The sequence below is a fragment of the Netta rufina genome, assembly GCF_964035555.1.
Source record: "Netta rufina genome assembly, chromosome: 18".
Taxonomy (NCBI): domain Eukaryota; kingdom Metazoa; phylum Chordata; class Aves; order Anseriformes; family Anatidae; genus Netta; species Netta rufina.
In genome coordinates, this window is record NC_140142.1 from 5,586,824 (window position 1) to 5,658,459 (window position 71,636).

The 71,636-nt window shown below is 44.3% G+C and overlaps 1 protein-coding gene across 1 annotated transcript; it reads left to right on the forward strand.

Moving 5' to 3' along the window:
• Nucleotides 1-27,942: 27,942 nt before the first annotated feature.
• On the forward strand, nt 27,943-35,003 carry LOC311216361 (ubiquitin carboxyl-terminal hydrolase 42-like; the record flags this gene model as incomplete). The annotated part of the gene is made up of 12 exons (XM_084297905.1): nt 27,943-28,171; nt 28,919-29,119; nt 29,704-29,814; nt 29,974-30,076; nt 30,281-30,348; nt 30,505-30,575; nt 31,098-31,180; nt 32,077-32,188; nt 32,566-32,706; nt 32,901-33,001; nt 33,465-33,606; nt 34,287-35,003. The coding sequence occupies 12 exons, from the start codon at nt 27,943-27,945 to the stop codon at nt 35,001-35,003; spliced, it is 2,079 nt and encodes a 692-aa protein (XP_084154031.1).
• Nucleotides 35,004-71,636: the final 36,633 nt, after the last annotated feature.

Consider the following 71,636-nt stretch of genomic DNA (forward strand, 5'->3'; position numbering starts at 1 on the left):
CCTCCCCCCGAGCGGCGCAGGGGAACGGGGGAATGGGGGTTATGGTCAGTCTACAGCACTTCTTCTCTGCCGCTCCTTCTCGGTCACTCTCGTCCCCTGCGCTGTGGGGTCCCACCCACGGAATGCAGTCCTTGATGAACTGATCCGGCGTGGGCTTCCCACAGGCAGCAGCTCTTCCAGAACTGCTCCAGATATGGGTCTGTACCACGGGGTCCATCCCTCAGGAGAAAACTGCTCCAACCTGGGTCCCCTACGGGCAGCAGCTCCTGCCAGATCACCTGCTCCTGCGTGGGCTCCTCTCCACGGGCTACAGGTCTGGCCCAGAATCTGCTCCGGCAGGGGTCTTCCACAGGCGGCAGCCTCCGTCGGTGCAGGGCCACCTGCTCCACGGTGGTCTCCTCCACGGGCTGCAGCGTGGAACCCTGCTCCACCGTGGTACTCCATGGGCTGCAGGGGGACATCCTGCTTCACCATGGTCCTCACCACAGTCTGCAGGGGACTTCTGCTCCGGCGCCTGGAGCACCTCTCCCCCTCCTTCTACACTGACCTTGGTGCAAGGCTGTTCCTCACTCCCTTCACTCTCCCGGCTGCTGTGTGGCGCAGCGTTTTTTTCCCTGTCTTAAATATGCTCTCACAGAGGCGCAAAACAAAATCGCTTATTGGCTCGGATCTGGAAAACAATGGGGCCCTTCCCAAACATGGGGCAGCTTCTAGATCCTTCTCACAAAAACCACCCCTATGGCCCCCTGCTACCAAAACCTTGCCACGTAAACCCACTACAACAACACAACATCAAAGAGCTCAGCAAGGTCCACCAAGGAAAGGAAGCAATGCAGGAGAAAGACAGGACAACAGGGACAATGGGGAGCATAAGGGAGGAGGCAGCCAGCGGCCTTAAAAACAAAGCATAAAAAATAGCTTCCAATAGCGGGACATAGTGAATTGGAGCTCTGGGGCCTGCATCTAGAGATGTCTTTTATATTTATCGTGCTGTTGTGGAGATGGGTCCTCTGGCTTTGGTCATGTTTTTTCATGTTCTGCAATTCTCTCCCAAGAAGAAGCCCTTGTTGGGCGGAGAGGTAGAGGTGTGCTCCAGAAACACAGTGATGGCAAGGAGTCCTCCACTTCATTCTTCCATTTTTTTCCAGCTGGAAGCATTCATAGTTGTCAACTGAATTGGTTTAGAGGAGTAGGAAACACAGCATTGCTGGATTTCTGCTTTCTCCTAGATCTTAGCAGACCACATGATGATAGTTGTTCTTGTTTTATGTTCTTATGGTACGTTATGTTATTATACATTTTTTCTATGTTATGTTATTTTATGTTCTTATGTTATGTTATGTTCTTATGTTCACAACAGAACTCATTTCCAATACTGCCTCAGAGACACCTGGGCCAAAGAGCAGGGCCTTGAGCGGGTAGCTCACCTTGAGCAAGCTCATTTCCTTCCCAGTAGCTGAAATGTGCCGTTTCGGGGGCATTTGGGGGCTACAGTGTGCTGCTGAGAGGGATGTTGGAGCTCCTGCAGGGCAGTGCTTCCACTAAGGCAAGGCCTTATCTGCATCTTCTACTGCCCTGCAAGCGAGGATGCATGGGGCACACAAGAAGCTGGCAGGGGACACAGCTGCAGGGATTGCAGGGATTGCTAAAGTCATAGCCAAATACAAGAAAGACAGGAGGACGTGATGCATTTGATAGAAAGGAGCTGGGTTTTGGGTCAAAATCCGTCCCTTTTTCTATCCCGGAGACCCCCAAGGGCGTAGGACAGCAGCACTGCAGGGCAGCAAGAGATGCTGTGCATTTCTCTCATCCCCCTGAGACAGCCACTGGGTGACGATGGTGCCAAGTGTCTGGAAAGAGACCTTGCTTTCTCAGGCCCAGGTGTCCAGTTGCACACCAAGGCCGTCCCTGGCTTCCAGGCGCAGTTGCCAGGCCCAAGGCCGAGCTCCCCTGCGAACCCCCAGCCCAGCAGACCTTGCTCCTGGCATTGTGGAGCAGCCATTTCACGGCAGCCTTTTCTCCTGGCAGTCAGCTTAGCGCCGAAAGCTCTGTCACCGGGACAGCCGAGAGCCGTGGTAGCTCAGCAGAGAGTCACTGTCAGCCTTGGAGCTCACAAAGGTGGGTGGCCACAAGTGCCCTGAGCGTCCAGCTCGCAATGAGGACTGCTGTGGCACTCAAATTGTCACCTGTTTGCTGCGATGCTGGGATACCTGCTCTGGTAGCCTGGCATCAGAGGCCAGGGAAGCCAAGCAGCTGGGATCCTTCTCTGAGGCAGGGGACACTGAGAGTGGAAATGGAAATGGGGCACAAGCCCTCCGCCTCTCAAAGGAACCCCTCAGATGTTTAGGTATAGTAAACTTATGTATATCTGTGTGACTCTAGACCACAACATGTCAGTGTTCTGGTTTGTCCACTGCTTTGTTGTGGGGGCTTTGAGTTGGCCTCTACTCTTTAGGTGAATGCTGACTTCATATCTATGGTGCACTTTATTCTTAAAATGGGAAGTTTCTACCAATTTCCTGTCCAAAGTTCCTCATAAGCCAACTGCAATCATCATTTCAGATGTATCTCCCAACTTACACATTTCCTAATTCTCCTTGATATTTACTCAAGAAATGCATTTTCACAGAGACATCATATTTTTCTCTCAGCTGGCATCTGGCTGAGCAGAATGATGTCCTTTAATTCCCTTCCACACAATAGGCAACTTGTTCCTTCTGTCTTGTGAACACTTCCTCCTAAGTTCAATGTGAATACAAGTGGCAGAATTTTGCCTCATGTCTTAAATGTGTGGCAGGGCTGCCCTGTCAGGTATATTTATACTGGAGAAAAAAAAAAAAAAAAAAAGAATAGCCATACATACCATATAACCACTTAACTTTTTCAGTTCTTCTGTTAACAGTGCATGAACATGGGGTTTTGTTGTTTTATTGTTTGTTTTAAACTCCCGACTGCCATATAGCAAACATGACAAAAAACAAACAAACAAACAAAAAAAAAACACCCTTTGTTGAGAATCTCTAAGCATGGCTCTACTTTGTATTATCAAATGTCACTTCACCTGAACCATTTCAATCACAAGGGATATCCTTCTGTCAGGCTCAGTAGTACTTCCCAACTTTATGTCACCTGGAAATCTCAAAGCTCATATGTAATTTTTAGTCTTCGGCCACCACGTCCATACTGAACATACCTAAATTTGAAGTCATCTCTGCTCTGAATAGGAGGTTGGGTTTTCAGAGGTCCCTTCCAGCCTACATTTCTCCATGAGTCTTTGCCTCCTTAGCAGCTGCAGTTTCAGAACTGTCTCTGAGAATCACTACAGGGAACCTCTCCTTTGCCGGTAATTCCCCCTTTGAACAGTGTGAACAATTGCAAACTCCCTTGATTCACTTGCAGCCCCAAAGCCCAAATCCATAGATAAGGTATCAGAAGCTCACAGAAAGTGAAATAGATGTAGTTCATCCCCTGTGTAGGGGAGCACTGGTCCTACAAAGGCAAGCTACTAAATTCTCTGGAAACAAATTAGCTTTAATAAATTATCTTGTAAATTCCACATTACCCGCTACTTCCCTAGTCTTATCTCTTCTTGCTACAAAACTTTGCCCAGCGTTGATGTCAAACTAACAGGCCTGCACTTGTCTGGATCACTCTTTACATTCTCCTGGACAGAAGTATATTTGTTACTCTCCCATTCTGGGGACTAGCCCTGATTTGCACAATTGTGATGTATTTTTTCTACTTGAGTTGTTGTTCTGTGTGCCAATGCTGTTAATAGGCTAGGTAGATATCAGCTTGTCATTTTTCACTTGAATCACTGTAGATTTTTATTTCACCTCAGATGATGTTGTGCCTAGTGCCCTACCCTCATTTGCAATGGGAATCCTGTCACTGCCCTTAATATCACATTGTTGTTGCTGTTAGATGCAGGAAATAAGATTTGCAGCATTTGAGACATCATTAACTTTTGATCTATTTTTGCCTCGAGTATGCAACTGTCCTAATTTGTTCTCTTTGTTCCCCCTGGCTTCTGTGGCTTAAGTATCATTTACTATTATTGTTTAATTTCCTATGTGAAGGAGGTTTTGGGTCATTCGTACTTTATTTTTGCAGTTTTTAACCTCTGAAATGTACCTTTTCTCATTGCTTTTTTCCCATCTGAATTTTGAATTTTAACTCTGCCTTCTCTGCACTCCAGTCCCAGAGATGCTTAGTCAGACTCAATTATTCATTTCCTTAGATTTCAAAGTTTGTATTTGTAAGCCTCAAAAATTTCATTCTAAGCATGGTTTTGTTTTATGTTTTGTTTTATCAGTTTTATGGTATGATAAGCTTTTGCTTCCACTGAAGGGTAGAAGTCATTATGAATAGTGCCAACAAAACAGAAACATAACAATGAAAATGATATTTGAATTCAGAATAGGTATTTAAAAAGTTCACCTTCTCCAGCACAAATGGGGAAAGTAAAATAAATAAATAAATAAATAGAGCAGTCCTAAATCATCAAAACTGGCCAAAGAATTAGAAGAAGCACTATTTTTCCAAGGCTGCAATGTTTTCCATTCATCTCACTGGGCCAGCAGAGCACTAGAGAGCTGGATGCACTGAACTCCTGGCTGATACCCTAAATGACCTGCAGGAAGATCTTCTTATCTCTGTCCCCCCGTTTCTCCTTTCAATCTCTGTTCTGTCTGTTTGTATCACTAGCTATCAAAGCGCTACTGAGATATGCACGTGCAGCACCCAGCACAACCTTGTTTCAGGCTCCAGTGGGACCTTTAGGCATTACCATCCTATAAACAAGTCACAGTGATAGTGAGTGTAATTACAGTCGTCAAACTATTCCAGCTCCACATCATTAGCCATGCCCTGAGCTAAATAACATTTTAATCAGTTTGATATGTCATCTGTGGCTTTCTTCACTGTCACTTGCAATCCAGCAAACTCCTTCCTTCATGTTTCTAGATTAGACAGAGGGTTCTTAACTGCAGACATCCACTTCCCTGTTCAGGAAGCAGTGAGACCTTTCATCTTCACCCAGAATTAAGATGATATCCAAGCATCATGAGACACAGTGCGTATGTCTCCCAGGCCCATCCCATAAGGGCAGGACATTTACCTCACATGAGAAGAAGACTTAATGCAGAGGCAAAGCAAGATACTCGGTGTCAAAGCCATGTCTGGATGATCATTAAAGACAGATCAAAATTACCCAGTACAGGAGGAAAATCTATCATTCGAAGAAGATTATGGTCTCTGATTATTAGTTTCAAAATTAGTTTTTTCTTTGGATTTCCTCTGAACTTAAACTTAGCTTGGAATGCCTTTGGTTTTGAATAGTTCTGAAATTGTATTACTTCTCCTAAGTAAGTTGATAGTCTGTTCTATTTACGTGAAATTCAAATAATATAGTGAAGGATCTGCCATCAGTTTTACTGTGTGCCAGGCTGAGAGCCTTCCTGTACTTAAAGGCAACCTATAGGAAAGCTGGGGAGGGGGTCTTTATGAAGGCCTGGAGTGACAGGACATGGAGTAATAGCTTTACACTGAAAAGTTAGATTTCTGATATATGTTAGGAAGAAATTCTTTACTGATAGTACTTCACATCCAGGCACTCCAGCCCCTGGCATGTTCCCTGCAGCCCCTCCAAGCCTGGCACAGGCCCTACAGCTGGCTCCGGGGACGACCCCGTTGCTGTCTCAGGCACCAATACACACAAGGGGAAGGAATGCATGCAGAAGTCATCTCGTTTCGGCAGGGCAGAAAGTCCTCCCAAGAAGGGGAAGGAGCAAGAGGAAGGCGAGGCAGCCAACCTCAAGGTAGGGCCATCCCAGGGCACAGGAGGCTGTTGGAAAGGAGAGCAGAGAGAAAAGCAGCAGGAAGAAGGTGATCCCCATCCCTGGGCGACCTGCGAGCCATGGGACAAGATTGCAGCTGTCCTCCAGGCGAGCACATTGTCAGCTGGCTGCTGCGCTGCTGGGATAGCAGCTGCGGGAGCCTGGCAGCAGAGGGCAGGGAAGCCAAGCAGCTGGGATCCTTCTCTGGGGAAGGGGGCACTGAGAAAGCGCTTGCAAACGGGGCACAAGCCCTCAGCCTCTGGAGGCGGCGCCTGTCAGGCGTGAAGGAAAGGGATCCCTTCTGGGAAGATGCTGTGGGCTTGCTGAGGCTCGAAGAACAGACGGTGCTGGCTGCTACCAGCGTGCTGCAGCAGCGGCAAGACAGAGCCGTGGTGGTTTTCCTCAGCTGGGCAGCTGAGCTCCAGCACAAGCGCTCTCTCCCTGCCCCTCCTCCAACGCCAAGGGGAGAAAAGAGGCTGGCAAGGGCTCAAGGGCTGCCAGAAGGACAGGGAGATCACTCCACAAGGAGCGTCACGGGCAAAGCAGGCTCAGCACAGCCTGTTCCAGTCCAGCCCGGGGCCTGCTCCTGCGGGGGCTCTCCACAGGCCGCGGCCTCCTCCAGGCCACAGCCACCTGCTCCACCGGGGGCTCCTCCAGCCACAGGGGGGCTGCAGCGTGGAGATCTGCTCCACGGGGGACCCATGGGCTGCAGGGGGACAGCCTGCTCCACCAGGGGCCTCTCCCTGCACAGGCCGCAGGGGAACTGCTGCTGTGAGCCTGGAGCACCTCCTGCCTCCTGCTGCACGGACCTTGGGGGCTGCACAGAGCTTTCTCACTCCTCCCTGAGCCAGACGCTGCTGGGCAGCAGATTTGTTCCCTTTCATAGATGCAAGACACCTTCTTAAATTCAGTCCAGCCAAGTAGGAAAAGTAAATGTGGACAGCTGTATCTTGGCAAAGAAGATAGTAGGGAGCAAGGAGGTTCAGCAGTCAAGATGGAATGTGATGCCATGAGGCTTACAGGCTAGTGATGTTCTAGTGAAACCCAGCCTGAAGAAGAAGAAACCTGCCTGACTACTTGATGTGAATAACAGACTCTGTTCAGCTCTTTCCTAACATAGAAACGGTGCTGACTGCTTCTTCAGAGTAACAGAAGTTCGTGATACTACTGAAATAGTTGTGGTTCAGGTGTAGATCTGATTTCTCCTAAGCACACTGAATTCACAACTGTTGATCCTCCAGAGGAGGCTTTGCAATTGAACACCTGGAGAATAGGTAAATTTCCCGCTGTTGTTCTCCTCTCCTCTTGTTTTGTTTTGTTTTGTTTTGTTCCTAGTAGCATAGGCTTAAGACTCTGAAGAAACAGGCTGCTTTTTTTCATTTCCAGCACTGGCTGTTCCTCCTGAGCCCCGCCTTCTATTTTTGCAGTCATAGGATATGTGAATGTAAATTCGTGGAGAGAGGTAGAAAACTCTTTCAACTGGTGTTTTTTCGGCTATGTGGGGAGAACAAATAGAGTGGCTTTGAATATTCTGGCTCTTATTCAGAGCAGCAGGTGGAGGGAGACAGATGCGTTTGCTTTTTTAGTGCAATGGCTTCAGAAGCAAGAGGGGAAAAAGCACTTTCTCTGGGAGCTGAAGAAGGTGTCCTAATCACAGGAGAGGTTTCTAAATGGCATATCTTTGCGAGGGTTCCTGTAGTCCAGAGGTTTTTGTTTGTTTGACGTTGGAAGGTTTTACTCTTAATATTCACGTCCTTCAGCAGAAGTGAGAAATGTGATTTTATTTTGTGCAGTGTCGTGGACCCTCCAAAATTTCCTGGGAATGATGAATACCTCGCATAGTACCAATGTGATGACGGTGGAGACAAGGAGAAAGCAAGAAGATCAAAAGAACGTGACCTCATTTCAAAAGAAACCGTTTTGTACGGCAAAGAGTCTTGTGAGCCTGGTGAGAAATTGCGGCATACTTCCTCTCTCGAGTCTGACACTGAATGTAGCTCTAAAAACCTTTCCTCCTCAGCTGTTACAGAGAGATGCCAAGATACAAAGGACAAGACTAAAACCACTGAGAAAGAGCATTACCAAAGCAAGAGGGAACATGCTCCTAGTGAAGAGAAGGAGACTCAAAAAGCAGGTCCTTCCAGCAAGAGAAGAATAAAGTTGAATACAAAGAATACAAACTTGAGCTCCTGATTGGCTTCATGCTGAACTCTGTGCTGTTCTTGTCCTAACCTTGGTCTCTCCATAGATAATATGGTTTAAATCCAAATAGAATCGTGCGATGAGGAAGATCTCACTTCAACAAATTCAACATCTAAAATCAAAGTTGACATTTTCCGTGATTTTCTTCCTGAGCAGAAGATTGCAGTACTCCTTTTATATTAACGTAGAGATTATTTCAAACTGTCTTGAAGTGCTTGATGACTTAACAGTCTGCAGATTTATTATCAAATCAAAAAAACCCCGACTTGGTAGACTATTTTTTTCCCAGTTTTGAATGACCACTAGGAAGAAGGTTATTCCGGCATCAAGAAAGTCATGTGGAATGTAACAAAATTTACTGAACCAGTAAGTAAAACTTATATTTTTCTATTAGTTCCATTGTTTCAACTCTTCAGACACTTATGGATGGCATAGATAACAGAGGGGAGATCGTGGTAATCGGAGCTACCAACAGACTGGATTCTATAGATCCTGCTTTACGAAGACCAGGACGCTTTGGCAGACAGTTCCTCTTCAACTTGCCAAATAAAGAGGTGAGAACTTAAATTCAACGTTAGTGCTACCATGGCAAAGTCCAACTTTATAGGAAAAAAAAATAATTGACAACTTGAACAAAAGAGTGATACGTGGAGACACTGCGTTGTTCCATGGAGGGCAAATCTGGTACTGGATATATATGGTCAGGATGATACCACCAAGTAGTTAGTTCTATAATCAAACCTTTCATTCCCAAAGTTGTACCTGTTTGCTTAATTATTTAGTCCACTTGGGTGTTTTCATCATGAAGTTGTGTTTTTGGTCTCAATCCTTCACTTATGAATGAATAGGGGACGTGTTTGCATTTGATTGTGCCCCTGCTCAGTGGTAGTAGTTTGAGTCATAATTCTTTTCTTCTTTATAGTAATTGTAGCAATTGGAAGCATTGTGCCAGAAGTGCTTTCTGTGAATTTACTGACTGGAAAGCAAATGTGATGAAGTAATGAGACTGTCCCAATGAAAGCTTGCTAAGCTTTAGAAAAGTTTTTTGGACAGCAAAGAAATGTTTCTGGATAAATTTTTCATTACAGTATTTTCCTCTGGGTCCTTAGGTCTCGTAGTTTGGAAACTTGTTATTGAAGCTATAAATGCCTTTTCTTTCATTGTAGGTTCCTAGAAAAAGTTCAGTATAACAAATAAGAAATATTCAATTTCCTGGTTGACAATGCAGAGTGTATATTAAATAACTGTAAAATACTTGAAAGTTGAGCAAGTAAGAAAAGTGTATTAGTAGATGAGGGGTTTTGAGGGAGGACTGTTTTGTTTTTTTGTTGTTTGTTTGTTTGCCTTTTGGTTTGTTTGTTTCTTGCTGGTATTTTTAAGGAAAACTTGGGACAAGCTAAAATGCAATGATTTTGCCTCCAGGCTAGAAAAGAAATTTTCAAGATTCATACTCGTGACTGGACCCCTCAGCCACCGGACATGTTGCTTGATGAACTAGCTGAGAAATGCATTGGTAAGACTGAAACAGAAACGGATTCTTGCTTGTGACCAAGTTGTAAAGAACCTTAGCTTGTACCAGGCAGTACCCATGCTCTTGTGCCTTGTTGCACAACTAGTCAACGAGGCAGCTGGCACGCCTTCATAGCAATCTGAGTGAGATGCTTTCATCTATTTACTCTTTGTTGTCGTTCCTCTTGTTGTCTGAGAACATTAAATGGTTCTGGGGCATCTTCCTCAAGAGTATAGTTTTTGATGAGGAGTCTGCTTCAGCTGCATAAGCGCAGGATATCAGGCAGTGAGCAACATGAAACATCCTTGCAGAGCGGTAGCACTTTGAATTCCCTGTTAAGCTGTTTGGTTTTGGCATTACAAATTCCTTAAATGTTGCATGTTGTAAACCTGGGCCTTGACTGATGTAACGTTTGATTTTTGTTTGTTAGGAGACTGTGGTGCAGATATCAAATCCCTCTGTACTGAAGCTGCGCTGTGCTCTCTACGCCGATGCTATCCTCAGATTTATGCAAGTAGGGAGAAGTTGCTACTAGACGTTAATTCTATTAAAATAAAAGCAAAGGACTTTTTCATGGCTATGAAGAAGGTTGTTCCAGCTTCAAACCGGATCAAGGCTTCACCCGTACAAGCACTATCACCCATTTTCAAGCCACTTTTTCAAAGATCAGTAGAGAATATTTTACAAGTTGTGCAGAAGATCTTCCCGCATGCACAGCTTGCACTAAAGGAGGACCGACAGCAAGGTATAACCACAGCATCCACTTCTTTATAATTCTGCTAAAGCAAAAACTTGTGGTTTGTGCAATCAACTTAAACCTTTCAGACGTAATGGTGGTAGAATTTTATTATTTGCATGTGCATGTCTTTCTTTTGGGCAAGTCTGGAATACAACACATAGGTTTTATTGTGGATTCGAAACTGAAATGCCAAATGGAAGTTCTGAATGACTCAATACACAGTAAAGGACGATGCGTTCTCTACTGAAGCATCCTGCTTCTGACGGCAGCTAAGATAATTAGCATTTGTAGAGGTTGACTTGAGGTTTGAAGTATAAGGCACCTATTTTTCTTTAAAAAATCAAAACTCAGATCTTTGGAGGGGAAGCATTTCTAGGTCAATGTTTCTAATTCCTTTCTGAAGAATGTCAGGACCAGGATACAAGTATACCTGGTCTAAGCTAAATATTGTTTTAGCTATCGTCATTTTTAACCAGTCTCCTAATTTAAATGTTTGTGGATCGTACTATACACGTGAGATCAATTAGCATTGATACTTACTAGATGAATGGAATTCTGTGGCCATCACATCCTTTATCCCCGTGCTTTCATTGTGGGAACCTCCTCCAGAAAGAAATGGTCTTGTTTGTTTTTGTTTTTGTTTTTTTTTTTATCTATTTAGCAACTGCAGAAATTGTTCGTAATCTCCTTTATTCTAAGGGGGAGAAAAAAATCACCAAGAGTAGCGTACCTTATACGTACACATCAGTGGGACTTAGTACAGCTTTGTAGGGCCTTGTGCCATCTCCTTAGATCTGTGGTGGGCTGAACTCTAGGAAATAGCTTTCAGTGTGTGCTCTCAAATGAAGAAAGGGTTTTGGCACTGATTTAGAAGCTGTATTAATGGAAGAGAAAGAGACAAAGGCTATTCAGGAAAGTTAACAAACCTCTTTTGCCTTTCAGAGCATTTCAATCCTATTTTGCAAGATGATATGTTTGACAGTGATGACGATGCATCCTTGGTTTCTGGAGATGAATTAAAAGATGGAATGCCTAACGGACCAGAGAAAAAATGCCTCTGTTTCAGCAGGTAAAGAAAGATAGATCCCTGTTACGTTTAAATTCTCAGGTCTGCTGAGTCTTTGTAAACAGTTCCAGCTGTTAAAAGTGCGAGGGGTGGTAGACGAAGGGGCAACATCAAGTTTGTGTGTTGAAGGGGTGCTTGGTATTCACAAGAAGAAAGGGTGGAGGGACTAAAGTTGTAATGAAGTTGCTCTGAATGACCAAATTGAAAAGCCCAGGCTTCTCTTCGTAAGCCAAAGTGATCCGTAGACTACCAGAACACATTGACTTAATCCATGGCATTCTTTGAAAGACTCAAGACCACATAAATGTGCTGTCTGTCCTTTTAGCTAAAAATACCCCAACTTCATGGGTTTGTGTTGCCACCTTTTGCCCTTCTGTTTTCCAGGATTGTTAAACCAGTAGTGAATTATGTAGCAGAAAGAAAACTGAGAAATGGCTTGTTAAAACACCTTGAGAAAAAATTGAATGGTGTCTTTATTTGTTAAGCCACCAAGTTGTGTTAATCTTGTGATATTTTAGTATGGAAGTCATGCAAGCCCACAGTTGGAAAGTTAGATCATGTTGTCACAGCTGGATCAGTTATTTTTCTCCGTTTCTATTGCTGTGCTGTCCAGAAGATTTTCTGTCCTCTAGAGCAAGGCTAAGTCTCTAGCATCTTTGATTTAAGCCAGCAGAGGTACAGCCTGATTGTAGTGGGGAAACAAATGCTCCTCACCAATTTATTTCCTAGTAGTAAAGCAAGATTGCAGGGATATTAATTTGCAGTCTTGGTTTAGTAAGGAATAGGAAACACAAGGGAAGAAGATGAAACAAAGGGAAGACGGTGAAACAGTTGGAATGACTGAATAACTTAACTGGAAATCTTACATGTATTTAATGTACCGCTGCCATTTGGAGTATTTGGGGAAGGAAATGAAAGTCTATAGGAAAATTACTTGGAACATCTGTGTGTCTATTCAGCACCTCATTTATAAGCTTGTTTTCTTAACTCTTGTTCTAGGAGTGCTCTCTGTGAACCAACATCATGCCAGCCCCATCTGCTAATAGTAGGAAAAGAAGGGTACGGCCAGGTTTCTTACGTGGCACCCGTGGTGTTGCACGCTTTGGAGAAGTTTCCTGTTCACACCCTGGACCTTTCTGTTCTGCTTACAAACGTTGCACCGCCAGAAGAAATCTGCGGACAGGTACCTTTTTTCTTTTTCTTCTCATCGGATTCACTGACTGTATGTAAAGGATCAATCGAGTTGCAAGTAAGGTGAGCAAAATTAATTGGTAATGGAGGTGGCCTTGTTTTAATGTGCCCGGATGTTTGCTTCTGTCTGAAAATCCCCTTTTCTTTTAGACAGCACCACAAACAATCTGGATGTTGTACATGTCGACATTTTCCATACCCAGTTTTACAGTGAGGCTGTTGCTAGCAGCTCAGGAAGCTGGGCGGTGTTGCTAATAAACATCTCTTTGTGGAAAGAAATGCTGCTCATGTCACTGGGATCCAGAAAGTAGTTCTCATTGCCTCCTAAGACTGTGTGCTCCCAGTAGATGGCTCTGTATCAGACTGCATGTCGGCTACTTTTTGTAGCCTTCTTCTAAATTATATTAGTAAGGCAACCAAGGTTTGGGGCTTCTGTTTGTTTTGTTTTCACATGGACATACACAACTTGTGCTGTTGCAGTATGTGCAATAAAAGCATTAACATTCAGAAAACACTTCATTTGCACGGTGATGTGGTTTTAACTAGAAAAAATGAACAGATTTGGTGTTTTTACTTTTAGGCAGGAAATCCATTTTCTTGTTTGGCATCACTACCTTAAAATATTTTTACCTTTAGTGGAAACGTTTGAGAGCCATACAAGTAAGGACAGACATGTTACACGACTGAATACTGATGGGTCCCTTAAGAGGGACTTTTCCTTTCTTTGTTATGCGATGATTGTGGCTGTGGCCATATAGCTACGGTGTCTAGCCACTGCCTGAATATATCCTTCCCATCTTCTGACTAGAGTTCTCCGAATACTGATAATCTGAAAGGGTGCACAGAGAAATTCCTTATGTGAAAGGATGCTTGCCACTCTGTTCACGCAGTTTCATTTCATGGGGCAGTCAGATGGCTATGTAGCTATGTATTAAGAGGTTATTGTACGTGTTTTAGTTTTCTTACCCAAGCTTTCCTTTTCACTAGCTGATCCGAAATGCTCAGAAGACAGCACCAAGCACAATTTATGTCCCAGATATCCATTTATGGTGGGACAACGCTGGACCTGCCTTGAAACTTACTTTTCTAACTCTACTACGTAACATTCCAGCATTTTCGCCAGTTTTGCTGCTTGCTCCATCTGATGTACGTCACTCAGATCTCCCAGAAGAGGTATTTGTCAATACTTTCCTTACTATTTCTTCAGTGTCTTGTAATTTATGAATGCTTTCAGCATCAAAATGCTGGGCTTTCTTAAATGCATGCTGTTATTACTCAGGCACCCTAACAAATCACTTAAAATTTGCTTAGAGAAAAAGATACTGTGAAAGCATCTGCTTAAGGTTTTTTCTGAGTCAAGCAGGTGACTTTCACCCCCCTTCTCACACATGCAAATAATAAATTAATACAATAATTCTGGTGGCTACAAAGTGGTTCAGTCAAGAATATGCAGTGCTTGAAATGACAAGAGGATGTTTTTACTGAAGAGATTTCTTCTGACAGTCTGCCATTCCATGCTATGTTGGGTAAACTGCTAATAATGCAATTTAGTAGAGAATTGAAACACTTTGATTAAAAAAAAATAAGTAAATCAGTTTCTTTCTTCATATAGGCCAAAGCTTTCCAAGCTGGAAAGCTGAGTTCCAATTTCTGGTAAAGTAACTTTGGAATCAAATTCTAGTTGTATTCCTAAATAAACTGTAGTAAAAGTAGGTGCAGAACTTCATTGACTTCTGAGAGTTTACATTAAGGGAAGGTGCCCAAAACAGGACCACGCTGTTCTCATTCTGATGATTTGGTCTCAGTCATTGGGGGAAGAGAACGGGTCTTACCTAGACATGTTTATTATCAACTGCTTTGAAAGTGCTTGAGTTCCCACAGAAGTTTTTGTACAGGCTGTAAATTCATTCTAAAATAAGTAGTGAAATTCCTCACCTACCTTTTATTACTAGAACTTGAAAATGGAGGAAGACGTAGAGGTACTAGCTACTTCAGACACCTTTTGGTAGAGAAATAAAAACTCAGCAAAAAGCCCTCACTTGTCTGCTGAAGCCTTTCTCTTCCCTCGATAGCCATAAAGGTTCTAAGTAAAGGATGCAGCAAGGCAAGTAAATACAAAGGAGGCGCTGTTGGATGTGGTGAAAGCCATTACTTTACCAGTGTAGCGTACAATCCCTTCAGCGAGCTTTAATTCTACAGGTGATTCTTAAAGGTGATATTTGAATTTGCCGTGCCAGCCTGTGAAAATGTAGCCTTTTAAGGCCAGGAAGATAACTTTTTTCAGTTTGTGTTCTTCAGGTTATTCTTAATTTGAAAAGGTACTCGTCTTTTTGGAATAGAAGATGAGTTTTTTGTGGCCTTATATCTGAAATGTCTCTCCTCCTTCTGCTTTAGATCCAAAAATTATTTAATACGGAATTTGGAGAAGTGTGCAATATTGAGTTGCCTGGTAGGGCAGAGAGAGCATCTTTTTTTGAGGACCTAATTCTAAATGAAGTGGCTAAGCCTCCTGTAAAGAAAAGAGGTGAGGAGGATAGGAGAAGTACATCTAAAACTTTCCTATCGAAGTTACTAGCTCTTTGGGCTTTGCTTTGGTGGTCATTTTCTGTCAGTAATTTGTCATATGCTTGTATTTGAGTACTGTAAATTGGCTAATTTTTCCTGATGAATTGAAGTTGATTGGACATTGGAAGTTGTGCCTGTAGCACCACCAGCTGAGCCTCAGAAGCCACAAGAGGAAGAAGTAGGGATGCTGGAGGAGGAAGAGGAGGATACCTTGCGTGACCTTAGAATTTTCTTGAGGGACGTTACTCACAGACTTGCCACTGACAGACGTTTCAGGGAATTTGCAAAGCCTGTTGACCCACAGAAGGTAAAGTAGTGCTGATCCGTGTGTGTCTGTAACTCCTCAGTGTTCGTACTTCTCAGCGTTTTGGGGAAGGTTCAACTTTGTTTTTAGGGCTGCACTGTTAGGATTTTGCAAGAAGCAGAGGCAGTGCTTTTACTTCTGCTGACTCTCAAATGTGTCTTATGGGATTATTCGCTGAAAGCCCTGGCTTCATTCTAAAAAGCCAGTCCAAATGCCAACACAGTTTGCTCGTGAAAAAGCTTTGATATGTAGGCGTGTCACAGCACTGAAAAGCACAGAGATCTTTCCTTATAATTACAAACAGTATTTACAGGACTACTTGAGTGAAGTCTGAAGCCCTTTCTTGGACTGTCAGTTCCTGTGGGAACAGGAATGGGAGCAGCAGTTTGTAAAAATAAGTTTTGAGATCCTGTTCTCTGTTTCATCTGGAACTCCTCAATAGGAATCAACCATAAGTGCAGTGTGTTTTCTTTTTCCTCCAATTGGCTGCTTAGATGCCTTTTTCTCCTTAATTGATGAGATAAGCCTAAACTAGGGGCGTATATTTCAAAGACAGATGTAACTTGAATATACCTGCGGATCAGCAAAGTCGTCTTCATGTGGGCCTCCACTGGCTTTTCTTCCCCTTTTCTCCTAGGTTCTTGAGCTGTGAAAAATCTAGACAGATACATATGTCCTCATCTGAACTGGTCATTAGTCTCCTCTTCTGGTCTGAGGGAAGAAATGAGCACCTCAGGGCCCAGTTATCTCATTCTAAAGTAGATGCCTGCAATAGGTACTTCACAGGTGCAATTCATGCACCTTTTCCTCAATGTCGACAACAAAGAGAATGCCGGATGGCTTGCTCAGCTTTCACTGTTGTGATTTTCTGAAGCAAAGTGAAATGAATCTCCCACGCTCAGTGTTTCTTCTCTACCATGCACGTGCTTCTGACCTCCCTACTTCTTGTTGTCCTCTCGTGGCCGCGCTAATGAAAAATGAAAAAGCCCTTCCATTTTTGAGAAGCAAACTGGTTAATTTCAGCATCTTCTGATGCATCGCAAATGTTCAGAGTTTTTAGGAAGTCGTTTATTTAAAGTCTTCAGAATAATTTTGGTAGGCAGTGTGCAAGGTTAAGAAAACCTCTGAATGCTTGTATTTGATCTGCAGGTACCTGACTATGCCACAAGGATTAAAGAGCCGATGGATCTTTCAACAGTTCTGACTCAAATTGACTCGCGCCAGTACCTCGCTGCCGGAGACTAGCTGAAGAGCATCGATCTAATCTGTAACAATGCCTTAGAGTACTACCCGGATCAAAGATCTACAGGTGAGGATGTGCTTTTTAGCCCTAGTTTAAAAAATCTGTCGAACGTATAGATGGATAAATGCTGTGTGCGGACAATAGACTTCGGATGGATTAGATGATTTTGGACATCCACAGAGAACATCTCTTACCACATTGTAAATATTTTATCATTTTGCTACTTGGGCATGGAATTGTGATATAAGTGTTCCCCAGGAACTTGTGTTTTTGTTTTAATTAACTTCGATGTTGTTATGCTGAAAATATTCACTGAGAGAACCTTTCGGAACCAAGCTATGAAGAAAGCAATTTTCTTCTGTGATCAAAACAGTTTCATTGGTTGGTAGACAACATTCAGTTAAAGTGTGTAAAATTTCAGATCGTCACAGCGCCTATGTTTTGCAAGACACTGCATATTCAATGGTGAGGAACGAAATGGATACAGAGTTTAGACGACTTTGTGAACAAATTAAAGAATCTCGTGAGAAAAGAGGTACGTGCTTTAACGCTAAGGATTTGAAGACTTGTCTCTGCATTTGTAACTGAAAATGCACGACGAAGATCTTTGGTATCTATTCTTTCTTGCAAGGTCGCACCTCTGCAGCGCGTGCTCCATGCGACAACTCCAAGTCACCACAGCAGAACCCTGCTACTGAAGACGAGAAACCAGATGAAGAGAGTAATGAAAATGAGGAGATGCCAGCGGCACCTGTAGATGCCAGTACACCCATTTCTAATGGCAAGTTGCATTTTATTCAGCTGCTCTTGTCATTCATACCTTCTCCGTTCTTGAGGCGCAACAGGTGTCTCTGATGCCTGGCTCTTTATGGCAGAGGTAGTTTGTTTTCAAATCGACTTCCAAATGGGAGAGAGAAATCCAGAGGTCATTCATTCAATATAGTGATGAATTAAAGTTCAAAGAAAGTTGGTTCATTTGATGTACTCTTACTGGAACTTCATTTTGTAAACAGAACGACCCCCCACTCAAGGATATCACAGCTTCCCTCCCGTACTAAAAATGATAGTACTCACCCTTGTAGGAGCAGCAATGTGAAGAAGGTCAAGGGCAGTAAGAAGGGTTCGAAGCTTTGATATAACAAGCCTTACACTTTTTTTGACAGAGCTCCTAATAAGCATCTTTAGCAAGGTCTGGAGATGGGAGAAAAACTCAAACTAGATTTTAATTCTAGGATGTATAATGTCAAGCTTGACTGTTCCTCTGAACAGTCAATTGAATTTAATTTTTTTTAATTTAAATTAATTAGTTTAGTTTTTTTAATTTAAATTCAACTGAATTTAAAGTTTTGAATTTAAATTCCAATTGAATTTATTGAAAAAATTCCAATTGAATTTAATGTTTTGTTGTTGTAGTTTTTCACGAAACACTAAGTTTATGTGAAAGGTTTTGCTGCAATATCTTTTTGCCAAGGATATTAAGCTTAAGTTATCCACAAGAAAACGGTGGGGAGAGGGAAGCTTTAGTTTTGAAAGCTTTTTTTTTTTTTTTTTTTCTCTCCAGGTTTTTCTTGAGCACAGCAGCGTTTCAGTGTCTGCCTGCCATTAGTTGCCCCACTACCAAGTCAGGAGGGTCAATTAAACTTGCGTGAGGCAGAATTTCTTTATCTGAATCTACGTGGTTCACATAAATATATTCTTGTTTCCTTCTTTCCCTAGGATTATTCTTCTCCCAGTATTGAATGTTTCAACGGACACTGTTTAAGATCAATGAGCAAAAGCATCCTGCGGTGTTCAGTCTCCAGCTTTGAAGAAAGTATGGCGATACTGAGGGGAAAAGACAAGAGAAGACGCTTTTCAAGGTACTGTATTTCTATATGTTCAATCTCTGTTCGATTTGTAGATTGAAAAGCAAGAGAGAAAGCGTGTGCAGTGAGTTGTGGCCTGATAAACCTCCGGCTAAAATCAGCAGAGGCCTAAGAGCATGCTGATGGCGTACCAGTACCTTAAAACTAGAATCCCTCTTCTCAGTGAAAGTCTTCTGCTTTTCTAAAAAAAACATGTTTTTCTCCCCAACCCCTTTGAGGTGTTGTTGTGGTTTAACCCGGCCGGCAGCTAAACACCACACAGCCCTTCTGCAACCCTCCCACCTCCCTCTCTGGGATGGAGGAGAGAAACGGGACAGTGAAGCCTGCGAGTTGAGATAAAGACAGTTTATTAAGACAGGAAAATAATAATGGTGATGATGATGATGATAGTACTGCTACTAGTAATGTGTACAAAACAAGTGATGTACAATGCAGTTGCTCACTACCCGCTGACCAGTGCCCAGCGTAACCCCTAGCAGCCCGGCTGCCCCGCCCTATCCATGGTGCAGCGTGTTGCCATAAGGCATAGAATTCTTTGGCCAGTTGGGGTCGGCCATCCTGAGTCTGTCCCCTCGCAGCTGTTGCTGTGCGCCGATTCTGATCGCTAGTAGGACAGTGAGACACCGAAAGGTCCTTGGCTTGTTGTAAGTACTGCTCTGCAGCAATTGAAACATCGGGGTGGTATCAGCACTCTTCTAAACATCCTTTCACACATTCTAAGCCAAAACATAGCAACCTACCCGCTACTAGGAGGAGAACTAACTCTGTCCTAACTGAAACCAGGACATGTATCTTTTCCACTTGGGTGCTATTGCTCATAATTTTGAGAATTCAACATGAGCAAGCTAGGAAATGTGGGTACATACAGAACCGCGTGTATATGGTACGCAACAGACTTGGGATGTGGATTCTGCGTGAGGCCTACAGGCTTCTCTTTGTATACCATGGAGCACTGGCTTGTAAACATGGTGAAATTTCCCATCCTTGATGGGTCTAATACAACAAGTCTTTTCTCCCTTCTCTGCCCGGTCCTCTTTCTTAATGTAGGCAGTTGAGAAAGCCAAAATTGGAACGAAAAAAAGAATATAACACAGGTAAGTGGCTGTAAGTCCCCGGGATACCTATTTGCGCTGGTTACTGAAGAGGATGGCACTTGGTCACTCCATGGCTTTCATTTGGCCCCAAAGCCTTCTGTAGTCAGCTGAATTCACTCCTCAGTGACTTTTCTGTGAAGAGAGGTAGGTGCAAATAGGAGATTTTATGAATTCCTTGGGGAGGGAGCAGTGTGAATTGCAGCTTGGTAGGCACAAAGCAAACTGTTCTAATTGTGCAAAGGAAATCGATACTTGATAAGTTCAAACTTAGTTTTATAGCTGGCAAGCACAAAAGTAAACCTTAGCTGTGATCCTACCAGCACAGTGGTGTAGCTCTTCCCTTCCCCTTGTCCTCTTGGCTCTTTTAATGACAGTGCAAGCAACAAACCTGTGCCAAAGGGTGCTGTATGGCAAACAATGGGCAGGCTTTTTTCTAAAAAGCACGAGTTTGAGTTATCTGGTGTTTGGGTGTTTCTCTTGAAACGATTCTTCCCTCCTTGAGCTGTTAGATCCTAATGCAGGAAATGGAAGTGCTGCATGCATAAACAGAGTAATCAAACATACACCTCTTAGGAAGAGGCTTGCAATGTCATAGTGTTTGTTTTGAGCACTGTTAGATACAGTTTGACATGACTGGAGTGAAAACACCTTAGAGAAAGGTGTTGATTGTTCTCACTTTTCCAAGACAGAAATAACTGGAGTAGATTTCCCTCCTGCATGGAACAAAAGTTGCACGTTTGTTTTTGTCTGGCTAGCTTTCAGTCTCTTTAAAAATTTCCCTACAGGTCCCAGTTTTAAGTAGACAGTTTAAACGTGCAGAGCGATGAAGAAGTGGAATGCAGTGGTTGTGACACCAACTTCTGATCTGAAATGTAAAGAAAACTCAATCCACTTCAGGGTGCCTTTTTTGTTTGTCTGTTTCCATTTTACAAGAGCAACGGTGAAATAAGGAGAATCCCATCTTCACTGTTTCAAAATCCTTTGTTTCTGCGTTTCAGTCACCAGAACATTGAGGAGTAGAGCTGGTGCAAAAACTGTGAGACGAGTCCACGGAGAAAACAGGGACGTGGAGCTGCGCCGCAGCTGTAGAGTCGGACACAGTCGGTACTCGACTACTAACTCGTCCATTCTATTTGACAAACTTATGACAAAGTAAGTCATCTTTTCTTGCAGACCTCTTAGAATGATCTTTCTTAGCAAGCCTTTGCACTATGGCATGATGTTGGCCTCGACTTGCTCTTTATTTTGACAGCAAAGAGGTATGGCTGCTCCTGGCATTTCCTTCATGTTTACAGGGAGACACCGTTACCTGGCTAGATAAACAGATTTTCTTGAAGGTGCTATTTCAGCATATAAGAATTGATTTAAAAAACAACAACAACAACAACAACAAAAGTGCTTCATGGCTTGCTAGTTTTGTAATCTCACATTTCTCCAGGAATACTTGATTTGCTGCATTTCACCATTACACTCGTCAGCGCCGCTGATTCTGGTTTATCACTATTTGCATTGCAAATCTCCTTGTCCAAAGCTTAAACTGATGTATGCACTGCTTGAAAACAAAACCTGAAGTTGCAGAGCAGTAGACTCAAGTCATTATGTTAGCCGCTGTGTAACCATACTGCTTTCCAAACATAAGATGTCCAGCTTATTTTGTTTCTATGAAGAGTTTAAACGGCTCCCGTTAAGCAAAGATGTCCCCACACTGATACTATTAAGCAAGGATTCCACCTCCTTTGGCTGAGGTCTGCTCCCTTACTCACATTCGAACATTCATCCAAGTAGCCTGCAATTCCACACTCTCGGGGGAAAGTCCATAGAATAGAAAAGGTTCCTCCAGTCTCTTCCTCAGCCTTTTTTTGAAGCATGCAATAAAGCAAAACATTCACAGGCTGCCCTTCCATGCAAAACAAGGCAAATTAGTAAGACAGGAGCCACAAAACTGATTGTCCTTTAAAGTTAAAATGAGATTTGAAATAGATCGAGTTAGCAAGTGTTGTAAGTCTGTAGCTATGTCTGGTTTTGCCAATGCAGCACAATTCCCTATCACGTCGCCAGAGCTGCTTCTGTAGCTCCAAGAAGCAAAACTGCTTTGACAAAATACTGTGTCATCAAAGCATTCGTTGGCTCAGTAGGCACGGCTCAGGTTCAACAAGTTTGTGAAAAAATGAGTACTAACAGAAGCAGCAGGGTCCAAAGAAACACTTTATGTCCCCACTGCGAAATGAGGGGCTTTACCTTGAGTGTTATGCACACTGTCAATAGAAAAGCACTGTAACAGAATCTGCCACGGCAGTTTGCATGTTACTGAAAGACCATCAGAGTGGGACTGCAGCAAGATCATTGCGAAGTTGCAAAAAAAACATGTGGGGGTGGGAGTTTAGTTGCGTTAGATAACACAATCTTAGATAAAGATTTTGGTCTTAACGTAAAAGTAAGGATGTCTACTGATCTCTTCAACTCCAACAACTGAAGCCCAAGTCTGAAAAATCGCCTTTAAGAATGCAAAGAAAATATTTAACTCTTCTGTATGTTCATACTTTGCTATCAAGCAAAGGAATGAATGCTGATGCCTTAACTATGTAGGGCTGTAGCTTACAGAGAGACTACACCTTCCTGTTTTTTTCCCTTTAAAAACGTTAAATGCACGTGAAATTATTTGGGGGTGTTTTCACATGCAAAGCCGAATGCAGTGCATGCAAGCCCTGTCATCTTCTTCCTCTAGTAGTGTCGCGTTAAGGGGTGTAGCCGATTGACCGTCATGGGTCCCGTCGGATTCAGGGTGCTGAACTATCACGGTCACGGATTCACCAACAACGCAGTACGGCCTCGCTCTAGTCGCATTCAAGGAGAACTCTCACAGCTAGGAAGAATGCAATTAAGTGCAATTTCTTACGGCGACAGGTACACAGGTTCTTTGGATAAATTCACTGTCTGCAAAAGCAAGCTAGCATGCATGAAATGCACAGGTACACAGCCTAGGTATTAAGACATTAAAAAGCATCAAAACTCTAGAGATTTCTAAGATTCCACAGAGACGCCTGGTATAAGCAAGCGTTCAGATCTTACCCCACGGCGTCCCAATGGAGTGGGGGTGGGGGAGTGAGAGGCTCAGCCTGTCGAGTGATGTCAGAAGGAATCCTTCCTGGTAGTATCTTCCCTAACATCCCCTTTCTCTTAAAGCAAGTGATATTATTTTCTATCTTTAAGGTGGAGCTTGAGTGACTCTAGTCATGCATATCTTGGTTGTGCTTGGTAGAAATGATCTCACTTGCGTTTAAAGGTACAGGCTCTGAGAAATTCCGAGGGCGTGCTCAGTGAGGGGTGGTTGCACCTTGGAGGCGGGTAGCTTTTGGGATGGAGGTGTGCTTATGATGCCTAGTCGCTTGAGGCAATTACTCCACAAGTAGTAACTTAGTGTTGATTTAACTACAGCATATCTAAAACACAAGAAGGATGTTAGTATGGAAGAAGCCGATGAAACCAGTCCTTAAATCTTACTACTTATTGTGCGTGAGCAGACTGGCGTGAGTTTTAGCTATACTGGCAAATATCAAACCACACCTGTGTCGTCCCAAAGCTGGGAAAAAAAAAAACAAAAACAAAAACAAGGAAATGTTGAAGCAAATAGGGAGGCCTGTAGCTTGTGCAGTCTTTTAGCTGAGAAAATAAAGAAGGAGAGAGACAGGTAGCCTTGAGCTAGCAGAAGCAAGGAAGAGAAGGGCTAAAAGGGAAAAAACAGGAAGGAGAACACCAGCTCCAGACTGACCTATAGTAACCTTTTTCTCATTAAGGGTCATTAGCACATTAAAAATCACACCTGTCAAAATGCTAATCTATGCTAATGTGGGATTCGGTGTGTGTCCCCCCTCTCCTGTTCCCCCTCCCCCCCGGTATTCCTCTGTAATGCACAAGCTCAGTGCAGATAAGTTAGGTGAGCTGTAATAACCAATCCAAAGGAGCCAAAGAGAGAGTTTTCACAAGTTTCCTGTGTATAAATGACGGTGATTCGAGTCAGAGGTGTGCTTGCTTTGCGAAAGATGGCCAAGTACCTGACTCTGCAGAGTTCTATAAGTAATTATACAATTAAAAGACCTTCGTGTGCATTCCGACTCTGGGTGCTTATTGGCACGGTGCACTCTGCACGAACCTGCGGACAACATCTGTACTCAGTGTCATGCCTACAGACAACCCTTTACTGTTGGGACCTGCATATTTTTCTGTGCATTCAACACAACCCCTTTGGCACAACTAGTTAACCACGTAGCTGCCAGTCCACCACTCAGTTGCACTTGTGAAGAGGAAAAGCTATTTCCATTTACTGTAGGAGCACATCCTCTAAATGCAGGCTTCACTCAGCTGGTCATTTACTGCAGGACAAGATTTGAAAACTGTTGTTGAGTTCTGGGTTTCCTGCTTACAGGAAAAATTAAGTGCTAGATCGCCCTCTACTCCGCTTTGTCTGCTGCATTTAATGGAGATTAAACTGATTTCGTTTGCTCCTCCGTTTATGGACAATGAGCTGAAGGAACAGGTACAGCACATTAGCCTGGAATGCCTTCCCTCCCAGCCAAAGTAAACTGGAGCTGTAACTAAAACAAGCAGAAGCAAGGCTTCCGTGTTTTCAGCTGAATAAAGTTCCAACAAAATCATCCTCTGGGATTTGAAGCTTACTTCACATGACATGCCAACGACTCTTTTCCCTCTATTGTAAAGCGGATCCCTGCTGTTAGTTGCTCTAGAAGCAAAGGAATCGTCGGTTTGGTTAACAAATAGCCGCTTCTGCAAACGAGAAGTGTTGTGCTCTCTCTTCCCTTTGAATGACTCCACACTTCTCATCAGCTACTGGATTGCTGACCTAGAATCAGAGAACATCCCAAGGTGGAAAGGACTCCCAATAATCACCAAGTCCAACTCGTGGCTCCACACAGGACCACCCCAAACTGAGACCCGATGTCTGAGAGCATTGTTCAACACTTGTTGACCTCCGTCAGGCTCGGTGCCATGAGCAGTGCCCTGGGCAGCTGTCTCAGTAGCCAGCCACCCCCTCAGCGCAGCACCTGAGGCGCACGGGGCTCGGCGGGGCGGCCCGGGAGGGGAGGACGGCGGGGCGAAGTGGCAGCTCCCTCAGAGCCGTCTCCCCGCCGCCTCGGCCGCATGTCGGGGCTTTTTCGTGTCGGGGCTTTTTCGTGTTGCGCCCTCGGGCTCTCGCCGTGGGTGAGATGCTGCTCCCCAGCGCGGACCCCTTGCGCACGGGGCCTGCCCGCGGCGGCGGCGGGAGGGAAACCCCAACCCCAAAGCCCTCCCGGCAGGCCGATCCGGCACCGACAGTAAACACACGCCGGAGGAAACGCTCTGGTTTTAGCCGTGAGCAGCGCGGCCAGAAAAGGCGTCACGCTGGAGCTCCGAGTTCGGCGGCGTTCCGAGGCCGTTGTGGCGGTTGTGGAGACGGCCCCGGCTGAGGTGGCTGCTGCTGTCGCTGCTGTCCCCTCTGTCCCTGCTGTTGCCGCTGTTGCTGCTGTTCCCGGACCTTGGAGACCCCCGGCGGCTCCCTGTGCCAGGCCCTGTGGCCCCGGGGAGCTGCCCGCCGCCTCGTCGGCCAGCCCGGCAGCAATCCTGCCAGCACAGAATAGCCCACTGCGTTTCAGGGTAAAGTGACGATTAATTTCTATTTCCTGGCCTGGGTGCTGCTTTCTTCTTTAAGGAAGCTTCAAGGTTAAAGGTTCAACTCAGTTATGTCAGGGTTCAACTCCGTTTCGTGAAGGGGCTCTTGTACGAAAGCTTAAGCTGGGATTGACTCTCTGCTAAGCGGAGGCCAAACGTGGACCTACTGAGAAGCAGGTCCTAAGTGATAACATTTTCTAAAGAGACTGCTAAACACATCTGAACAGTGCTGCTGCAGAACTCTGAATGGGGGGATAGCAACTGTCTTAACTGATCTGGAATCTTGAATTTACTTTTCAATGGACAAGAGGTGTGTCTCTCAAGGCAAACAAAGAGAGGAGTAACACCCTCTCTTGTCACTCATGTCAACATAAATTTATGCTCAGAGCGTAGGTGTAGGAACAGCATCGGTATGTATATGGAACATCGGGAGAGGAAGCTCTATCGGTATTTACAGTTTTTCTACTACCTTGCCAGAGAGACGTCATCTCCAAATGAGAAATGGATGTATTTTGAAACAGTGGTGGTGGATCGGATTTCTTCTTTCTAGTGTTAATATTTGCTCTTGAATCGTACTTAATACCTGGTAACACCTCAATCAGTTGTCAAAAATAAACTTAAAAATGTGTAAGGCTTATCTCATTGGTCAGTATAAAGATCAAGGTCTTCCCTTCCCTTCCCTTCCCTTCCCTTCCCTTCCCTTCCCTTCCCTTCCCTTCCCTTCCCTTCCCTTCCCTTCCCTTCCCTTCCCTTCCCTTCCCTTCCCTTCCCTTCCCTTCCCTTCCCTTCCCTTCCCTTCCCTTCCCTTCCCTTCCCTTCCCTTCCCTTTCCTTTCCTTTCCTTTCCCCCCAGTATTGTTTTTCCGTTCTCCTTCTCACTGCAGTCTTGATTTTGTTTCTTGTCCCTTAAGTATGTTTCCAATGTGTTGCTGAAACATTTTCCCTTTCAATCCTAAAAAAGGAGCTGTCACTGGTGAAGATCAGAGCTTATCCCTGAGCCCAGGAGCTGTCACCTTAGTCTTCCAATCGGACAAGGACGACTTCATTTCTCATGTAAATGCATTTGTCAGGTTTGCGTATTGTTTTTTCAGGAATGGAAAGTGTGTATAGAATGGATTTAAAATCAATTTTAAATGTAAAATGTCAAGGCAAAAAAGTTCTAATTACAACCTCTGCACACAATTTGCCAGCTGTGGGACTAGGAGTTTTCTTATTTACTGTGTTTTGTTTAACGTGTCTGAAGTTTAATGGATAGCAATCAAGGCGTGCTAGAAATCTGAAAGCACTTTATGCTTTGTTCTCTCCGTCATTTTGGTATAACAAACTAGCTTATGTTTTAAACCCTCCATGAGGTTAGTGGTTTCCCTAAAGGTAACAAGTCCCTGTGTGCTACAGTAAGACAGTAACAAAACATGAAGTATAGAAGTTCATCCTGTCATTATTCAGCTTCTGCCTATGGACACACAACTACGCTTATTTAAAGCGGTATCACCTTGAAACCTAATCAGCATTTTAAAAAGGACTTTGTAGCAGTTATTGGCTTTTGTCCTGGAGGGCTGAGGTTTGTTTTGTTTTGTTTTACATTCAGCATTTCCGTTTCTAGCTTACATTCCCCTGTTGTTTTGCATGAGGAAAACGTGCAACTTTAGAAAGTAGAACGGAAAGAGCTGCTTTTTAGTCTAACTTTTCAGTTTGTCGTAGGAGTTTTAAATGTGGTAGGAGTAAAACACCAGAAGTACTGCTGCCAAAGTTATATTCAAACTCGTCTTTCTTGGAGAAGCAGAAGAAGCCCAGGGAGAAATAAATTTGCAAACATGCTCTTCATGCTCTCCTTTCCCAAGATTTCTCTGAGATATAGCCCATCCTCTGTGGGTTTTGAGGTATATGGTTCCCGGGAGTGAAAAGGAGGGCCAAACATCTCTCCTCTTGGATCTCAACATGCCAGGGCTTTAGTGTACTGCCACTTACGGCTCCGCTTTTTCACCTGGAAAAAGCAACCGCATGATGTAGACTGAGGAGCCCTCACAAATTAACTTGCCATCACCAAGTAACGCCCAGAAAAGGTGTATTTAAAAGCTAGGCTCATTATAGAGTCACAACAAACCCCTCATGACTGGTGCAGTAGACAGTGAGGTAGAGGGCGAGCCCTGGAAAGACAGAAGAAAAGTAGCAGTGAGTTCTGGGTACCTTTGTGCAGACGAAACAGAAAAACGCAGGCAGTGAAGTAATAGTGTTCCGTTACTAATGCCAGCAATAGATAATTGCAACAATTATCTATTAGATCATAGGTACTAATTAACAGATAATTGCGCAACTCCGGAAATCAATAAATAACTGATTCCCCTCAGAGAATGTCTTCTACATTTTTACATTAAAAAGACTCCAGAGTTGTAATGGATTAAAATCCTACGGAAGGGAAAGAAATGGCATCGGCCACTAGTTCTGCAGAAGCGAAAAGTAATACTGATAGAGTTTAGATGGAAATTTTCACTTTGTGTGTTTAGTTTGGGGATTCTTTTTAAATCATTCATACCAGCGATTTAGTTCTTAAGGCTGTTTCTTTGAGATTAAGTGACAGGACTTCTGTTACTCTTTTCTTCTTGGAATGCTTCTTGATATTCTTACGTCAACCAGAACTTCTGTCTCTGTTGCAGATGTGAACAATGACCGTAGCTAAGAAGCCCAAATCTTCAAAGCCTAAAAAGCCCTCTTCAAGGCGGTCTGGCAAATCCAAGAAACCAAGTACTAAAATACTGATGTCACGCACCGCCAACTGGGGCCGGATAGTGCCTGCAGAAGATTCAAGCCAAGTCTCTGTGGCCCAAGGACGTGGAGGTGCTATTTACTGTAGATCATCTGAAAAATCTAAGGCTTTTGCCCCAAGAGATCTAAGTAAGTGTGCGTTTTATCCTGCCTCCATTGTCTTCAAAGCAAAAGTAGAAAATGCAGTTCTTACTTGTTGCACTGATAGAGAAGGGGACTACTGTGAACAAAGACTTCAAAAGCGAATCCCCTAAGGCAACTGAAGTGACTGATGTTACAGAAATTAATTTTGATATATTTACAGTCAACAGAGAAATATGGGGAGCTTTTTGTAATGCACAGATTCCTCCATGTCTTTTCTGTTTTGCAAAGAAAAGTGTTTGATTGTTGCTATTCACAGCTTCCATTTTTCACAGGTTTTTTGAAGGATAACATTGCTCAGGAAAAGATCTGGTATCTGTAGGGGTACCGTCATTCCTAGTTCCTAGTTTTTACGTTTTTACCGTATAATTTCAAGTCTAAGTTTGTGGTTTAAGTTATAATAAGGAAAAAAACAGTAGTTGAGTTAATCAGGTTAAAGATTATAGATGGAGAGGAACTTGGCATTAGGTGCTACAAACAGAATGGCAGTTAGCCTTGCCTTAGAAAAATTAAAATGGTTGACTAAAGTTGTTTTTTTTTTTTTTTTTTTTTTCCCCAAAACATTGTGTTGACCAGCCAATTTGAATTTGGTGGTATTAAAGCTGTCTGCAATAAGTTTTTCTGGTTTGGATTGTAGCTAGCCCCTCTAGGTGCTCCTGCAGAATACTATTTTTTTAAATACCTTTCTTAGAAACAAACAAACAAGATCTCTTTTTAAATTTAACTTTCTTGCAGTCGTTAATGATGGAATTGCTCCGCCACAGAGCATTCTTTTTCCACCTGAGAAGATTTGTATGGATTGGCGAGAAACACAAAGTGTTGGAGTTGGCCTGTACAATCTTGGCAACACATGTTTTCTTAATGCTACTCTACAGTGTTTGACCTACACACCCCCACTTGCCAATTACATGCTTTCTCTTGAGCACAGCCAGTCATGTGAGTACTTTCTAACAGTATTTTGAATCTGTTGGATAGCTCTGAAGGTGAAAGAACAGCAGTGATTCTGTGAGATAAGCTTATTTGCCTGATTTTACCTGTAGAAGCTGGCTTTGAGCACTGTATTAGCAGTGGGCTCCGAATAGCATATGGAGTGCAATTAATGCACCATGGTTTATTTATTTAGTTATTTGTTTGTTTGTTTGTTTATTAAAGGATCATTTATTGCTTCATGGGAATAATGAAGTGCATTGGACAGTAATGCATTTAGTAGTAATTTTAGAGAGTAATACATTTTGCAGCCTGTGGAGTTCACATTCCTGTCAGCCTTTACAACTGCGACTTTGCAGGAGTCTTTTAGATTTCTCATCACAACATGCATTTGAATACAGGCTTAGTGGATATTTTTATTCTGTAAAGTTGTGTGAAATGAAATGTTACAAGACTGTTGGGACATTGGCATCTTGGGAGAATAGAATGTAGCAAGGAGAGTGGATATTGTATCTATAGTTTAAATTGTACTTAGATGTTTGTAGTTGTGGATATTTCGCTGGACTGGGATGCTTTGTTCTTTCACTCTTCAGGTCGTGAACAAGATTTTTGCATGATGTGCACGATGGAGACTCACATTAACCAGGCCCTGCGTTGCACTGTTGATGCCATCGAGCCCACGCATGTTATCAGTAATCTCAGTCGTAAGTGGCTTCAGATGTGTTTCTTTTCGATAGCTTGTAATCTTCAAATAATTATTTGATGTGTCTAAGTGGTTTTAACACTCAAATGAAGAGAGATTTTAGAAATACAAGAATGATTTCATTTTTAAATGAGGTCAATACTATCATCTTCTTGTTTAGGAATAGGACAACATTTCCGTTTTGGCAGTCAAGAAGACGCACACGAGTTCTTGCGCTATACTGTTGATGCTATGCAGGAAGCGTGCTTGAACGGAAGCACCGAGTAAGCATAAACAAGTTCACTTTCATACATTCTCTAGCACCTTCTAGTCCTTTATTTACTCTCAGAAATGATCTCTAGCACCTTTTAGCGCCTTATTTACTATCAGCAACGAAAGTCTACATCATCCTTGGTTTTCATCAAACTCTTTGAAGAGTTAACTCTGTGCCTTAAATCTTCTGAGGTCTGATTATAATTTATTTCCAGATTGGACAGATCTTCTCAAGCTACCACCATCATTCATCAAATATTTGGAGGATTTCTAAGATCGAGAGGTACTTGAAAAAATATTCCTGTCCTTAGAACTGATCTGTGTCTTTTGTCGGTAGTAAAGCAGTCCGTAGTTTGTCTAAAGTAGTATCTGTCAACAACTTGAATTTGGACAGTTAGTCTCCTTCACATAATGTTAAGCATTTATATTTTGTTTCCAGTGAAGTGCTTGAATTGCAAAGCAGTTTCGGATACGTATGAGGCATTTCTTGATATCACTTTGGATATAAAGGTAAGATGTTTTCTAAATATAATTCATGATGTTTAAGTACATGCATAACTTTCTAAATTAAACTTGTTTAACTTAAAAAAACAAACCACATATAATGTTAAAACATAAGAGCTTGGTGGTGCTAAGGAAGTGGATTGGACTTTGTCCTTCCGTGGAACCCATGTAAATAGTCTCCACATTTGCATTGGGTTTAAGGGAAAAGAATTCTCTTTCTGCAAAAATTATAATGCTGTCATACTTCTTTGTTGTTCTACCTGAATATACATCTAATTGTTAGACTGATGAATTTGTCCCCAGTATTGATGACAAAGCACACTATAGATGCTGTCTAGGCTACTGGAAAAGTATTTGTTCCAAAGTCAAATGCCTTCCAGGTGAGGTCAATGCTGAGCATGCTCTTTCTGCCTCCTTCTTCACAGTAGATCGCTTGAGTATGTTAGTAAGATTCTCTTATAAACTACTAGTATGTCTGTGGAATTCTGAATTATGGTGACTTTACGCTCTTCTTTCTCACTGCTCTAGGCAGTTTCATCTGTTAGCAGAGCTCTGGAACTCTTTGTGAAACCTGAAGAGCTGGATGGAGAGAATTGCTATAAATGTAGCGAGTAAGATTTTGACGTCAGTTTTCTATGTTGCATGACTCTGTTGGACTACCTCTAAACTTTGGATCTACTTACAAGTTTTGTGGAAGTTTATAAAAGACTTGGATTTTTGTTTCTTTGGAGGGGGGAAGTCTTGTTCATAGGCATTCCCTATGGGTTTGCAATTCTCTGGCTTGTATTTTGCCATCAGAATTCAAAAAGAGCTACTTTTGTTCTTTCTATTTATTAGCTCTCGACAGTACTTTTCTTGATGTAAACTGCCCAGTTTCCGTTGTTCTCTGGGCTAGTGGCTAATTTTCACTGCTTACACCGTAGGTCCTACCTTGGAGCGGGCAATGTGTCAAACTGAACTATTTTGTTTCAAAGGATGGCAGATGGTTTCAGTGTCTTTCCAGACAAGCTCAGTACATGAAGACTTCCTACTGTTAAATGTTTCCCTCCTGTAGAATGACCATGTGCTTCTGTTGTATTTTTGATGTTGATAGTCGACCTATGTTGGAGATTATTTGCAATTTCTAGTCCTGGGGACCAAGGCTCTCTCGTTCCGCTTTCAGTATTTGTATTTCCCTTGAAAGCTGAAAGAATGTATCCAGGACTGGAGTTCAAATAGCCACTTTTGTAGACCAAGAAATGGTACCTTGCCATCCAACCTGGTAATACCCTTTCGTGAGAGATTCCTGTTCCCCCTATGCTCTGAGTTGTTGGGAAAATTTACCTTCTTCTGTGTATTAACAAACCTGACACGCAGTGCGTGGGTTTATGAAAAGAAAAAAGACCAACCTATTATGCAAGTAAATATCATTCAAATAGCATAGGCATGCGTGAGACATTAAAACGAGTTTGTTTGGGGGGCGAAAAAAGAAGATGACTTCAAACACTTATCTCTGCTTGTTTTTAAGGTGTAAAAAGATGGTTCCTGCGTCCAAGAGATTTACCATACACCGTTCTTCCAAGGTTCTCACAATATCACTGAAAAGATTTGCAGATTTCACAGGTGGAAAGATCAACAAGGTATATTTACCACTGTAATGCAACTATATCATTGTGTAATGGGACATCCCCCAAAGCTGAAAGTTGTTAATATTTTCAGACAATAATTGTAGACTAACGACTATGGCTTATTCTTTCTCTTAATATCAATAAAGTTCCCGCTTGACAAGAAGCATATGCTTTCCTCTGAGAAGGCTGATTCATCAGGAAACAGTTCTCTGCAACTTCTAGTCTTAACCGTTGTTTATGGGAAGACTTATTTGTAGTGAATCAAGAAATATATTCTAGAAATATATTCTAGAAATAAATTCTAGTCTGTGTTTTTTGGAAGTGTTTTTCTCCGGCTAGTCCACGAAGTACTCTGGGATAATTTTTCTATCTTCTTGGTGTCTCTTTAGGAGGTGAAATATCCGGAGTATTTGGACCTGAGAGCCTACATGTCGCAGTCAATGGGAGAACCACTGCTCTATGCCTTATATGCGGTGCTGGTACATCACGGTGTCAGCTGTCACTCAGGACACTATATATGCTATGTAAAGGTAGAAGTCAACAGCATTTCTAACAGGGTAAAGGTTGTGCTGGCAAACCAATTAAAGCATGACTAGCAGCTACTGTTTCTAGGGAAAAAGATTTCATTATATTTTTATTTGACATGTGTGTATTTTGTTCCTATCCGTGATTTCAATTGGAAAACGTGCAATTCACCTAAAGAAATCGTTGTCTTTATTTGCAGGCTGGTAATGGACTTTGGTATCAGATGAATGATGCTAAAGTAGTGCGTACTGACATTAAAAGAGTTCTTGGTCAGCAAGCTTACATACTTTTTTATATCAGGTAATAACAAATCTTAAAATGTGTTCAGAAGAGATTTACTTTCCTGTTATTGATGTTTTTCTGTTTTGCAAGTGTTTTTCTTGCTATCCCAGGAGAAGATTATTATTTGTCTAATTCAGTTCTGTCTAACCTGAAATTCTCTGTGTCGTTTATTATCTTTTGTTGCTTGGCCTTAAACTGCAGCACTTGTGTAAATTGCTATCTATGTGTTATCTGTAGCTGGCTAATTTAGAGAAGGAGAGAAATGAAGGTCATCTGTGGTGTAAGAATGAATTCTTGCTGTGCAAGTGATAGTCTTAGTAGGAAGACTGTTCTCTACTTTTCAGTCTGTAGTCTTGGCGAAGCCTTCTGTAGAGAAGGCTTCCATATCGTATGAGCTGTTCCTCTAAAATGATAGGATGGGATTTAATCCAAGAGTAGGCTGAAAGAAAAACTAAACTACGATCACTGCTCTTTTCTGAAGGTGCTATGATTTGACACTTGGAGAACGTGCGTTTTACTTGCCAGCACCATCTTATCCCTGTTCATTCCCTCCGGGTCAGCAGGGGGCTAATAGTAAGCAGGCTGGATTTATGGGACCACGACTTCTTCCTCATATGATTAAGGTAATTCAGGGAAGCGGGAGGGCAGATAACGGCACCAAACTGCTAGTGGGTTTGGGGTTTGGTGTGGGGTTTTTTGTTTGGTTTTCGGCATCTTAGTTTTGTTTTCCTTCCCACGCCGCAGCTTTCTTCACAGCCCTCATGCTACAGCCAGAGTCATTCAAACAGTGGTTACTGCTAAATTGTGCAGCCATGCGACTCCATTACTTTATAGCTCCAAGACAGCTTTCTAAAGCACAGAGAGCTACGCTCTTTGACTATTTAAGCAGAGTGTACTAATCCTCAAATCATTTAAAAGAGGACTTGTTTTTCCTATCATCGTCACTTTAGCTAAGACAGGGAAAACTCATTGTCTTATTCCTGAGCACCAGAACGATTACTTCAGGCTTTTCAGGGTATGTTCAAAGGGGAAAATAAATATATTTGGGAATAGCAGCAGGTAATGTTAAGTTGCTTGGCTGGTTTTCAAAGATGATGTTAATTTGATACCAATCTGCAGTAAACCAAAAGCAGGAATTGAATACGCTTATTGGACTTGCATTTATCCTTAAAGGGCAGTGTGTTTTTCTTTTTAGGTGTTAAGACCATTTGTAGAAACACTCAGTAGGAGAGTTTTGTGTTTCAAAATGTTACATGCAGTGTTTGCGTTAATCCATCTTGCAATTTCTTCTTTTTAAATACAGAATTCAAGCCGTTTAAATGGAAATGGATCCATAAAAGAGGACGCAAAGACCACTGGTATCACCCTAAAAAGGCCATCTTCAGCACCACCAATGGCCTGTGTTCAAAACCAGGCAATTACCAGGCCTTCAATGACTGATACGTCAAGAAAACAGAAGATCACCATCAGTATTCACAATAAATTGCCTGCTCGTCAGACTGTGTCACAGCCTGACTTTCTTAGCAGTGCTGTGGAGGATGAAGATCTCTACCAGGCTGTTCCTTCATCCACAATTACAAATTCGGTAATGCAAATGAAGCAAATGCAAACAAACAAAAAAGTTTCTGATGAAATTTTTGTGGAGCCAACAGTGAATGAAAATCCTAAACTCAGCTCTGATAACACAGTCCCTTATGGTGCAGAATCTTCAGGAAAATCTGAGGAGGAGTCAAAGGGCTTATTTCAAAGGAATTTGAAATGCAATGCAATGTCCTCTAATGGAATTTTGGTTGGAAAGGTAGTCCGTACATTGCAGCATTCCAATTCTTCCTGTCAGAATGCTGACAAAGGAAGATCCCAGCATGAGCTGCCAAAAAGAGATTCACTAAATGGTGCTATTAGGTTAGTTAATGAATCTAAAGAAAACGGACTGAAACTTGATGATTCCACTTGCCGAGTTGAACCTGTTAAACCTTCTGAGATGTTCTTTTCTAAAACAAATGGATTGCTTGAAACATAGATTTGCTCCATCGAGAATTTCTCACCTACGATGTATTCGGGAGTGTTTATTGTGTTCCTAATTCAGGTGAAATACTGAGAAAACACAGCACACATGTGATCGTAAGACTTTGTGGTATTATCCCCTTAGAATTTGCAGACCTGAGCTTATATTAGAACTTGTCAACTTAAGCTCAGCTGAGATAAAAATTCCTAAGTTTCATAAAGTAGATTTTGGGGGGTGAGTCGGGGTTATCTTTGAAGTGTAGATAATGCATACAACTCACAGCGGTCTTGCTTACCATTTAATGGAGAAATTCTGACAAGACTAGTCCTCAGTACTACTACAAATAGTATTTTTTTGTCTGCTGACTTGTGCGTTTTAATTGCAGATGCCTGGAGCTATGCCTTCAGTCAATCGAGAAGTCATCACGGAGTCCTTCACAGCCAGCCAGCTGAACAGCTTGTCAGAGGAAATGAGGTAAAATGAGCACAGTCTGATTAAGACAAGACTTTATGGAAGTTCGTTACAGTTTTATCTGTCTACTAATAGTATTTAATGGAAGGATTTAAATTAGTACAATTCCATACTGTGTGTCCAGTGTCAGTGTCAGTGAACAGAACTAATGATCAGCACTGAGCATATCACTCTGATGCAGGTTGGTGCCTCAAGGAGAACTTGTGTTCCTTTATAGAATGTTTTTCCATTTTTCTTCACTGTCTGGAGAAACACTGGCTGTTCCCCGCTCGCCCCTATGCCTTTTTTCTCAGAGCATCAGGTGGAAGGAGACAGATGCGTTTGCTTTTTTAGTGCAATGGCTTCAGAAGCAAGAGGGGAAAAAGCACTTTCTCTGGGAGCTGAAGAAGGTGTCCTAATCACAGGAGAGGTTTCTAAATGGCATATCTTTGCGAGCGTTCCTGTAGTCCGGAGGTTTTTGTTTGTTTGTTTGCCTTTGGAAGGTTTTACTCTTAATATTCACGTCCTTCAGCAGAAGTGAGAAATGGGTTTTTATTTTATGCAGTGTTGCGGAACCTCCGAAATCTCCTGGGAATGATGAATACCTCGCCCAGTACCAATGTGATGACCGTGGAGACAAGGAGAAACAAAGAAGATCAAAAGAACGTGACCTCGTTTCAAAAGAAAATGTTTTGTACGGCAAAGACTCTTCTGAGCCTGGTGAGAAATTGCGGCAAACTTCCTCTCTCAAGTCTGACACTGAATGTAGCTCTAACAATCTTTCCTCCTTAGCTATTGCAGATAGACGCCAAGATACAAAGGACAAGACTAAAACCACTGACAAAGAGCATTACCGAAGAAAGAGGGAACATGCTCCTAGTGAAGAGAAGGAGAGTCAAAAAGCAGGTCCTTCCAGCAAGAGGAGGTGTTCTCAGAGCGTGGAATTTGTTGAGCAAAAGAGTCACAAGCAGGAGTACTGGGAGGGAAGCAGGTACAGATCTTTCCCTCGTGAAAGAAACAGCCCTGAGAATGGCAGAAGAGCAGTCAAATATTCAAAGTACAGATCTGGCAGCGGAGGAAGATCAGAACAAGGTAGCAATAGGTACTACCGATCCAAAGGGGAAAGAAGTTGGAGCAGAGAAAGATACTATCGAGACGAAGCACGGAGATGGGAAAGATGTAGCTATTACAAGGATTACTATTCACCTCATGCGACAGGAGACAGTAGAGAGAGAAAGTTCTCTCACGGCGATGCAGCCTTTGACAGATTGACTGCAACTTACTACAGCAGGTCACATAAGCATTATCATTACAAAAGCGGATGGCCTCACGGTTCCCTCTTGAGAGAGGAAGATGTACGTCGCTTTAGCACACCCCGAGCAGACTTGCATCGTTGCTCGGTACCTCAGCAACATTCCGGAAGACATTCTCGTGAAAGACATGCGCTTCCACCTGTGTCAGCTCATTTGGAGAACTGTCGCCAGAAAAATGAAACAGAAGGAAACAGAAAAAGAAAATATACCCATGCAGAAGGTAGTGAAAGTGAAATAGAAAGGAAAGACAGAAAGATAGAAAAGGAGCTTGTAGGTGGTGAAAAAAATTCACCCTTTTTTTTTTTTTTTTTTTTTTTTTTTTTCTGGTAGTTTCTAAGTTATTTAGATAGCATCAGCTGGCTGGGGATCATGTTGTTAGGTTGATCAGTGAAGACAGGAAAGCTCTTGCTGAATTGTGTCAGAGCACTAGCTTTGGACCACATAGTTTGAATCACATCCGTACACCATTCCAGATTAGGTTAAAAGATTTTTTCTGCTTGCACATATTCCAGAGCTAGCCGTTGTTAATGATCTGTGTACAAACCAGGACCTATGGTCCTTCAATCTGACGGCTTAAGTTTGCTGCATCTAAAGTAAGTTGCGTGTGCACAAAGCACCACAAAATAGCTGACATGCTGCAAATCATCACCTGTGGTAAAATAAATCAAGTTTCACATAGGCAACAAGTGCCACATCTTTTTTTCCCTTTTTAACTTGCATGTTTCTTTCAGACTTCATGATTTGTGTTTCTGTGCGCTCCACTTTGACAATGCCAATCGCAAGCGTAAGAAAAAGAAGAAAAAGGAGAAGAAAAAGAAGAAAAAGGAGAAACACCAGGAAAGCGAAAGGCTCCTTGGAACACTTAGATCCTCGTTTCCAGAAGATAACGCGGGAGAAGAAGGAAGAATCCCATCCTCCAGATGGCTCTTCATGTCAGTAATGCAGAAGTGAGAGCAGTAAACAACCTTACAAGGAAGGGAAGACTTCCAGTGCAGGCGAAAGCAAGAAATACTGCTCCATCGCATCCAACGACTATACTAAAGGTAAGCGGCCGCAGCGTGTGTGAGGAATTCCTTTTATATTAATCTCGAGATTATTTCAAACAGTCTTGAAGTGCTTGATGACTTAACAGTCTGCAGATTTATTATCAAATCAAAAAAAAACCCCACTTGGTAGACTATTTTTTTCCCAGTTTTGAATGACCACTAGGAAAGAAGGCCTGAAATAAAGAGGTTAAAGGCAAATGGTTTTCATTTGGTTTGATGATGAAGTGGCAAACAAGATGAAGAGTTGCAAGCTCCCTTCTTAAATTCAGTCCAGCCAAGTAGGAAAAGTAAATGTGGACAGCTGTATCTTGGCAAAGAAGACAGTAGGGAGCAAGGAGGTTTAGCAGTCAAGATGGAAGGTGATGCCATGAGGCTTAGAGGCTAGTAATGTTCTAATGAACATGGCCAAGTCTTGCGCTGGGCAGCCTGCTTGGGTCCAAAGCCTGCAGTCCTCCCCAAGATGTCGGCGAGGGGCTGGTGAGCCGTTGGGACGGAACCCCCGTTGCCCGGGTTCCCCAAGCAACCGCCCCACTCTCCAGCCACCATGGCAGGTCCAGCAGCCGGCTCCCGCTCCTCCCGGGGCTGCGGCCCTGCTGGCGAGCCCAGCGCCCCAGAGCTCAGCCCAGCGGCCTTTTTCCCACAGAGGGTTTCCCCAGACGGCTTCCGCGGCTTGCGCAGACGCAAAACTCCCCCTTCGTCGTCCCAGCCGTGCCGCCAACGGTGGCTGCCTGGCTGCTGCCCTCCCTCCCCGGAGCGACGGCGCTGCCCTTGCAGCCCCCGCAGGTACCCACCCTCCCCTCCGCGCTGCCCCAGGCCACCGTCTGGCACGTGGTGCCAGGGGTCCAGGGGCAGGTGCTGCAGCTCCCCGCCGGGGTGCAGCTGCCACCTGGGGGGCACCTCCCAGCCCAGGGGCACCACCTGCAGCTTGGGCAGCTCCCCGCCGGGGGGCAGCTCCCTGCTGTGGGGCAGCTCCCCGCCGTGGGGCACCAGCTGCAGCTGGTGCAGCTCCCCGCTGTGGGGCAAAATCTGCAGCTGGTGCAGCTCCCCGCTGTGGGGCAAAACCTGCAGCTGGTGCAGCTCCCCGCTGTGGGGCAAAACCTGCAGCTGGTGCATCTCCCAACCATGGGGCACCAGCTGCAGCTGGTGCAGCTCCCCGCCGGGGGGCAGCTCCCCCACACCGCTCCTCCCTGTGCCCCCGTCCATCAGTGGGGACAGCCCATGGTGACGGGGACACTGGTACCCCACCATGCGCTGGGGCTGGGGCCCAGGACCGTGCTCCATGGGGAGCTCCTGCACCCCGCAGGCACCTGCCTGTTGCAGGCCCCCGCCCAGCGCAACCCCCCGCCACCCCTCGTCCCGGGGCCTCCGCTGCGGGGACAGGCGCTCCCCACGCCCCGCACCCTGAGCAGCAGCCGGGGGCAGCTGCCGGAGCCCTGCTTGCACGCCGTGGGGCTCAGCAAGGACCAGGGGACCCCGCTGCCCGGCCCCACTGCCCCCGAGCCTGCCCAGGCTCCAAGGACCGCCAGCACCCAGACGGCGACGCCTGACGGTGAGTTTGGGGCTGGCACAGCCGGCCACTGGGCGCCCCACACCCAGGGGCCATGGGAAAGCTGACATCGCCCGTCTTGGGGGATTTTCTTGCTTCGTCCTCAGCGGCGACAGCCCCGCAGGTGCCTGAGGAGCCCCCGCAGCTGCCCGAGCTGGGCCCTGATGCCTTTGCCGAGGCCTTTCCAAAGCTGGCAGGGGACAGCCAGCAGCTGCAGCACATGCAGGACGAGCTCCTGGCTGACCTGGACATCCCCATCCCCGGCATGGAGGAGCTGCTCAGCTGGCTCGATGCCGTGGAGCCCCAGGACGCCTTCCCCGATTTGCCCAGCAGTCCTGCCCTCAGCCGCTTCCTCTCGCAGCTGCCCGACCTCTGCGAGGACATCGAGGAGCCGAGCACGCAGGGACTGGAAGCCACAGGAGCCCTCGGTGAGGTCCCCTCAACCCCTGGGCTGCGCCCCGAGAAGCTTGAGGGTGGGCTGTCGCTGCAGTCCCCCATCGTGCCAGCAGTGAGCCCCCCAGTCAGCCCTGCAGCCAGTCCCCTGCCCAGTGCGCTTAGGAGCCCCCTACCCAGTCCACCCCTGAGTCCCCCCAGGAGCCTCCCTGACACCCAGCTCCTCAGTGCCCTTAGTAGACCCCTGCCCCAACCCCCCCAGCGTTCCCTCAAGACCCGCCCCAACCCCAAGGTCCCCAGTGCCCTTAGTAGACCCCAGCCCAAATCCCCCCCGAGTTCCCCCAAGAAACGCCCCAACCCCAAGGGCCGCAGTGACCATAGGAGACCCCTGCCCAAACGCCCCCTGGGTCCCCTCAAGAGCCCCCCGCCTGCCCCTGCGTCCACCGGCACCAAGCGGGGGGCCAAGCGCCCTGCGCCCAGCAGCACCCCCGGGACAGCGCAGAGCTGCCAGCACAGGAGGCCGACGACAGAGAACCCCCCCGGCAAGGAGAGGAAGACGCTGCTGGGCCAGGCTGGCCAAGGCCGCAAGAGACCGTGCCAGGGGAAGACGGGTGGCAGCAGCACGGTGGCTGGCAGCAGCAGGGAAGCAGGCAGCAGCGGGCAGCAGCTGGCGATCAACAGCACCACGGCACCCAGCAAGAGAGCGCGAAGCCCGGGGGCTGCAGGGGGGCAAGGAGCAGCGGCACCACCTCCCCGCAGAGCGCGGCTGCTGCCGGAGACTCCGAGTGGGGAGCCCCGTGCCGTGCGGCCCCAGGACAGGCTCTGTCCCCAGGCCAGCGGGGCCAAGACGCTGCAGCGCCAGCAGCCGGGGACAAAGACCCCCAGCGAGACTTTGCAGCCGCTGGGGGCCAGGGCCAAGGCGCTGGGGCCAGCGTGCCAGCTGGCCTGTGTGCAGCCGCAGCCCACCTCCAGCAGCCCCAGCAGCATGCCCAGCGCCCCGCCGACAGTGCCAGGCTCCAGCGCTGTGCCCGCTGCCCCCCGGCCCCCAGCTGGCGGCAAGGAAAAGGAGGTGCCAGCACCACCAGGCAGCACAGCATGAACAGGGGACGCTGCCATAGAGCCGGCGCCCAGAGAGCTGGGCCTGCCAGCCGCGGGGGGCCAAGCGCAGCGTCCAGCTCTGCCCATGCAGCCGCGCACGCTGCAGCGTCCGGCGCAGCCCCGCGTGGACTACGTGCCCTGCGTGGGGCCTTGGGCGGGCCGCGACGCAGCGCCCACGCCGCTGGAGGAGCAGGAGGAGTCGGTGCCCATCACGCCGCAGCAGCGTCCCGAGCGGGAGCGCCTGAAGAAGCTGGCCCAGGAGGAGCGGCAGCGGGCAGCCCACCAGACCAAGATCGGCCCCGTGCAATTCTTCGTGCAGCGGCAGAAGGACCACGCCATAGCCTACTATTACAGCTACCCGTAACCGACCTCGGGCTTCTCCTCGACGGCCCCTGCAGCACCCAGGCAGGCACAGAGACTGCAGGCACCTGCGCCAGCTTCAGCCACGCTCCTCAGCCCTTGCCCCTCTCGCTTGCCCTCTCCCCTCTCTCGTGCTGGAGCTAGGGGATGGGCTTGCCACTCACAGGGATGGCAACAGCGCCAATGGCAAATGCGCGCGCGCCTCACCCAGGAAGGTGGCAATGGCAAGCTGGGGAGATGCTGGCAGCAGCTGGGCTGGGAAAGCTTGGCCATGGCAACTGCTGCTTGGGACACCAAAGGGCTGAGAGACAAGACTTGGTTCTTCTTTCGGGGCATTGCTCTTCTTTCCTGCCTTCTGGATTCAATTCCTCTCCTTAGGTGGTCACTCAGCAAGGCCTCTGCCTGCAGCTCTTCTTGCACTGGCATGCCAAGGGGATAAGAACTGGGAGGTCTTTGGGATAGCAAATGATCAATGGGATGGGAAGTGATGATGGGGATAGCAATTCACTGGAATGGGAAAAATGGGTTTTATTTGTATTAAATTTAAATTTTTTAATTTTCATTTAATTTATTGGTTTTCTTATTTAATTAAATCCACTTTATTGACTGTGTTGTACAGTATGGCATTGTTTTATTTTTATAAAATTATAAGTATTTAATAGTATTAAATATTTTTATATATTAATATAAATTATAAATATCTTTATTTATTATTTTGTTGGTTTTTATTCCTTTTCTACCCTATTAAACTCTCTTTATCACAACGCACTGGTTTGGACTTTATTTTTCCTTCCGAGTCATTCTGGATTCACTCCGGATGGGGGGACACTAGCGAACGCCTGTGTGCTTCAGATCCAAGGTCACCTTTGCCCTCAACTCAAGATACATATTTGCATCTGTTGTTGTGAAACAAAATTAACAACAGGAACAATAAAGTTACCTACTTGCTAGCAGCAGCTCTACATTTGCTGGGGTCTGCTCTGTGCATTTTGAAGACCATTCCATGCTCTTCAGCCCCTCCAGGAGGAAATGTATGGTTCTAGGAAAATGCGTCTTGACCTAATGCAAAGCTGTGACGCAGCCTGCAGCCCCTGCAAGCCCTGGCATTTTACCTGCAACCCCTCCAACAACTCTGATGTTCCCTGCATCGACTTCAACCACTGCGGCAGGACCTGAGGCCCCTCAAAGCATTGTCACTCACCCTGCAGCCCCTCGAGCCCCTGGCATGTTCCCTGCAGCCCCTCCAGCCCCTGGCATGTTCCCTGCAGCCACTCCAAGCCTGGCACAGGCCCTGAGAGCTGGCTCCGGGGACGACCCTGTTGCTGTCTCAGGCGCCAATACACACAAGGGGAAGGAATGCATGCAGAAGTCATCTCGTTTCGGCAGGGCAGAAAGTCCTCCCAAGAAGGGGAAGGAGCAAGAGGAAGGCGAGGCAGCCTACCCCAAGGTAGGGCCATCCCAGGGCACAGGAGGCTGTTGGAAAGGAGAGCAGAGAGAAAAGCAGCTGGAAGCAGGTGATCCCCATCCCTGGGCGACCTGCGAGCCATGGGACAAGATTGCAGCTGTCCTCCGGGCGAGCACATTGTCAGCTGGCTGCTGCGCTGCTGGGATAGCAGCTGCGGGAGCCTGGCAGCAGAGGGCAGGGAAGCCAAGCAGCTGGGATCCTTCTCTGGGGAAGGGGGCACTGAGAAAGCGCTTGCAAACGGGGCACAAGCCCTCAGCCTCTAGAGGCGGCGCCTGTCAGGCGTGAAGGAAAGGGATCCCTTCTGGGAAGATGCTGTGGGCTTGCTGAGGCTCCAAGAACAGACGGTGCTGGCTGCTACCAGCGTGCTGCAGCAGCGGCAAGACAGAGCCGTGGTGGTTTTCCTCAGCTGGGCAGCTGAGCTCCAGCACAAGCGCTCTCTCCCTGCCCCTCCTCCAACGCCAAGGGGAGAAAAGAGGCTGGCAAGGGCTCAAGGGCTGCCAGAAGGACAGGGAGATCACTCCACAAGGAGCGTCACGGGCAAAGCAGGCTCAGCACAGCCTGTTCCAGTCCAGCCCGGGGCCTGCTCCTGCGGGGGCTCTCCACAGGCCGCGGCCTCCTCCAGGCCACAGCCACCTGCTCCACCGGGGGCTCCTCCAGCCACAGGGGGGCTGCAGCGTGGAGATCTGCTCCACGGGGGACCCATGGGCTGCAGGGGGACAGCCTGCTCCACCAGGGGCACAGCCTGCTCCACCAGGGGCCTCTCCCTGCACAGGCCGCAGGGGAACTGCTGCTGTGAGCCTGGAGCACCTCCTGCCTCCTGCTGCACGGACCTTGGGGGCTGCACAGAGCTTTCTCACTCCTCCCTGAGCCAGACGCTGCTGGGCAGCAGCTTTTGTTCCCTTTCTTAGATGCAAGACACCTTCTTAAATTCAGTCCAGCCAAGTAGGAAAAGTAAATGTGGACAGCTGTATCTTGGCAAAGAAGATAGTAGGGAGCAAGGAGGTTCAGCAGTCAAGATGGAAGGTGATGCCATGAGGCTTACAGGCTAGTAATGTTCTAGTGAAACCCAGCCTGAAGAAGAAGAAACCTGCCTGACTACTTGATGTGAATAACAGACTCTGTTCAGCTCTTTCCTAACATAGAAACGGTGATGACTGCTTCTTCAGAGTAACAGAAGTTCGTGATACTACTGAAATAGTTGTGGTTCAGATGTAGATCTGATTTCTCCTAAGCACACTGAATTCACAACTGTTGATCCTCCAGAGGAGGCTTTGCAATTGAACACCTGGAGAATAGGTAAATTTCCCGCTGTTGTTCTCCTCTCCTCTTGTTTTGTTTTGTTTTGTTTTGTTCCTAGTAGCATAGGCTTAAGACTCTGAAGAAACAGGCTGTTTTTTTTCATTTCCAGCACTGGCTGTTTCTCCTGAGCCCCGCCTTCTATTTTTGCAGTCATAGGATATGTGAATGTAAATTCGTGGAGAGAGGTAGAAAACTCTTTCAACTGGTGTTTTTTTCGGCTATGTGGGGAGAACAAATAGAGTGGCTTTGAATATTCTGGCTCTTATTCAGAGCAGCAGGTGGAGGGAGACAGATGCGTTTGCTTTTTTAGTGCAATGGCTTCAGAAGCAAGAGGGGAAAAAGCACTTTCTCTGGGAGCTGAAGAAGGTGTCCTAATCACAGGAGAGGTTTCTAAATGGCATATCTTTGCGAGGGTTCCTGTAGTCCAGAGGTTTTTGTTTGTTTGTTTGACGTTGGAAGGTTTTACTCTTAATATTCACGTCCTTCAGCAGAAGTGAGAAATGTGATTTTATTTTGTGCAGTGTCGTGGACCCTCCGAAATCTCCTGGGAATGATGAATACCTCGCATCGTACCAATGTGATGACGGTGGAGACAAGGAGAAAGCAAGAAGATCAAAAGAACGTGACCTCATTTCAAAAGAAACCGTTTTGTACGGCAAAGAGTCTTGTGAGCCTGGTGAGAAATTGCGGCATACTTCCTCTCTCAAGTCTGACACTGAATGTAGCTCTAAAAACCTTTCCTCCTCAGCTGTTACAGAGAGATGCCAAGATACAAAGGACAAGACTAAAACCACTGAGAAAGAGCATTACCAAAGCAAGAGGGAACATGCTCCTAGTGAAGAGAAGGAGAGTCAAAAAGCAGGTCCTTCCAGCAAGAGAAGGATAAAGTTGAATACAAAGAATACAAACGTGAGCTCCTGATTGGCTTCATGCTGAACTCTGTGCTGTTCTTGTCCTAATCTTGGTCTCTCCATAGATAATATGGTTTAAATCCAAATAGAATCGTGCGATGAGGAAGATCTCACTGCAACAAATTCAACATCTAAAATCAAAGTTGACATTTTCCGTGATTTTCTTCCTGAGCAGAAGATTGCAGTACTCCTTTTATATTAACGTAGAGATTATTTCAAACTGTCTTGAAGTGCTTGATGACTTAACAGTCTGCAGATTTATTATCAAATCAAAAAAACCCCGACTTGGTAGACTATTTTTTTCCCAGTTTTGAATGACCACTAGGAAGAAGGTTATTCCGGCATCAAGAAAGTCATGTGGAATGTAACAAAATTTACTGAACCAGTAAGTAAAACTTATATTTTTCTATTAGTTCCATTGTTTCAACTCTTCAGACACTTATGGATGGCATAGATAACAGAGGGGAGATCGTGGTAATCGGAGCTACCAACAGACTGGATTCTATAGATCCTGCTTTACGAAGACCAGGACGCTTTGGCAGACAGTTCCTCTTCAACTTGCCAAATGAAGAGGTGAGAACTTAAATTCAACGTTAGTGCTACCATGGCAAAGTCCAACTTTATAGGAAAAAAAAATAATTGACAACTTGAACAAAAGAGTGATACGTGGAGACACTGCGTTGTTCCATGGAGGGCAAATCTGGTACTGGATATATATGGTCAGGATGATACCACCAAGTAGTTAGTTCTATAATCAAACCTTTCATTCCCAAAGTTGTACCTGTTTGCTTAATTATTTAGTCCACTTGGGTGTTTTCATCATGAAGTTGTGTTTTTGGTCTCAATCCTTCACTTATGAATGAATAGGGGACGTGTTTGCATTTGATTGTGCCCCTGCTCAGTGGTAGTAGTTTGAGTCATAATTCTTTTCTTCTTTATAGTAATTGTAGCAATTGGAAGCATTGTGCCAGAAGTGCTTTCTGTGAATTTACTGACTGGAAAGCAAATGTGATGAAGTAATGAGACTGTCCCAATGAAAGCTTGCTAAGCTTTAGAGAAGTTTTTTGGACAGCAAAGAAATGTTTCTGGATAAATTTTTCATTGCAGTATTTTCCTCTGGGTCCTTAGGTCTCGTAGTTTGGAAACTTGTTATTGAAGCTATAAATGCCTTTTCTTTCATTGTAGGTTCCTAGAAAAAGTTCAGTATAACAAATAAGAAATATTCAATTTCCTGGTTGACAATGCAGAGTGTATATTAAATAACTGTAAAATACTTGAAAGTTGAGCAAGTAAGAAAAGTGTATTAGTAGATGAGGGGTTTTGAGGGAGGACTGTTTTGTTTTTTTGTTGTTTGTTTGTTTGCCTTTTGGTTTGTTTGTTTCTTGCTGGTATTTTTAAGGAAAACTTGGGACAAGCTAAAATGCAATGATTTTGCCTCCAGGCTAGAAAAGAAATTTTCAAGATTCATACTCGTGACTGGACCCCTCAGCCACCGGACATGTTGCTTGATGAACTAGCTGAGAAATGCATTGGTAAGACTGAAACAGAAACGGATTCTTGCTTGTGACCAAGTTGTAAAGAACCTTAGCTTGTACCAGGCAGTACCCATGCTCTTGTGCCTTGTTGCACAACTAGTCAACGAGGCAGCTGGCACGCCTTCATAGCAATCTGAGTGAGATGCTTTCATCTATTTACTCTTTGTTGTCGTTCCTCTTGTTGTCTGAGAACATTAAATGGTTCTGGGGCATCTTCCTCAAGAGTATAGTTTTTGATGAGGAGTCTGCTTCAGCTGCATAAGCGCAGGATATCAGGCAGTGAGCAACATGAAACATCCTTGCAGAGCGGTAGCACTTTGAATTCCCTGTTAAGCTGTTTGGTTTTGGCATTACAAATTCCTTAAATGTTGCATGTTGTAAACCTGGGCCTTGACTGATGTAACGTTTGATTTTTGTTTGTTAGGATACTGTGGTGCAGATATCAAATCCCTCTGTACTGAAGCTGCGCTGTGCTCTCTACGCCGATGCTATCCTCAGATTTATGCAAGTAGGGAGAAGTTGCTACTAGACGTTAATTCTATTAAAATAAAAGCAAAGGACTTTTTCATGGCTATGAAGAAGGTTGTTCCATCTTCAAACCGGATCAAGGCTTCACCCGTACAAGCACTATCACCCATTTTCAAGCCACTTTTTCAAAGATCAGTAGAGAATATTTTACAAGTTGTGCAGAAGATCTTCCCGCATGCACAGCTTGCACTAAAGGAGGACCGACAGCAAGGTATAACCACAGCATCCACTTCTTTATAATTCTGCTAAAGCAAAAACTTGTGGTTTGTGCAATCAACTTATACCTTTCAGACATAATGGTGGTAGAATTTTATTATTTGCATGTGCATGTCTTTCTTTTGGGCAAGTCTGGAATACAACACATAGGTTTTATTGTGGATTCGAAACTGAAATGCCAAATGGAAGTTCTGAATGACTCAATACACAGTAAAGGACGATGCGTTCTCTACTGAAGCATCCTGCTTCTGACGGCAGCTAAGATAATTAGCATTTGTAGAGGTTGACTTGAGGTTTGAAGTACAAGGCACCTATTTTTCTTTAAAAAATCAAAACTCAGATCTTTGGAGGGGAAGCATTTCTAGGTCAATGTTTCTAATTCCTTTCTGAAGAATGTCAGGACCAGGATACAAGTATACCTGGTCTAAGCTAAATATTGTTTTAGCTATCGTCATTTTTAACCAGTCTCCTAATTTAAATGTTTGTGGATCGTACTATACACGTGAGATCAATTAGCATTGATACTTACTAGATGAATGGAATTCTGTGGCCATCACATCCTTTATCCCCGTGCTTTCATTGTGGGAACCTCCTCCAGAAAGAAATGGTCTTGTTTTTTTTTTTTTTTTTTTTTTTTTTTTTTTAGCTATTTAGCAACTGCAGAAATTGTTCGTAATCTCCTTTATTCTAAGGGGGAGAAAAAAATCACCAAGAGTAGCGTACCTTATACGTACACATCAGTGGGACTTAGTACAGCTTTGTAGGGCCTTGTGCCATCTCCTTAGATCTGTGGTGGGCTGAACTCTAGGAAATAGCTTTCAGTGTGTGCTCTCAAATGAAGAAAGGGTTTTGGCACTGATTTAGAAGCTGTATTAATGGAAGAGAAAGAGACAAAGGCTATTCAGGAAAGTTAACAAACCTCTTTTGCCTTTCAGAGCATTTCAATCCTATTTTACAAGGTGATATGTTCAACAGTGATGACGATGTATCCTTGGTTTCTGGAGATGAATTAAAAGATGGAATGCCTAACGGACCAGAGAAAAAATGCCTCTGTTTCAGCAGGTAAAGAAAGATAGATCCCTGTTATGTTTAAATTCTCAGGTCTGCTGAGTCTTTGTAAACAGTTCCAGCTGTTGAAAGTGCGAGGGGTGGTAGACGAAGGGGCAACATCAAGTTTGTGTGTTGAAGGGGTGCTTGGTATTCACAAGAAGAAAGGGTGGAGGGACTAAAGTTGTAATGAAGTTGCTCTGAATGACCAAATTGAAAAGCCCAGGCTTCTCTTCGTAAGCCAAAGTGATCCGTAGACTACCAGAACACGTTGACTTAATCCATGGCATTCTTTGAAAGACTCAAGACCACATAAATGTGCTGTCTGTCCTTTTAGCTAAAAATACCCCAACTTTATGGGTTTGTGTTGCCACCTTTTGCCCTTCTGTTTTCCAGGATTGTTAAACCAGTAGTGAATTATGTAGCAGAAAGAAAACTGAGAAAGGGCTTGTTAAAACACCTTGAGAAAAAATTGAATGGTGTCTTTATTTGTTAAGCCACCAAGTTGTGTTAATCTTGTGATATTTTAGTATGGAAGTCATGCAAGCCCACAGTTGGAAAGTTAGATCATGTTGTCACAGCTGGATCAGTTATTTTTCTCCGTTTCTATTGCTGTGCTGTCCAGAAGATTTTCTGTCCTCTAGAGCAAGGCTAAGTCTCTAGCATCTTTGATTTAAGCCAGCAGAGGTACAGCCTGATTGTAGTGGGGAAACAAATGCTCCTCACCAATTTATTTCCTAGTAGTAAAGCAAGATTGCAGGGATATTAATTTGCAGTCTTGGTTTAGTAAGGAATAGGAAACACAAGGGAAGAAGATGAAACAAAGGGAAGACGGTGAAACAGTTGGAATGACTGAATAACTTAACTGGAAATCTTACATGTATTTAATGTACCGCTGCCATTTGGAGTATTTGGGGAAGGAAATGAAAGTCTATAGGAAAATTACTTGGAACATCTGTGTGTCTATTCAGCACCTCATTTATAAGCTTGTTTTCTTAACTCTTGTTCTAGGAGTGCTCTCTGTGAACCAACATCATGCCAGCCCCGTCTGCTAATAGTAGGAAAAGAAGGGTACGGCCAGGTTTCTTACGTGGCACCCGTGGTGTTGCATGCTTTGGAGAAGTTTCCTGTTCACACCCTGGACCTTTCTGTTCTGCTTACAAACGTTGCACCGCCAGAAGAAATCTGCGGACAGGTACCTTTTTTCTTTTTCTTCTCATCGGATTCACTGACTGTATGTAAAGGATCAATCGAGTTGCAAGTAAGGTGAGCAAAATTAATTGGTAATGGAGGTGGCCTTGTTTTAATGTGCCCGGATGTTTGCTTCTGTCTGAAAATCCCCTTTTCTTTTAGACAGCACCACAAACAATCTGGATGTTGTACATGTCGACATTTTCCATACCCAGTTTTACAGTGAGGCTGTTGCTAGCAGCTCAGGAAGCTGGGCGGTGTTGCTAATAAACATCTCTTTGTGGAAAGAAATGCTGCTCATGTCACTGGGATCCAGAAAGTAGTTCTCATTGCCTCCTAAGACTGTGTGCTCCCAGTAGATGGCTCTGTATCAGACTGCATGTCGGCTACTTTTTGTAGCCTTCTTCTAAATTATATTAGTAAGGCAACCAAGGTTTGGGGCTTCTGTTTGTTTTGTTTTCACATGGACATACACAACTTGTGCTGTTGCAGTATGTGCAATAAAAGCATTAACATTCAGAAAACACTTCATTTGCACGGTGATGTGGTTTTAACTAGAAAAAATGAACAGATTTGGTGTTTTTACTTTTAGGCAGGAAATCCATTTTCTTGTTTGGCATCACTATCTTAAAATATTTTTACCTTTAGTGGAAACGTTTGAGAGCCATACAAGTAAGGACAGACATGTTACACGACTGAATACTGATGGGTCCCATAAGAGGGACTTTTCCTTTCTTTGTTATGCGATGATTGTGGCTGTGGCCATATAGCTACGGTGTCTAGCCACTGCCTGAATATATCCTTCCCATCTTCTGACTAGAGTTCTCCGAATACTGATAATCTGAAAGGGTGCACAGAGAAATTCCTTATGTGAAAGGATGCTTGCCACTCTGTTCACGCAGTTTCATTTCATGGGGCAGTCAGATGGCTATGTAGCTATGTATTAAGAGGTTATTGTACGTGTTTTAGTTTTCTTACCCAAGCTTTCCTTTTCACTAGCTGATCCAAAATGCTCAGAAGACAGCACCAAGCACAATTTATGTCCCAGATATCCATTTATGGTGGGACAACGCTGGACCTGCCTTGAAACTTACTTTTCTAACTCTACTACGTAACATTCCAGCATTTTTGCCAGTTTTGCTGCTTGCTCCATCTGATGTACGTCACTCAGATCTCCCAGAAGAGGTATTTGTCAATACTTTCCTTACTATTTCTTCAGTGTCTTGTAATTTATGAATGCTTTCAGCATCAAAATGCTGGGCTTTCTTAAATGCATGCTGTTATTACTCAGGCACCCTAACAAATCACTTAAAATTTGCTTAGAGAAAAAGATACTGTGAAAGCATCTGCTTAAGGTTTTTTCTGAGTCAAGCAAGTGACTTTCACCCCCCTTCTCACACATGCAAATAATAAATTAATACAATAATTCTGGTGGCTACAAAGTGGTTCAGTCAAGAATATGCAGTGCTTGAAATGACAAGAGGATGTTTTTACTGAAGAGATTTCTTCTGACAGTCTGCCATTCCATGCTATGTTGGGTAAACTGCTAATAATGCAATTTAGTAGAGAATTGAAACACTTTGATTAAAAAAAAATAAGTAAATCAGTTTCTTTCTTCATAGAGGCCAAAGCTTTCCAAGCTGGAAATCTGAGTTCCAATTTCTGCTAAAGTAACTTTGGAATCAAATTCTAGTTGTATTCCTAAATAAACTGTAGTAAAAGTAGGTGCAGAACTTCATTGACTTCTGAGAGTTTACATTAAGGGAAGGTGCCCAAAACAGGACCACGCTGTTCTCATTCTGATGATTTGGTCTCAGTCACTGGGGGAAGAGAACGGGTCTTACCTAGACGTGTTTATTATCAACTGCTTTGAAAGTGCTTGAGTTCCCACAGAAGTTTTTGTACAGGCTGTAAATTCCTTCTAAAATAAGTAGTGAAATTCCTCACCTACCTTTTAATACTAGAACTTGAAAATGGAGGAAGACGTAGAGGTACTAGCTACTTCAGACACCTTTTGGTAGAGAAATAAAAACTCAGCAAAAAGCCCTCACTTGTCTGCTGAAGCCTTTCTCTTCCCTCGATAGCCATAAAGGTTCTAAGTAAAGGATGCAGCAAGGCATGTAAATACAAAGGAGGCGCTGTTGGATGTGGTGAAAGCCATTACTTTATCAGTGTAGCGTACAATCCCTTCAGCGAGCTTTAATTCTACAGGTGATTCTTAAAGGTGATATTTGAATTTGCCGTGCCAGCCTGTGAAAATGTAGCCTTTTAAGGCCAGGAAGATAACTTTTTTCAGTTTGTGTTCTTCAGGTTATTCTTAATTTGAAAAGGTACTCGTCTTTTTGGAATAGAAGATGAGTTTTTTGTGGCCTTATATCTGAAATGTCTCTCCTCCTTCTGCTTTAGATCCAAAAATTATTTAATACGGAATTTGGAGAAGTGTGCAATATTGAGTTGCCTGATAGGGCAGAGAGAGCATCTTTTTTTGAGGACCTAATTCTAAATGAAGTGGCTAAGCCTCCTGTAAAGAAAAGAGGTGAGGAGGATAGGAGAAGTACATCTAAAACTTTCCTATCGAAGTTACTAGCTCTTTGGGCTTTGCTTTGGTGGTCATTTTCTGTCAGTAATTTGTCGTATGCTTGTATTTGAGTACTGTAAATTGGCTAATTTTTCCTGATGAATTGAAGTTGATTGGACATTGGAAGTTGTGCCTGTAGCACCACCAGCTGAGCCTCAGAAGCCACAAGAGGAAGAAGTAGGGATGCTGGAGGAGGAAGAGGAGGATACCTTGCGTGACTCTCAAATGTGTCTTATGGGATTATTCGCTGAAAGCCCTGGTTTCATTCTAAAAAGCCAGTCCAAATGCCAACACAGTTTGCTCGTGAAAAAGCTTTGATATGTAGGCGTGTCACAGCACTGAAAAGCACAGAGATCTTTCCTTATAATTACAAACAGTATTTACAGGACTACTTGAGTGAAGTCTGAAGCCCTTTCTTGGACTGTCAGTTCCTGTGGGAACAGGAATGGGAGCAGCAGTTTGTAAAAATAAGTTTTGAGATCCTGTTCTCTGTTTCATCTGGAACTCCTCAATAGGAATCAACCATAAGTGCAGTGTGTTTTCTTTTTCCTCCAATTGGCTGCTTAGATGCCTTTTTCTCCTTAATTGATGAGATAAGCCTAAACTAGGGGCGTATATTTCAAAGACAGATGTAACTTGAATATACCTGCGGATCAGCAAAGTCGTCTTCATGTGGGCCTCCACTGGCTTTTCTTCCCCTTTTTTCCTAGGTTCTTGAGCTGTGAAAAATCTAGACAGATACATATGTCCTCATCTGAACTGGTCATTAGTCTCCTCTTCTGGTCTGAGGGAAGAAATGAGCACCTCAGGGCCCAGTTATCTCATTCTAAAGTAGATGCCTGCAATAGGTACTTCACAGGTGCAATTCATGCACCTTTTCCTCAATGTCGACAACAAAGAGAATGCCGGATGGCTTGCTCAGCTTGCACTGTTGTGATTTTCTGAAGCAAAGTGAAATGAATCTCCCACCCTCAGTGTTTCTTCTCTACCATGCACGTGCTTCTGACCTCCCTACTTCTTGTTGTCCTCTCGTGGCCGCGCTAATGAAAAATGAAAAAGCCCTTCCATTTTTGAGAAGCAAACTGGTAAATTTCAGCATCTTCTGATGCATCGCAAATGTTCAGAGTTTTTAGGAAGTCGTTTATTTAAAGTCTTCAGAATAATTTTGGTAGACAGTGTGCAAGGTTAAGAAAACCTCTGAATGCTTGTATTTGATCTGCAGGTACCTGACTATGCCACAAGGATTAAAGAGCCGATGGATCTTTCAACAGTTCTGACTCAAATTGACTCGCGCCAGTACCTCACTGCCGGAGACTAGCTGAAGGACATCGATCTAATCTGTAACAATGCCTTAGAGTACTACCCGGATCAAAGATCTACAGGTGAGGATGTGCTTTTTAGCCCTAGTTTAAAAAATCTGTCGAACATATAGATGGATAAATGCTGTGTGCGGACAATAGACTTCGGATGGATTAGATGATTTTGGACGTCCACAGAGTACATCTCTTACCACATTGTAAATATTTTATCATTTTGCTACTTGGGCATGGAATTGTGATATAAGTGTTCCCCAGGAACTTGTGTTTTTGTTTTAATTAACTTCGATGTTGTTATGCTGAAAATATTCACTGAGAGAACCTTTCGGAACCAAGCTATGAAGAAAGCAATTTTCTTCTGTGATCAAAACAGTTTCATTGGTTGGTAGACAACATTCAGTTAAAGTGTGTAAAATTTCAGATCGTCACAGCGCCTATGTTTTGCAAGACACTGCATATTCAATGGTGAGGAACGAAATGGATACAGAGTTTAGACGACTTTGTGAACAAATTAAAGAATCTCGTGAGAAAAGAGGTACGTGCTTTAACGCTAAGGATTTGAAGACTTGTCTCTGCATTTGTAACTGAAAATGCACGACGAAGATCTTTGGTATCTATTCTTTCTTGCAAGGTCGCACCTCTGCAGCGTGTGCTCCATGCGACAACTCCAAGTCACCACAGCAGAACCCTGCTACTGAAGACGAGAAACCAGATGAAGAGAGTAATGAAAATGAGGAGATGCCAGCGGCACCTGTAGATGCCAGTACACCCATTTCTAATGGCAAGTTGCATTTTATTCAGCTGCTCTTGTCATTCATACCTTCTCCGTTCTTGAGGCGCAACAGGTGTCTCTGATGCCTGGCTCTTTATGGCAGAGGTAGTTTGTTTTCAAATCGACTTCCAAATGGGAGAGAGAAATCCAGAGGTCATTCATTCAATATAGTGATGAATTAAAGTTCAAAGAAAGTTGGTTCATTTGATGTACTCTTACTGGAACTTCATTTTGTAAACAGAACGACCCCCCACTCAAGGATATCACAGCTTCCCTCCCGTACTAAAAATGATAGTACTCACCCTTGTAGGAGCAGCAATGTGAAGAAGGTCAAGGGCAGTAAGAAGGGTTCGAAGCTTTGATATAACAAGCCTTTCACTTTTTTTGACAGAGCTCCTAATAAGCATCTTTAGCAAGGTCTGGAGATGGGAGAAAAACTCAAACTAGATTTTAATTCTAGGATGTATAATGTCAAGCTTGACTGTTCCTCTGAACAGTCAATTGAATTTAATTTTTTTTAATTTAAATTAATTAGTTTATTTTTTTTAATTTAAATTCAACTGAATTTAAAGTTTTGAATTTAAATTCCAATTGAATTTATTGAAAAAATTCCAATTGAATTTAATGTTTTGTTGTTGTAGTTTTTCACGAAACACTAAGTTTATGTGAAAGGTTTTGCTGCAATATCTTTTTGCCAAGGATATTAAGCTTAAGTTATCCACAAGAAAACGGTGGGGAGAGGGAAGCTTTAGTTTTGAAAGCTTTTTTTTTTTTTTTTTTTTTTTTCTCTCCAGGTTTTTCTTGAGCACAGCAGCGTTTCAGTGTCTGCCTGCCATTAGTTGCCCCACTACCAAGTCAGGAGGGTCAATTAAACTTGCGTGAGGCAGAATTTCTTTATCTGAATCTACGTGGTTCACATAAATATATTCCTGTTTCCTTCTTTCCCTAGGATTATTCTTCTCCCAGTATTGAATGTTTCAACGGACACTGTTTAAGATCAATGAGCAAAAGCATCCTGCGGTGTTCAGTCTCCAGCTTTGAAGAAAGTATGGCGATACTGAGGGGAAATGTCAAGAGAAGACGCTTTTCAAGGTACTGTATTTCTATATGTTCAATCTCTGTTCGATTTGTAGATTGAAAAGCAAGAGAGAAAGCGTGTGCAGTGAGTTGTGGCCTGATAAACCTCTGGCTAAAATCAGCAGAGGCCTAAGAGCATGCTGATGGCGTACCAGTACCTTAAAACTAGAATCCCTCTTCTCAGTGAAAGTCTTCTGCTTTTCTAAAAAAAACATGTTTTTTTCCCCAACCCCTTTGAGGTGTTGTTGTGGTTTAACCCGGCCGGCAGCTAAACACCACACAGCCCTTCTCCAACCCTCCCACCTCCCTCTCTGGGATGGGGGAGAGAAACGGGAAAGTGAAGCCTGCGAGTTGAGATAAAGACAGTTCATTAAGACAGGAAAATAATGATGATGATGATGATGATGATAGTACTGCTACTAGTAATCTGTACAAAACAAGTGATGTACAATGCAGTTGCTCACTACCCGCTGACCAGTGCCCAGCGTAACCCCTAGCAGCCCGGCTGCCCCGCCCTATCCATGGTGCAGCGTGTTGCCATAAGGCATAGAATTCTTTGGCCAGTTGGGGTCGGCCATCCTGAGTCTGTCCCCTCGCAGCTGTTGCTGTGCGCCGATTCTGATCGCCAGTAGGACAGTGAGACACCGAAAGGTCCTTGGCTTGTTGTAAGTACTGCTCTGCAGCAATCGAAACATCAGGGTGGTATCAGCACTCTTCTAAACATCCTTTCACACATCCTCAGCCAAAACATAGCAACCTACCCGCTACTAGGAGGAGAACTAACTCTGTCCTAACTGAAACCAGGACATGTATCTTTTCCACTTGGGTGCTATTGCTCATAATTTTGAGAATTCAACATGAGCAAGCTAGGAAATGTGGGTACATACAGAACCGCGTGTATATGGCACGCAACAGACTTGGGATGTGGATTCTGCGTGAGGCCTACAGGCTTCTCTTTGTATACCATGGAGCACTGGCTTGTAAACATGGTGAAATTTCCCATCCTTGATGGGTCTAATACAACAAGTGTTTTCTCCCTTCTCTGCCCTGTCCTCTTTCTTAATGTAGGCAGTTGAGAAAGCCAAAATTGGAACGAAAAAAAGAATATAACACAGGTAAGTGGCTGTAAGTCCCCGGGATACCTATTTGCGCTGGTTACTGAAGAGGATGGCACTTGGTCACTCCATGGCTTTCATTTGGCCCCAAAGCCTTCTGTAGTCAGCTGAATTCACTCCTCAGTGACTTTTCTGTGAAGAGAGGTAGGTGCAAATAGGAGATTTTATGAATTCCTTGGGGAGGGAGCAGTGTGAATTGCAGCTTGGTAGGCACAAAGCAAACTGTTCTAATTGTGCAAAGGAGATCGATACTTGATAAGTTCAAACTTAGTTTTATAGCTGGCAAGCACAAAAGTAAACCTTAGCTGTGATCCTACCAGCACAGTGGTGTAGCTCTTCCCTTCCCCTTGTCCTCTTGGCTCTTTTAATGACAGTGCAAGCAACAAACCTGTGCCAAAGGGTGCTGTATGGCAAACAATGGGCAGGCTTTTTTCTAAAAAGCACGAGTTTGAGTTATCTGGTGTTTGGGTGTTTCTCTTGAAACGATTCTTCCCTCCTTGAGCTGTTAGATCCTAATGCAGGAAATGGAAGTGCTGCATGCATAAACAGAGTAATCAAACATACACCTCTTAGGAAGAGGCTTGCAATGTCATAGTGTTTGTTTTGAGCACTGTTAGATACAGTTTGACATGACTGGAGTGAAAACACCTTAGAGAAAGGTGTTGATTGTTCTCACTTTTCCAAGACAGAAATAACTGGAGTAGATTTCCCTCCTGCATGGAACAAAAGTTGCACGTTTGTTTTTGTCTGGCTAGCTTTCAGTCTCTTTAAAAATTTCCCTACAGGTCCCAGTTTTAAGTAGACAGTTTAAACGTGCAGAGCGATGAAGAAGTGGAATGCAGTGGTTGTGACACCAACTTCTGATCTGAAATGTAAAGAAAACTCAATCCACTTCAGGGTGCCTTTTTTGTTTGTCTGTTTCCATTTTACAAGAGCAACGGTGAAATAAGGAGAATCCCATCTTCACTGTTTCAAAATCCTTTGTTTCTGCGTTTCAGTCACCAGAACATTGAGGAGTAGAGCTGGTGCAAAAACTGTGAGACGAGTCCACGGAGAAAACAGGGACGTGGAGCTGCGCCGCAGCTGTAGAGTCGGACACAGTCGGTACTCGACTACTAACTCGTCCATTCTATTTGACAAACTTATGACAAAGTAAGTCATCTTTTCTTGCAGACCTCTTAGAATGATCTTTCTTAGCAAGCCTTTGCACTATGGCATGATGTTGGCCTCGACTTGCTCTTTATTTTGACAGCAAAGAGGTATGGCTGCTCCTGGCATTTCCTTCATGTTTACAGGGAGACACCGTTACCTGGCTAGATAAACAGATTTTCTTGAAGGTGCTATTTCAGCATATAAGAATTGATTTAAAAAACAACAACAAAAGTGCTTCATGGCTTGCTAGTTTTGTAATCTCACATTTCTCCAGGAATACTTGATTTGCTGCATTTCACCATTACACTCGTCAGCGCCGCTGATTCTGGTTTATCACTATTTGCATTGCAAATCTCCTTGTCCAAAGCTTAAACTGATGTATGCACTGCTTGAAAACAAAACCTGAAGTTGCAGAGCAGTAGACTCAAGTCATTATGTTAGCCGCTGTGTAACCATACTGCTTTCCAAACATAAGATGTCCAGCTTATTTTGTTTCTATGAAGAGTTTAAACAGCTCCCGTTAAGCAAAGATGTCCCCACACTGATACTATTAAGCAAGGATTCCACCTCCTTTGGCTGAGGTCTGCTCCCTTACTCACATTCGAACATTCATCCAAGTAGCCTGCAATTCCACACTCTCGGGGGAAAGTCCATAGAATAGAAAAGGTTCCTCCAGTCTCTTCCTCAGCCTTTTTTTGAAGCATGCAATAAAGCAAAACATTCACAGGCTGCCCTTCCATGCAAAACAAGGCAAATTAGTAAGACAGGAGCCACAAAACTGATTGTCCTTTAAAGTTAAAATGAGATTTGAAATAGATCGAGTTAGCAAGTGTTGTAAGTCTGTAGCTAAGTCTGGTTTTGCCAATGCAGCACAATTCCCTATCACGTCGCCAGAGCTGCTTCTGTAGCTCCAAGAAGCAAAACTGCTTTGAAAAAATACAGTGTCATCAAAGCATTCGTTGGCTCAGTAGGCACGGCTCAGGTTCAACAAGTTTGTGAAAAAATGAGTACTAACAGAAGCAGCAGGGTCCAAAGAAACACTTTATGTCCCCACTGCGAAATGAGGGGCTTTACCTTGAGTATTATGCACACTGTCAATAGAAAAGCACTGTAACAGAATCTGCCACGGCAGTTTGCATGTTACTGAAAGACCATCAGAGTGGGACTGCAGCAAGATCATTGCGAAGTTGCAAAAAAAACATGTGGGGGTGGGAGTTTAGTTGCGTTAGATAACACAATCTTAGATAAAGATTTTGGTGTTAACGTAAAAGTAAGGATGTCTACTGATCTCTTCAACTCCAACAACTGAAGCCCAAGTCTGAAAAATCGCCTTTAAGAATGCAAAGAAAATATTTAACTCTTCTGTATGTTCATACTTTGCTATCAAGCAAAGGAATGAATGCTGATGCCTTAACTATGTAGGGCTGTAGCTTACAGAGAGACTACACCTTCCTGTTTTTTTCCCTTTAAAAACGTTAAATGCATGTGAAATTATTTGGGGGTGTTTTCACATGCAAAGCCGAATGCAGTGCATGCAAGCCCTGTCATCTTCTTCCTCTAGTAGTGTCGCGTTAAGGGGTGTAGCCGATTGACCATCATGGGTCCCGTCGGATTCAGGGTGCTGAACTATCACGGTCACGGATTCACCAACAACGCAGTACGGCCTCGCTCTAGTCGCATTCAAGGAGAACTCTCACAGCTAGGAAGAATGCAATTAAGTGCAATTTCTTACGGCGACAGGTACACAGGTTCTTTGGATTGTCAGTGATAAATTCACCGTCTGCAAAAGCAAGCTAGCATGCATGAAATGCACAGGTACACAGCCTAGGTATTAAGACATTAAAAAGCATCAAAACTCTAGAGATTTCTAAGATTCCACAGAGACGCCTGGTATAAGCAAGCGTTCAGATCTTACCCCACGGCGTCCCAATGGAGTGGGGGTGGGGGAGTGAGAGGCTCAGCCTGTCGAGTGATGTCAGAAGGAATCCTTCCTGATAGTATCTTCCCTAACATCCCCTTTCTCTTAAAGCAAGTGATATTATTTTCTATCTTTAAGGTGGAGCTTGAGTGACTCTAGTCATGCATATCTTGGTTGTGCTTGGTAGAAATGATCTCACTTGCGTTTAAAGGTACAGGCTCTGAGAAATTCCGAGGGCGTGCTCAGTGAGGGGTGGTTGCACCTTGGAGGCGGGTAGCTTTTGGGATGGAGGTGTGCTTATGATGCCTAGTCGCTTAAGGCAATTACTCCACAAGTAGTAACTTAGTGTTGATTTAACTACAGCATATCTAAAACACAAGAAGGATGTTAGTATGGAAGAAGCCGATGAAACCAGTCCTTAAATCTTACTACTTATTGTGCGTGAGCAGACTGGCGTGAGTTTTAGCTATACTGGCAAATATCAAACCACACCTGTGTCGTCCTAAAGCTGGGAAAAAAAAACAAAAACAAAAACAAAAACAAGGAAATGTTGAAGCAAATAGGGAGGCCTGTAGCTTGTGCAGTCTTTTAGCTGAGAAAATAAAGAAGGAGAGAGACAGGTAGCCTTGAGCTAGCAGAAGCAAGGAAGAGAAGGGCTAAAAGGGAAAAAACAGGAAGGAGAACACCAGCTCCAGACTGACCTATAGTAACCTTTTTCTCATTAAGGGTCATTAGCACATTAAAAATCACACCTGTCAAAATGCTAATCTATGCTAATGTGGGATTCGGTGTGTGTCCCCCCTCTCCTGTTCCCCCTCCCCCCCGGTATTCCTCTGTAATGCACAAGCTCAGTGCAGATAAGTTAGGTGAGCTGTAATAACCAATCCAAAGGAGCCAAAGAGAGAGTTTTCACAAGTTTCCTGTGTATAAATGACGGTGATTCGAGTCAGAGGTGTGCTTGCTTTGCAAAAGATGGCCAAGTACCTGACTCTGCAGCGTTCTATAAGTAATTATACAATTAAAAGACCTTCGTGTGCATTCCGACTCTGGGTGCTTATTGGCGCGGTGCACTCTGCACGAACCTGCGGACAACATCTGTACTCAGTGTCATGCCTACAGACAACCCTCTGCTGTTTATTTATTCCTGCATATTTTTCTGTGCATTCAACACAACCCCTTTGGCACAACTAGTTAACCACGTAGCTGCCAGTCCACCACTCAGTTGCACTTGTGAAGAGGAAAAGCTATTTCCGTCTACTGTAGGAGCACATCCTCTAAATGCAAGCTTCACTCAGCTGGTCATTTACTGCAGGACAAGATTTGAAAACTGTTGTTGAGTTCTGGGTTTCCTGCTTACAGGAAAAATTAAGTGCTAGATCGCCCTCTACTCCGCTTTGTCTGCTGCATTTAATGAGATTAAACTGATTTCGTTTGCTCCTCCGTTTATGGACAATGAGCTGAAGGAACAGGTACAGCCCATTAGCCTGGAATGCCTTCCCTCCCAGCCAAAGTAAACTGGAGCTGTAACTAAAACAAGCAGAAGCAAGGCTTCCGTGTTTTCAGCTGAATAAAGTTCCAACAAAATCATCCTCTGGGATTTGAAGCTTACTTCACATGACATGCCAACGACTCTTTTCCCTCTATTGTAAAGCGGATCCCTGCTGTTAGTTGCTCTAGAAGCAAAGGAATCGTCGGTTTGGTTAACAAATAGCCGCTTCTGCAAACAAGAAGTGTTGTGCTGTCTCTTCCCTTTGAATGACTCCACACTTCTCATCAGCTACTGGATTGCTGACCTAGAATCAGAGAACATCCCAAGGTGGAAAGGACTCCCAATAATCACCAAGTCCAACTCGTGGCTCCACACAGGACCACCCCAAACTGAGACCCGATGTCTGAGAGCATTGTTCAACACTTGTTGACCTCCGTCAGGCTCGGTGCCATGAGCAGTGCCCTGGGCAGCTGTCTCAGTAGCCAGCCACCCCCTCAGCGCAGCACCTGAGGCGCACGGGGCTCGGCGGGGCGGCCCGGGAGGGGAGGACGGCGGGGCGAAGTGGCAGCTCCCTCAGAGCCGTCTCCCCGCCGCCTCGGCCGCATGTCGGGGCTTTTTCGTGTCGGGGCTTTTTCGTGTTGCGCCCTCGGGCTCTCGCCGTGGGTGAGATGCTGCTCCTCAGCGCGGACCCCTTGCGCGTGGGGCCTGCCCGCGGCGGCGGCGGGAGGGAAACCCCCAACCCCAAAGCCCTCCCGGCAGGGAGAGCTCGGGGTGAGGGCCGATCCGGCACCGACAGTAAACACACGCCGGAGGAAACGCTCTGGTTTTAGCCGTGAGCAGCGCGGCCAGGTTCAAAAGGCGTCACGCTGGAGCTCCGAGTTCGGCGGCGTTCCGAGGCCGTTGTGGCGGTTGTGGAGACAGCCCCGGCTGAGGTGGCTGCTGCTGTCGCTGCTGTCCCCTCTGTCCCTGCTGTTGCCGCTGTTGCTGCTGTTCCCGGACCTTGGAGACCCCCGGCGGCTCCCTGTGCCAGGCCCTGTGGCCCCGGGGAGCTGCCCGCCGCCTCGTCGGCCAGCCCGGCAGCAATCCTGCCAGCACAGAATAGCCCACTGCGTTTCAGGGTAAAGTGACGATTAATTTCTATTTCCTGGCCTGGGTGCTGCTTTCTTCTTTAAGGAAGCTTCAAGGTTAAAGGTTCAACTCAGTTATGTCAGGGTTCAACTCCGTTTCGTGAAGGGGCTCTTGTACGAAAGCTTAAGCTGGGATTGACTCTCTGCTAAGCGGAGGCCAAACGTGGACCTACTGAGAAGCAGGTCCTAAGTGATAACATTTTCTAAAGAGACTGCTAAACACATCTGAACAGTGCTGCTGCAGAACTCTGAATGGGGGGATAGCAACTGTCTTAACTGATCTGGAATCTTGAATTTACTTTTCAATGGACAAGAGGTGTGTCTCTCAAGGCAAACAAAGAGAGGAGTAACACCCTCTCTTGTCACTCATGTCAACATAAATTTATGCTCAGAGCGTAGGTGTAGGAACAGCATCGGTATGTATATGGAACATCGGGAGAGGAAGCTCTATCAGTATTTACAGTTTTTCTACTATCTTGCCAGAGAGACGTCATCTCCAAATGAGAAATGGATGTATTTTGAAACAGTGGTGGTGGATCGGATTTCTTCTTTCTAGTGTTAATAGTTGCTCTTGAATCGTACTTAATACCTGGTAACACCTCAATCAGTTGTCAAAAATAAACTTAAAAATGTGTAAGGCTTATCTCATTGGTCAGTATAAAGATCAAGGTCTTCCCTTCCCTTCCCTTCCCTTCCCTTCCCTTCCCTTCCCTTCCCTTCCCTTCCCTTCCCTTCCCTTCCCTTTCCCTTCCTTCCCTTCCCTTCCCTTTCCCTTCCCTTCCTCCTTTCCCTTCCCTTCCCCTTCCCTTTCCCTTCCCTTCCCTTCCCTTCCCTTCCCTTCCCTTCCCTTCCCTTCCCTTTTTTCCTTTTTTTCTTCTTTCTTCTTTCTCCTTTCCTTTCCTTTCCTTTCCTTTCCTTTTCCTTTCCTTCTTTCCTTTCCTTTCCTTTCCTTTCCTTTCCTCTTTCCTTTCCTTTCCTTTCCTTTCCTTTCCTTTCCTTTCCTTTTCCTTTCCTTTCCTTTCCTTTCCTTTCCTTTCCTTTCCTTTCCTTTCCTTTCCCCCCCAGTATTGTTTTTCTGTTCTCCTTCTCACTGCAGTCTTGATTTTGTTTCTTGTCCCTTAAGTATGTTTCCAATGTGTTGCTGAAAACATTTTCCCTTTCAATCCTAAAAAAGGAGCTGTCACTGGTGAAGATCGGAGCTTATCCCTGAGCCCAGGAGCTGTCACCTTAGTCTTCCAATCGGACAAGGACGACTTCATTTCTCATGTAAATGCATTTGTCAGGTTTGCGTATTGTTTTTTCAGGAATGGAAAGTGTGTATAGAATGGATTTAAAATCAATTTTAAATGTAAAACGTCAGGGCAAAAAAGTTCTAATTACAACCTCTGCACACAATTTGCCAGCTGTGGGACTAGGAGTTTTCTTATTTACTGTGTTTTGTTTAACGTGTCTGAAGTTTAATGGACAGCAATCAAGGCGTGCTAGAAATCTGAAAGCACTTTATGCTTTGTTCTCTCCGTCATTTTGGTATAACAAACTAGCTTATGTTTTAAACCCTCCATGAGGTTAGTGGTTTCCCTAAAGGTAACAAGTCCCTGTGTGCTACAGTAAGACAGTAACAAAACATGAAGTATAGAAGTTCATCCTGTCATTATTCAGCTTCTGCCTATGGACACACAACTACGCTTATTTAAAGCGGTATCACCTTGAAACCTAATCAGCATTTTAAAAAGGACCTTTGTAGCAGTTACTGGCCTTTGTCCTGGAGGGCTGAGGTTTGTTTTGTTTTGTTTTACATTCAGCATTTCCATTTCTAGCTTACATTCCCCTGTTGTTTTGCATGAGGAAAACGTGCAACTTTAGAAAGGAGAACGGAAAGAGCTGCTTTTTAGTCTAACTTTTCAGTTTGTCGTAGGAGTTTTAAATGTGGTAGGAGTAAAACACCAGAAGTACTGCTGCCAAAGTTATATTCAAACTCGTCTTTCTTGGAGAAGCAGAAGAAGCCCAGGGAGAAATAAATTTGCAAACATGCTCTTCATGCTCTCCTTTCCCAAGATTTCTCTGAGATATAGCCCATCCTCTGTGGGTTTTGAGGTATATGGTTCCCAGGAGTGAAAAGGAGGGCCAAACATCTCTCCTCTTGGATCTCAACATGCCAGGGCTTTAGTGTACTGCCACTTACGGCTCCGCTTTTTCACCTGGAAAAAGCAACCGCATGATGTAGACTGAGGAGCCCTCACAAATTAACTTGCCATCACCAAGTAACGCCCAGAAAAGGTGTATTTAAAAGCTAGGCTCATTATAGAGTCACAACAAACCCCTCATGACTGGTGCAGTAGACAGTGAGGTAGAGGGCGAGCCCTGGAAAGACAGAAGAAAAGTAGCAGTGAGTTCTGGGTACCTTTGTGCAGACGAAACAGAAAAACGCAGGCAGTGAAGTAATAGTGTTCCGTTACTAATGCCAGCAATAGATAATTGCAACAATTATCTATTAGATCATAGGTACTAATTAACAGATAATTGTGCAACTCCGGAAATCAATAAATAACTGATTCCCCTCAGAGAATGTCTTCTACATTTTTACATTAAAAAGACTCCAGAGTTGTAATGGATTAAAATCCTACGGAAGGGAAAGAAATGGCATCAGCCACTAGTTCTGCAGAAGCGAAAAGTAATACTGATAGAGTTTAGATGGAAATTTTCACTTTGTGTGTTTAGTTTGGGGATTCTTTTTAAATCATTCATACCAGCGATTTAGTTCTTAAGGCTGTTTCTTTGAGATTAAGTGACAGGACTTCTGTTACTCTTTTCTTCTTGGAATGCTTCTTGATATTCTTACGTCAGCCAGAACTTCTGTCTCTGTTGCAGATGTGAACAATGACCGTAGCTAAGAAGCCCAAATCTTCAAAGCCTAAAAAGCCCTCTTCAAGGCGGTCTGGCAAATCCAAGAAACCAAGTACTAAAATACTGATGTCACGCACCGCCAACTGGGGCCGGATAGTGCCTGCAGAAGATTCAAGCCAAGTCTCTGTGGCCCAAGGACGTGGAGGTGCTATTTACTGTAGATCATCTGAAAAATCTAAGGCTTTTGCCCCAAGAGATCTAAGTAAGTGTGCGTTTTATCCTGCCTCCATTGTCTTCAAAGCAAAAGTAGAAAATGCAGTTCTTACTTGTTGCACTGATAGAGAAGGGGACTACTGTGAACAAAGACTTCAAAAGCGAATCCCCTAAGGCAACTGAAGTGACTGATGTTACAGAAATTAATTTTGATATATTTACAGTCAACAGAGAAATATGGGGAGCTTTTTGTAATGCACAGATTCCTCCATGTCTTTTCTGTTTTGCAAAGAAAAGTGTTTGATTGTTGCTATTCACAGCTTCCATTTTTCACAGGTTTTTTGAAGGATAACATTGCTCAGGAAAAGATCTGGTATCTGTAGGGGTACCGTCATTCCTAGTTCCTAGTTTTTACGTTTTTACCGTATAATTTCAAGTCTAAGTTTGTGGTTTAAGTTATAATAAGGAAAAAAACAGTAGTTGAGTTAATCAGGTTAAAGATTATAGATGGAGAGGAACTTGGCATTAGGTGCTACAAACAGAATGGCAGTTAGCCTTGCCTTAGGAAAATTAAAATGGTTGACTAAAGTTGTTTTTTTTTTTTTTTTTTCCCAAAACATTGTGTTGACCAGCCAATTTGAATTTGGTGGTATTAAAGCTGTCTGCAATAAGTTTTTCTGGTTTGGATTGTAGCTAGCCCCTCTAGGTGCTCCTGCAGAATAGTATTTTTTTTAAATACCTTTCTTAGAAACAAACAAACAAGATCTCTTTTTAAATTTAACTTTCTTGCAGTCGTTAATGATGGAATTGCTCCGCCACAGAGCCTTCTTTTTCCACCTGAGAAGATTTGTATGGATTGGCGAGAAACACAAAGTGTTGGAGTTGGCCTGTACAATCTTGGCAACACGTGTTTTCTTAATGCTACTCTACAGTGTTTGACCTACACACCCCCACTTGCCAATTACATGCTTTCTCTTGAGCACAGCCAGTCATGTGAGTACTTTCTAACAGTATTTTGAATCTGTTGGATAGCTCTGAAGGTGAAAGAACAGCAGTGATTCTGTGAGATAAGCTTATTTGCCTGATTTTACCTGTAGAAGCTGGCTTTGAGCACTGTATTAGCAGTGGGCTCCGAATAGCATATGGAGTGCAATTAATGCACCATGGTTTATTTATTTAGTTATTTGTTTGTTTGTTTGTTTATTAAAGGATCATTTATTGCTTCATGGGAATAATGAAGTGCATTGGACAGTAATGCATTTAGTAGTAATTTTAGAGAGTAATACATTTTGCAGGCTGTGGAGTTCACATTCCTGTCAGCCTTTACAACTGCGACTTTGCAGTAGTCTTTTAGATTTCTCATCACAAAATGCATTTGAATACAGGCTTAGTGGATATTTTTATTCTGTAAAGTTGTGTGAAATGAAATGTTACAAGACTGTTGGGACATTGGCATCTTGGGAGAATAGAATGTAGCAAGGAGAGTGGATATTGTATCTATAGTTTAAATTGTACTTAGATGTTTGTAGTTGTGGATATTTCGCTGGACTGGGATGCTTTGTTCTTTCACTCTTCAGGTCGTGAACAAGAGTTTTGCATGATGTGCACGATGGAGACTCACATTAACCAGGCCCTGCGTTGCACTGTTGATGCCATCGAGCCCACGCATGTTATCAGTAATCTCAGTCGTAAGTGGCTTCAGATGTGTTTCTTTTCGATAGCTTGTAATCTTCAAATAATTATTTGATGTGTCTAAGTGGTTTTAACACTCAAATGAAGAGAGATTTTAGAAATACAAGAATGATTTCATTTTTAAATGAGGTCAATACTATCATCTTCTTGTTTAGGAATAGGACAACATTTCCGTTTTGGCAGTCAAGAAGACGCACACGAGTTCTTGCGCTATACTGTTGATGCTATGCAGGAAGCGTGCTTGAACGGAAGCACCGAGTAAGCATAAACAAGTTCACTTTCATACATTCTCTAGCACCTTCTAGTCCTTTATTTACTCTCAAAAATGATCTCTAGCACCTTTTAGTGCCTTATTTACTATCAGCAACGAAAGTCTACATCATCCTTGGTTTTCATCAAACTCTTTGAAGAGTTAACTCTGTGCCTTAAATCTTCTGAGGTCTGATTATAATTTATTTCCAGATTGGACAGATCTTCTCAAGCTACCACCATCATTCATCAAATATTTGGAGGATTTCTAAGATCGAGAGGTACTTGAAAAAATACTCCTGTCCTTAGAACTGATCTGTGTCTTTTGTCGGTAGTAAAGCAGTCTGTAGTTTGTCTAAAGTAGTATCTGTCAACAACTTGAATTTGGACAGTTAGTCTCCTTCACATAATGTTAAGCATTTATATTTTGCTTCCAGTGAAGTGCTTGAATTGCAAAGCAGTTTCAGATACGTATGAGGCATTTCTTGATATCACTTTGGATATAAAGGTAAGATGTTTTCTAAATATAATTCATGATGTTTAAGTACATGCATAACTTTCTAAATTAAACTTGTTTAACTTAAAAAACCAAACCACATATAATGTTAAAACGTAAGAGCTTGGTGGTGCTAAGGAAGTGGATTGGACTTTGTCCTTCCGTGGAACCCATGTAAATAGTCTCCACATTTGCATTGGGTTTAAGGGGAAAGAATTCTCTTTCTGCAAAAATTATAATGCTGTCATACTTCTTTGTTGTTCTACCTCAATATACATCTAATTGTTAGACTGATGAATTTGTCCCCAGTATTGATGACAAAGCACACTATAGATGCTGTCTAGGCAACTGGAAAAGTATTTGTTCCAAAGTCAAATGCCTTCCAGGTGAGGTCAATGCTGAGCATGCTCTTTCTGCCTCCTTCTTCACAGTGCTCCTAGTAGATCGCTTGAGTATGTGTCCTGGTTTCAGTTAGAACAGAATTAATTTTCTTCCTAGTAGCTGGTGGAATGCTGTGTTTTGGCTTAGGATGAGAAGAGTGCTGATAACACCCCGATGTTTTAATTGTTGCAGAGCAGTGCTTATACCAAGCCAAGGACACCTCAGACTTTTGCTCTGTCCTGCCAACAGGCAGGCTGGGGGTGCAGTAAGAGCTGGGAGGGGACAGACCCAGGACAGGTGACCCGAACTAGCCAAAGGGGTATTCCATACCATCTGACGTCATGCTAAACAATATATAGGGGTGGCTAGCCGGGGGGAGGGGGCCGGACTGCTCGGGGTTAAGCTGGGCATCAGTCAGCGGGTGGTGAGCAATTGCATTGTGCATCACTTGTTTGCACATATTATTATTAGTAGTACTATTATCATCATTGTATTATTATTATTATTATTATTATTATTATTATTATTATTATTATTATTATTTTCCTGTCTTATTAAACTGTCTTTATCTCAACTCACGGGCTTCACTTTCCATTTCTCTCCCCCGTCCCAGAGAGGGAGGGGGGAGGGTGAGCGAACGGCTGCGTGGTGTTTAGCTGCCAGCCGGGTTAAACCACGACAGTCTTTTTGGCGCCCAACGTGGGGCCCGAAAGGTTGAGATAACGGCAGATCTGACCAGAGTGTGTTAAACTAAAATTGGTATAAGTATTAGACCTGCTTAATAGTCACTTGTCATAATGCTGATTGCTTTAATCTCAACTCTGCTGTGCCTGTTTTCCAAATTGAGTATTATAGCACGTTATTTTCCGTATGTGCTCTCTGTCATGTTGTTTATCCTCTCTGGGCCCTGGTTTCAGACCATTATGGTACTGTGTGTTGTATCAGTGGCTTATGAGATGATGAAATATCTGGCCATGACTCTAACCTGGTATTTGTACTCAGTAACATCTTCGATTCTATACTTTGGAAACTGTATTTTGGAAACTATTAGCAATTATATCTGTTGCCTTTTTTCATTAGGGAGTCAATCTGTGGAGGGGAAAGGGGAAGATATTTTTTCTTACTTGATCACTCTCCCTTTCTCCTTCACCACCCCTGTATCCTCCTTGATCACTCTCCCTTCCTCCTTCACCACCCTCTTATCCTCCAAGCTTATTACAATAGCTCTCCAAGATATTGAATAGCCTTGGGATACTCAGACCAGCATAGTCCTATTGTTCTGCCTCCTGAATGCACTTCAGGTTCTGCTTAAAGTTAAACAACTACTTAGGAAGCTCATCCAGAGATCTGCCCGGAGGCAGTATAGTTGTGGGTGGCAGGGAGTATGGGAGGATATGGGCAGGCATCTAGAGCAGTTGGCACCCCCAGTGTTTTGGAAATTCACCCCTGAACAAGTGCAAAATCCTCAAAAACTGGCAGAATGCTTGAATAAAAGGTGTCGCGATTCGGGAAGTTCCAAAGTAACACAAATCATTGTAACATGCTGGGGCCTGGCTCATGCCTATCGAGCTGCCATGGATACTGCTATCAACTTAGTGACAGACCCTGCGGCCACTCCAAGTCCCGTGACAGATCCAACGGCCACTGTGACCCCTACGGTGGATTCTGCAGCCGCTCCAGTCCCAGCTTCTGCAGATGCTCCAATCCCAGCTCCTGCAGCCACTCCAGTCCCAGTTCCTGCAGCCGCTCCAGTCCCAGCTCCTGAAGCTGCTCCAGTCCCAGCTCCTGCAGCCGCTCTAGTCCCAACTCCTGAAGCCGCTCCAGTCCCAGCTCCTGCAGCCGCTCCAGTCCCAGTTCCTGCAGCCGCTCCAGTCCCAGCTCCTGAAGCCGCCCCAGTCCCAGCTCCTGAAGCCGCCCCAGTCCCAGCTCCTGCAGCCGCTCCAGCTCCGGTTCCTGCAGCCGCTCCAGCTCCAGTTCCTGCAGCTGCTCCAGTCCCAGCTCCTGCAGCTGCTCCAGTTCCAGCTCCTGCAGCCGCTCCAGCTCCGGTTCCTGCAACCGCTCCAGTTCAAGCTCCTGCAGCCGCACCAGTTCCAGCTCCTGCAGCTGCTCCAGCTCCGGTTCCTGCAGCTGCTTCAGCTCCTGCAGCCGCTCCAGCTCCTGTAGCTGGGTCAGAGAAACGAGCTGTAGCAGTGCAAGTTGACCCTGCAGAGGGTATTCCAACCTCTGTGGCAGACCCTACAACAAGGTCAGAGAAACGAGCAGTAGCAGTGCAAGCTGCCCCTGTAGAGAAGGTGAAAAAATGGTATAGAGATTCAGGTCGTTTAGAACGCAGAGAATCTTCTGCCAAATCTAGGTATAGAGACGACGGAGACGACGACGACGCTGGGCCATCAAGGGTTCAGGAGGAGGAAGACGAGGATGCCGAAAAATCAACAGTAACTACCCGAAGCCTAAACGAGCGTGAGTTACGAGATGTGCGAAAAGATTTTGGTCGCTGTATAGGTGAGCAGCTTGTCACCTGGCTGCTCCGATGCTGGGACACTGGAGCCAATTGTGTGGAATTAGATGGCAGGGAAGCCAAGCGACTGGGATCCCTTGCTAGAGATGCAGGCATTGACAAAGCAATTGCAGATGGAGCACAATCTCACAGCCTCTGGAGGCGTCTCCTCTCAGCTGTGAGGGAAAGGTATCCCTTCAAGGAAGAACTTTTATGTCTACCAGGCAAGTGGACCACTATGGAGAAGGGAATCCAGTACCTGAGGGAATTAGCCATACGGGAAGTGATTTATGAGGATCCAGACCTCAGACAAACATCCAAAGATCCAGATGAAGTCAGGTGTACGCGACCCATGTGGCGGAAGTTTGTACGGAGTGCACCATCATCATATGCCAGCTCATTGGCAATAATGGCCTGGAAAGAGGATGAGGAACCCACAGTGGATGAAGTGGCTAAACAACTCCGGCAGTACGAAGAAAGTCTCTCCTCTTCCTTACAGGCCTGCGTCTCAGCTGTGGAGAAACTTTCTGAAGAGTTCCACCAACTTAAAGAGAATCTATCTTCATCCCCACCTGAACCAACCAGTGTCCACCGACCAAAAGAGAACACTGTGGAGAAACTTTCTGAAAAGGTTCACCAACTTGAAGAGAGATTATTCTCCTCCGTACCTGTACAGAGCAGTGTCTCAGCTATCAGGGGGTAGTCGTTCATCCACACAAGGAAGACGATATGGTGGGTACTCACCCCGTGCTACCCTGTGGTTTTACTTACGAGACCATGGAGAGGACATGAGAAAATGGGATGGAAAATCTACCGCGACCCTAGAGGCACGGGTACGTGAGTTGCAAAAGAAAACAATCAGGAAGAAGGGATTCTCTGAAAAGTTTGCTGCTCCAACTTCCAGCAGACAGTCCTTCAAACACAGAAACGAAGAAGATTCCGACCAGGATTAGGGAGGCCCTGCCTCCAGCCAGGGGGAGGAAAGGGATAATCGAGTTTATTGGACTGTGTGGATTCGATGGCCTGGCACATCAGACGCACAGAAGTATAAGGCTTTAGTAGACACCGGTGCACAATGCACTATAATGCCATCGAGCTATAAAGGACCAGAGCCCATCTATATTTGTGGAGTGACAGGGGGATCCCAGTAGTTGACTGTATTGGAGGCTGAAGTGAGTCTGACTGGGAATGAGTGGGAAAAGCACCACATTGTGACTGGCCCGGATGCTCCATGTATCCTTGGCATAGACTATCTCAGAAGAGGATATTGCAAGGACCCAAAAGGGTTCCGGTGGGCTTTTGGTATAGCTGCCTTAGAGACAGAGGGCATTAAA